Source organism: Lepisma saccharinum, chromosome 24 (assembly GCF_977018435.1).
Source record: "Lepisma saccharinum chromosome 24, izLepSacc3.1, whole genome shotgun sequence".
In the NCBI taxonomy this organism is placed as follows: Eukaryota; Metazoa; Arthropoda; class Insecta; order Zygentoma; family Lepismatidae; genus Lepisma; species Lepisma saccharinum.
The window spans coordinates 16,350,243-16,422,331 of record NC_139252.1 but is presented as its reverse complement, the minus strand read 5'-3'; the positions used below and the strand labels follow the sequence as shown (position 1 = coordinate 16,422,331).

The window sequence follows — 72,089 nt, the reverse complement described above, 5'->3', positions numbered from 1 at the left end:
AATCATATCTGGTTGCTCTGTAGAGAAAATGAGTTTTAAGCGAGTACTTGAATTTAACGGGAATTTCTCCAAAAATCGAGTTATTATCCTGAAGTCGAAATGTAATAATAAAAACGCTTCTCAAGCTCGGAAAAACATAATAATTCATCATTTAAAGAAAATCATCTCTGGCTTGCTCTGTAGAGAAAATAAGTTTCAAGCGAGTATTAGCATTTAACGCGAATTTTTCAAAAATCAAGTTTTGAACCCATAGTCGAAATGTCAGAATTAAAACGTTTTTCAGGCTCTGAAAAGAATAATAAATCAACATTTTAATGAAAATCATTTCTGCCTTGCTCTGTAGAAAAAATGAGTTTCAAACGAGTATTAGCACTGAACGCGAATTTCTCGAAAAATCAAGTTATCATCGTGTAGTCAAAATGTAATAATTAGAACGCTTCTCAAGCTTTGAAAAGCATAATAATTCAACATTTTGATGAAAATCATCTCTGAGTTCTTAACCATTTCAGCAGTGATGTTATTAATCCCTGGGGCTTTGTTATTCTTTAGAGGCTTAATAACTGTTCTAACTTCTTCCAGTGTTGGAGATGTTCCGGTTTCGTCATCATGGTACTCCTCTTCATCATTCAATTCTAGATCTTGGAACCCATCTTCCACATTAACTAGCTGACTGAAGTATTCTGCCCATCTCTCTAAGATCTCATTTTCCCCGCCTATTAGGTTTCCTGCTTGGTCCTAACAGAAAGCTGTCTTCGCTTGGAAGCCTTTCCTTATATCCTTCACCCTCATATACATTTTCCTTACTTGCTGATTACTACTATATTCTTCAAGTTCCTCAATCCACTCTTTCTCAAAGCATCGTTTCTTTCTCCTGCACACACAGTCTGCTTCCTTTCTTTTAAGTCTACATTGTTCTGTGTTATATCTGGTTTTCCTATTAAGCATTCTCTTTCCAGCCTCATTTCTTTCATTTATTGCTGCTTTACATTCCTCATCAAGCCATTTACCTCTTTGGATCTTGGTCTTCTCTCCCAGCACTTCCTGTGCTGTTTCATGTAGGATCTCCTTTATTATTCTCCATTTTCCTTCAATTCCTTCGATTTCCCACCTTTGACTTCTTTCTTCAAGTTGGTTGAATACCATTAAACGGAATTGTTTGGCAATGGCTTCATCTCTTTTTAACTTCTCATCATCATACCTTGAGGTCACTTTCGCTCTTCTTCCATCCCTATATGTAGCTATTCTCTGTCTGTATTTAATGCGTACTAAATAATCACTGTCTGCTCCTCGACAGCTATCTGCTTGTAGTATATCAGAGGCATGTCTTCTGTCTATCAGCACATGGTTTATTTGGTTTTGTGTTACACCATCTGGTGAACACCATGTCATTTTCCTCACTTTCTTCCTTTGATGCCAGGTGCTTCCAATGGCCATTAAGTTACACATAGTCAGATCTATCAGTCTCAGACCATTATCATTTGAAATTTCATGCAAACTTTCCTTTCCTATAGAGTCTTGGAATGCTTCTTCACGTCCAACCTTGGCATTAAAGTCTCCCATTATTATCTTAATGTCATGTTTTGGTATACGATCGATTACCTGATCCAGCTGCTGGTAGAATCCATCCTTTTCATCTTCTTCTGCCTCTTCCGTTTCGGCATATACACATACTAAGGTAATGTTGAAGAACTTGGCTTTCATTCTCAGCGTACATAAGCTCTCATTTATTGGTTTGAATTTCTTTACTACAGTTTTATATTTATTGTTTAGTAGGAATCCTGTGCCACCTCTTGTATTTTCACTGCTTCCACTATACATTAATGTGTAATCCCCAGTAGATAACATTCCATTTCCTTGCCACCTGATCTCCTGCAATGCCGCTACTATTATTCTGTATTTCTTCATTTCCTCCTTTAGGTTTTCCAATGCACCTGCTTTACTTAATGTTCTAACATTCCGTGGCCAGGTATATATCATTCTTCCGTTTACGTAGTCCTTTAGCATGCCTGTGTCTTTCCATAGAATACGTCCGGCTATCATTGTTTCTGAGTTCCGCAACAATGATTGTTTTATGGGATAGGGTCAACACCCAACCTGGAGGACCAAGGTTTGTATCAGGTTTGCTCCTTTATTTATTTATTTAAAGACATGACACTACAGACAAATGCCCATTTACAGTGTCTTGTATTATAACACTGTTTGGTACACAAAATATGCAATCAGAAGAATTCAAAAAGTACAATAATATGATAATATGTGTTACAGTAATATAAAAATTAATATAAGATTAGATATGAAAGAGAAGTATAAAGTATTAACCTGACAGTTTGGGTTAGAACTTACACATGATAACCAAGAAAATAACCAAGGAAAAACATATGTACTGTTGCCAACACTACGGCTGAGGAATCCGCTCCATCCCCCTCGTAACCCTGAGGACGGGACTTAGGGACTATAGTGTAAGTCACCAACCCTGAGACCTTCTGTAAACAAACGGTCTCACCGATTCGATGTATCACTCCGCGTCAGCTGATTCATGACCGAAATCATCTGCCGTTACACTCATAGTTCGCCGCACCTATTCATTTTATATAAGAGCCTCTGAATGTGAGAACCCGCTCTCAAAACATCAAACGAATATGCAGCCGCATACATTGTTACTCTCCCGGTCATTCTCTCTTTCATAACCCTTCAAACTGCAGACACTGACACACCACTGCACTGGGATACGAACTTAACCACTTCATTTACTGGTTTCTCAGAACGTTACATGAATCTGTTTCTCACCCCTTTTCAAAATCTGTCCTTGCTGGTGTTTTGAAAACAAGCTCGGAGAACACTGAGACTTTACCGCACGCATAGAACACGGCATGTTATTTTTCTAAGGATAAGTCAGGCAATATTACTAAGTTGCACTACTTTCTTGCTGTTCACATGATTATTTTTAGAAAATAACCAATGTTATAAAATATCATTATGTACACAAATCTCTAAGCTCATTGAAAGTTACAATGCATATTATTACAAAATGTTCACACTTATCTTGCCTTGCCATGTCACCAAGTTATTTTACGAAGTGCACTATATTTGGCGGAACAAAAATCGTCATTAGCATGCTTGTCAAAGTTTCCAACCGCAATAAATTTAAGAACTTTCTTTGTCTTGTTTTGATCATCATCAATATATTTATTGGACTTAGAGCAATGCATATGGCTGTTTATGCCTATTATATATTTTATTTACATAAGATACAATTTACATAAAATCTACAAACAAATTTCAAATACACTCCTATCTATATCATCCTTAGAAATATACATTACCATGTTATATCATTTTGTCTAAAAAAATGCAAGTAAAATATATTCAATTCACATGCAAGAAAGAAGCCAAATTTATGGGAAATGATTACTGGTGCAAAGAGTTAACCATAAAGGTGAATCAATAAGTAAAAAAAGAAAGAGCATTGGGTTTAAAGTGAGACGTCATTTGCGGCAGCGTATCCCATACTACAAATTGGCCATTGTTTTACCTTATGTAATGAATCCTGTAACAACGCTGGATTTTCGTGTGGATTATTTTACTTCTATGAGTTTGCAATGCTTTCTGTATGCACGTGGTTTTGTTTACAGAAGGTCTCAGGGTTTGTGATTTGAACTTTAGGTAGGAATATTGGGATAGGATACAATAGGTAATATGGGACGTTCCAGAACGCCTTAGTCGGGCTACTCTTCTGAGACCTGTCCAGCATGGGTGACCTTGCTGGTAGAAAATCTACCGCTGGTATAGCTCTCAGCCTCAACAAAGCACGCAAACCCCTCCGCCCGCACGGTCAGTGCTACTATAAGGCGGCGTTCCCTGGAGGGGTTTTCAGGCTCTGATAAATATAATAATTCAACATTTTAATGAAAATGATCTCTGGCTTCAACTGTAGCGAAAATTAGTTTACAACGAATATTAGCATTTAACGCGAATTCCTCGAAAAATCAAGTTATAACACTATAGTCGAAATGTAATAATTAAAAAACCTTTTCAGGCTCTGATAAGTATAATAATTTAACATTTTAATGGAAATGATCACTGGCTTGCTTTGTAGAGAAAATGAGTTTCAAACGAATATTAGCATTGAACGCGAGTTTCTCGAGAATTCAAGTTTAGAACCTATTGTCAAAATGTCAGAATTAAAACGATTCTCAGACTCTTAAAAGTTTAATAATTCAACATTTTAAAAAGATTATCTATGGCTTGCTCTGTAAGGAATGAGTTTCAAGCGAGTATTATCATTGAACGCGAATTACACGATAAATCAAGTTTTCATCCTATAGTCGAAATGTAATAATTAAAACGTTTCTCAAGCTCTGAAAAACATAATAATTCAACATTTAATGAAAATCATTTCTGGCGTGCTCTGTAGAGAAAAAGGGTTTCAAGCGAGTATTAGCATTTTTCGTAGAATCAAGTTTTCAACCTATTTTTCGAAATGTCGGAATTAAAACGTTTCCCCGGCTCTGAGAATCATAATAATGCAACATTTTAATGAAAATAAACTCTGGCTTGCTCCGTAGGGAAAATGGGTTTTAAGCGAGTACTTGAATTTAACGCGAATTTCTCCAAAAATCGAGTTATTATTATGAAGTCGAAATGTAATAATAAAAACGCTTCTCAAGCTCTGAAAAACATAATAATTCATCATTTAAAGAAAATCATCTCTGGCTTGCTCTGTAGAGAAAATAAGTTTCAAGCGAGTATTAGCATTTAACGCGAATTTTTAAAAAAATCAAGTTTTGAACCCATAGTCGAAATGTCAGAATTAAAACGTTTTTCAGGCTCTGAAAAGAATAATTAATCAACATTTTAATGAAAATCATTTCTGCCTTGCTCTGTAGAAAAAATGAGTTTCAAACGAGTATTAGCATTGAACGCGAATTTCTCGAAAAATCAAGTTATCATCGTGTAGTCAAAATGTGATAATTAGAACGCTTCTCAAGCTTTGAAAAGCATAATAATTCAACATTATGATGAAAATCATCTCTGGCTTGCTCTGTAGAGAAATTGGGTTTCAAGTGAGTATTGCATTTAACACGAATTTTTCGAAAGATCAAGTTTTGAACCTATAGTCGAAATGTCAAAATTAAAACGTTTCTCAGGCTCTGAAAAACATAATAATTCAACATTCTAGTAAAAATCAGCTCTGGCTTGCTCTGTAGAGAAAATGAGTTTCATACGAGTATTAGCATTGAACGCGAATTTCTCGAAAAATTAAGTTTTGATCTTGCAGTAGAAATGTCAGAATTAAGACGCTTTTCAGGCTCTTCTTGGCTGCTACAGCCCCTAAAGGGCCTTCGCCTCTCTTACAATGATAGCACATTCTCTTCTGTCTTCTGCTCGACGTCTCCACCGTCTTACTCCAATCCTCCTAAGGTCTTCCTCAACAACCTCCAACCATCTTTTCCTTGGCCTTCCTCTTAATCTTCACCCTCCTGGTGTCCCTTTGTTGACCTTTTTAACAGCTCTGTTTTCTGGTATTCTTTCCACATGTCCTAGCCACCTGAGTCTCATGCTTCTTATATCGGAAACTATATCTGTTTTTTTTTGTAGTAGAGTGTTCTAATTTCATCGTTTCTCCTTATTCGCCATTGACCATTCTCATTTACTGTCCCGTATATTTTCCTCAGTATCCTTCTTTCCCATCTTGGCAAAAGTTCTTCATCTGCTTGCACCAAAGTCTATGTCTCTGCTCCATATGTCACCACTGACATTACGACTAGCTGATATACTTTGATTTTCAAATTTCTACTCAGGCTGCGAGATTTGAAAACTCTTAACAATGAGAAATAGCTTCGATTACCAGCTGCAATTCTTGCTTTTCTTTCCTCCTTAATATTGTTATACATGGTAACTTATGTTCCAAGATATTGAAAACTTTTGAATTTTTCATACGTGCCTCCATCAACTTGTATATATTGGCCTTCCGTGAATTCCAGGCGTCATTCTGGTTAATCTTATTAGCTTGTTTAGGATCCCTAGCTCCTTCATTGCCTCATACAATTTTCCTCGTATGATACTGTCATATGCCTGCTTAAAGTCTATAAATAACTGATGAATATTCATAACATTTCTCCATTATCTGCCTGACTATAGAGATTTGATCCGTAGTGGATCTGTTTGGTCTAAAACCACACTGATAATCCCCTATTATTCCCTCAGTCAGTGGTGACAATCTTCCTGCTAGGATTTTTGCAAGCACTTTGTATATTACGCTCACTAGGGCTATAGTTCATGTTCCCATATATCAGATAACAATTTGTGTATATACTTAATTAGTTGATTTCCCTGAGTTCTTAACCATTTCAGCAGTGATGTTATTAATCCCTGGGGCTTTGTTATTCTTTAGAGGCTTAATAACTGTTCTAATTTCTTCCAGTGTTGGAGATGTTCCGGTTTCGTCATCATGGTACTCCTCTTCATCATTCAATTCTAGATCTTGGAACCCATCTTCCACATTAAGTAGCTGACTGGAGTATTCTGCCCATCTCTCTAAGATCTCATTTTCCCCGCCTATTAGGTTTCCTGCTTGGTCCTTACAGAAAGCTGTCTTCGGTTGGAAGCCTTTCCTTATATCCTTCACCCTCATATACATTTTCCTTACTTGCTGATTACTACTATATTCTTCAAGTTCCTCAATCCACTCTTTCCCAAAGCATCGTTTCTTTCTCCTGCACACACAGTCTGCTTCCTTTCTTTTAAGTCTACATTGTTCTGTGTTATATCTGGTTTTCCTATTAAGCATTCTCTTTCCAGCCTCATTTCTTTCATTTATTGCTGCTTTACATTCCTCATCAAACCATTTAGATCTTTGGATCTTCGTCTTCTCTCCCAGCACTTCCTGTGCTGTTTCATGTAGGATCTCCTTTATTATACTCCATTTCCCTTCAATACCTTCGATTTCCCACCTTTGACTTCTTTGTTCAAGTTGGTTGAATACCATTAAACGGAATTGTTTGGCAATGGCTTCATCTCTTTTTAACTTCTCATCATCATACCTTGAGGTCACTTTCGCTCTTCTTCCATCCCTATATGTAGCTATTCTCTGTCTGTATTTAATGCGTACTAAAAAATCACTGTCTGCTCCTCGACAGCTATCTGCTTGTAGTATATCAGAGGCATGTCCTCTGTCTATCAGCACATGGCCAATTTGGTTTTGTGTTACATCATCTGGTGAACACCATGTCATTTTCCTCACCTTCTTCCTTTGATGCCAGGTGCTTCCAATGGCCATTAAGTTACACATAGTCAGATCTATCAGTCTCAGACCATTATCATTTGAAATTTCATGCAAACTTTCCTTTCCTATAGAGTCTTGGAATGCTTCTTCACGTCCAACCTTGGCATTAAAGTCTCCCATTATTATCTTAATGTCATGTTTTGGTATACGATCGATTACCTGATCCAGCTGCTGGTAGAATCCATCCTTTTCATCTTCTTCTGCCTCTTCCGTTTCGGCATATACACATACTAAGGTAATGTTGAAGAACTTGGCTTTCATTCTCAGCGTACATAAGCTCTCATTTATTGGTTTGAATTTCTTTACTACAGTTTTATATTTATTGTTTAGTAGGAATCCTGTGCCACCTCTTGTATTTTCACTGCTTCCACTATACATTAATGTGTAATCCCCAGTAGATAACATTCCATTTCCTTGCCACCTGATCTCCTGCAATGCCGCTACTATTATTCTGTATTTCTTCATTTCCTCCTTTAGGTTTTCCAATGCACCTGCTTTACTTAATGTTCTAACATTCCATGTGGCCAGGTATGTAGTCCTTTAGCATGCCTGTGTCTTTCCATAGAATACGTCCGGTTATCATTGTTTCTGAGTTCCGCAACAATGATTGTTTTATGGGATAGGGTCGTTAGTCCCATGCTCAACACCCAACCTGGAGGACCAAGGTTTGTATCAGGTTTGCTCCTTTATTTATTTATTTAAATACATGACACTACAGGCAAATGCCCATTTACAGTGTCTTGTATTATAACACTGTTTGGTACACAAAATATGCAATCAGAAGAATTCAAAAAGTACAATAATATGATAATATGTGTTACAGTAATATAAAAATTAATATAAGATTAGATATGAAAGAGAAGTATAAAGTATTAACCTGACAGTTTGGGTTAGAACTTACACATGATAACCAAGAAAATAACCAAGGAAAAACATATGTACTGTTGCCAACACTACGGCTGAGGAATCCGCTCCATCCCCCTCGTAACCCTGAGGACGGGACTTAGGGACTATAGTGTAAGTCACCAACCCTGAGACCATCTGTAAACAAACGGTCTCGCCGATTCGATGTATCACTCCGCGTCAGCTGATTCATGACCGAAATCATCTGCCGTTACACTCATAGTTCGCCGCACCTATTCATTTTATATAAGAGCCTCTGAATGTGAGAACCCGCTCTCAAAACATCAAACGAATATGCAGCCGTATACATTGTTACTCTCCCGGTCATTCTCTCTTTCATAACCCTTAAAACTGCAGACACTGACACACCACTGCACTGGGATACGAACTTAACCACTTCATTTACTGGTTTCTCAGAACGTTACATGAATCTGTTTCTCACCCCTTTTCAAAGGCTGTCCTTGCTGGTGTTTTGAAAACAAGCTCGGAGAACACTGAGACTTTCCCGCACGCATAGAACACGTCATGTTATTTTTCTAAGGATAAGTCAGGCAATATTACTAAGTTGCACTACTTTCTTGCTGTTCACATGATTATTTTTAGAAAATAACCAATGTTATAAAATATCATTATGTACACAAATCTCTAAGCTCATTGAAAGTTACAATGCATATTACTACAAAATGTTCACACTTATCTTGCCTTGCCATGTCACCAAGTTATTTTACGAAGTGCACTATATTTGGCGGAACAAAAATCGTCATTAGCATGCTTGTCAAAGTTTCCAACCGCAATAAATTTAAGAACTTTCTTTGTCTTGTTTTGATCATCATCAATATATTTACTGGACTTAGAGCAATGCATATGGCTGTTTATGCCCATTATATATTTTATTTACATAAGATACAATTTACATAAAATTTACAAAAAAATTTCAAATACTCTCTCTTCTATATCACCCTTAGAAATATACATTACCATGTTATATCATTTTGTCTAAAAAAATGCAAGTAAAATATATTCAATTCACATGCAAGAAAGAAGCCAAATTTATGGGAAATGATTACTGGTGCAAAGAGTTAACCATAAAGGTGAAGCAATAAGTAAAAAAAGAAAGAGCATTGGGTTTAAAGTGAGACGTCATTTGCGGCATCGTATCCCATACCACAAATTGGCCATTGTTTTACCTTATGTAATGAATCCTGTAACAACGCTGGATTTTCGTGTGGATTATTTTACTTCTATGAGATTGCAATGCTTTCTGTATGCGCGTGGTTTTGTTCACAGAAGGTCTCAGGGTTTGTGATTTGAACTTTAGGTAGGAATATTGGGATAGGATACAATAGGTAAAATTGGACGTTGCAGAACGCCTTAGTCTGGCTTCTTTTCTGAGACCTGTCCAGCATGGGTGACCTTGCTGGCAGAAAATCTACCGCTGGCATAGCTCTCAGCCTCAACAAAGCACGCAAACCCCTCCGCCCGCACGGTCAGTGCTACTATAAGGCGCCGTTCCCTGGAGGGGTTTTCAGGCTCTGAAAAATATAATGATTCAACATTTTAATGAAAATCATATCTGGCTTGGTCAGTAGGGAAAATCAGTTTGAAGCGAGTGTTATGATTGAACGCGAATTTCTCGAATAATCAAGTTTTGATCCTACATTCGAAGTGTGATAATTAAAATGCTTTTAAGCTCTGAACTGCATAATAATATAACATTTTTATGAAAATCATCTCTGGCTTGATCTGTAGCGAAAATTAGATTACAACGAATATTCGCATTTAACGCGAATATCTCGAAAATTCAAGTTCTAATCCTATGTAGAAATGTCAGAATTAAAACGATGTTCAGGCTATGAAAAGCATAATAATATAACATTTTAATGAAAATCATATCTGGTTGCTCTGTAGAGAAAATGAGTTTTAAGCGAGTACTTGAATTTAACGGGAATTTCTCCAAAAATCGAGTTATTATCCTGAAGTCGAAATGTAATAATTAAAACGCTTCTCAAGCTCGGAAAAACATAATAATTCATCATTTAAAGAAAATCATCTCTGGCTTGCTCTGTAGAGAAATAGGGTTTCAAGTGAGTATTTGCATTTAACACGAATTTTTCGAAAGATCAAGTTTTGAACCTATAGTCGAAATGTCAAAATTAAAACGTTTCTCAGGCTCCGAAAAACATAATAATTCAACATTCTAGTAAAAATCAGCTCTGGCTTGCTCTGTAGCGAAAATTAGATTACAACGAATATTCGCATTTAACGCGAATATCTCAAAAATTCAAGTTCTAATCCTATGTAGAAATGTCAGAATTAAAACGATGTTCAGGCTATGAAAAGCACAATAATATAACATTTTAATGAAAATCATATCTGGTTGCTCTGTAGAGAAAATGAGTTTCAAAAGAGTATTATCATTGAACGCGAATTTTTCGAAAAGAAAACTTATCACCCTATAGCCAAATTGTAAAAATTAAAAAGCTTTTCAGGCTCTGAAAAGCATAATAGTTTACCATTTTAATATAAATGATCTCTGGCTTGCTCTGTAGAGAAAATGAGTTTCAAACGAATATTAGCATTGAACGCGAGTTTCTCGAGATATCAACTATAGAACCTATTGTCGAAATGTCAGAATTAAAACGATTCTCAGGTTCTGAAAAGAATAATAAATCAATATTTTAATGTAAATCATTTCTGCCTTGCTCTGTAGAAAAAATGAGTTTCAAACGAGTATTTGTTACGTTTAGGCCGTTCGCCGGCTTAAACTGCTTGGCTGCAAGAGGATGTGTGTATGAAGAATGGAATAAATTACACTCATTGCTCCTTACCAATATTTAATAGAATCGCACAAGTGGGGGGAGATCACGCACGAGCCAGCAAGATATCTAAACACTGACAATGATAAAACCCAAAGTGTCACCACTGTACCTGATTTCCTTCGAGGTTCCTCGGCTGAGTCACGACGTGGCGCTCCATCGGTCCATCGAAGGTGTCCTCAGTGGGTTCGCCCAAACCTTTTAAAATGAACCGACTTAACACTGTCACTCGCAACACACTTCGCGCTTCGCTCCCTCGATCAAGACTCCTCCGGCGACCTCTCGTCACCCGGGGACTGTTGGCGTTTTTGATTACACAGCATTTTATTTCCGGCTCGTGACATGCCACCTCCCCCTGAAAAGAAATGGGGTTGGCCAGGGGACAAGCCCATTTCTTTATTTACAAAATAATATTAAGATATGATTAAATATGTACAACGACCAGTCCCTGAATAAATGATCGCACCCCGTATATAACATAATTCGTCGTAGGGCAGTAGGCAAGTATGTAATGCACTGTAGAACGTGACAAATAATAATACACTAATTGAAGTGTAACACTTTTCTGTCATGTATTCCGAAGCGGATTGAACCAAAATTTGCAATTATGGTAGTCTCAGCGGCATCTCATCGCACGACGTACATGTACGTGACACTGTGAAAACACTTGAATAAATATATCACTGGTAACGCTAATCCGAAGATAAGTTAGTAGGTCTCTAATGTTGAAAAGAATACACAATTAAGTCGATTGGAGACAACATATGTTCGCAAGAAAAGTTCAGGAACAATATTAATTCGATGCGAAATCTGCTTGCCACTTATGGATGTCTTCTGGATGTACTCTGGAGAAATGACTTCATCTTATATCTATGGCAAGGTACATTAGTGATGACACAGCAAATGATGATCACTATCAGTGTTTAGTATGTTATGAAATAAAATTTTGAGCGTGAACAGGAGCAATTGGTAAATTTAATCAGGGTGTAAAGAATAAGATTAGATACACAGTACGCATTCGATTATGGCAAAACACAATGAAAAGTCTTCAGAATATGTAATAACAGTTAATGTAAATATGTGTCATAAAAATGGCAGATGTAACAAGAAGAGGTAGGGACTTGATTTGGTATTTCTGTCCAAATCGTGTGAGTTATGTGTCGTATCAGTAAAATAAATGTGTTTCTGTGTGAGAGTTTGGTCGGTTTTTAACGATGCAGCGCTCTCAGTTCGCTTCATCGATAGCTGGGACACATCTGCATGATAAAAATTTAGAAGTTAGAATGCTGTCATACATTAATTAGATTGGTAATATTGCCGTTTATATGTAAGAATTTATATCAATTGATGAAATATGAATAGAAAAAGTGGATAAGACATTTTGGCGTGTTGAAGGTAATTATGAATTATTGAAAAGTCACAGAATGAGAATTTTACAGCGAATGGTGCATAGTGTATTGTCTCCGCCAACAGTGAGAACACGTGAGCTCTCTTCCCATATGCAGTAGCTATATTCATCGCGTTCGTGCTTTTTGTTTACGTACACAAAATGCTAGCGAAGCAGAAGGTCGTGTTGCTACGGTATCGTCTTCAGAATTCCATCCTACTCTGTGTGAAATCACATCATAAAGTGACGTCACGGTGACAAAGGGTCGGCACAATCTTGTATGAGAAAGAAAAAAAATGTTGCGGCGAATGCTGTCGCGTGTACGAGATATATTTAATTTTCTTCTTTTTCTGCGAGTTATTGGTGCAGAAAAATAATAGCAGAATTTATAAGAAGAAGCATAGTTTATACGCGTTATTCAGCGTGGTAAAATATATAGTTGAGAAGTTGTTACTATTTCTGTTCGAATTTTCATCGCGGCGAGGAACTATGAAGGATGATGATGATCGTCTTCGTTAGGAAGTAGCTGTTTTATACTGCCAGTGTTTCAATGTTTCTTGCAGTGTTGTCAACTTCTGATATATAAAGTTCACTAGTTGTGAATTCTTCCAGATAAAGTCCCTCTAGAGTACGAGGAATATCCACTCCTGAACGTAACTTTAAGGCATTCACATTATCTTCCTCTGTAAATGGTCGATCGAAAGTTACCGTGTGTGGTGTGTAAAGTTTCATCCTGACCGATGCTGCCTTTTGTTCAAACCGTTTTCCTTGCTTGATCCCTTCAATTCTGTAATGGTTTTTGTCAAGTCGCTCGATTACTGTGAAGGGGCCTTCGTACTTGCCTGAAAACGCTTTGGACGTCTTTGATAAGCGTCGATCGTTCCACAAAAGTATTTGATCGCCAGATTTAAACGCTGCTTGAGAATAGTGAGGATCAAGCCGTGCCTTGTCCGTTCTGTGGCGTTTGAGGAGATTATCTTGTGCAAATCGACGCGAAAGCTTCATATGTTCCAGCCGTTCATAATTGCTCACATGCTGCGGCGGGGTTTGAAAAATCGCATCCGGTAAGGTGCAGGGATGATAACCCATCAGTAAATAGGTAGGTGAGTACCGTGCAGATGAATGCGGCGTGTTGTTGATAGCTGAGACCGCTGTTGGTAAGAAATTGGACCAATTATTGTGTTTGGCATTGACATAAAATTTGATCATTCCTTCCAGCGTTTGTTGCGTTTTTTCAACTAAGCCAAGGCTCTGATGAAATCCTGGGCTGACAAAGCTTAGTTCAATTTGGAATTTGTTGGCCAATTCTTTGAATAAATCTGAAGTTTGACCTGGAAGTTGGTCCACAATGATTTTTTCTGGAAAGCCAAATGGTAATATGATTTTCGTGTACAAAAAATCCGCCAGAACTTCAGCAGTGAGAGAATGTGTCGGTGCAGCTACTACGTAACGCGTGGCTGCGTCAGTGCACGTGATCACGTAGCGATGTCCCTCTGGTCCTGATGTGACATATGGACCACATTGATCCAAGGCGATAATTTGGAAAGGTGTCAGAGAAGTCCTTGTTTGTAGTTCGAAGTGCTTCGGTTGGCGGGACTGCTTAAGTCGTGCACACTGTTCACATTCTTTGCATTTCTTGTAGATGAAGGATTTCTGAGAAGGAAAATAATAACGGTCCTTCGCATAGGCATATGTTTTATAGTATCCAAAATGGTTGAGAGCGTGTGGAGAAGAGTGCACTTGTTCGAACCATATATCTTGTAATGCATGTGGGATGCAAGTGAGTAGCCTTTCCTGTTTGTCTGAACTTCTGGTCCTTCTGTAAATAATATCATCTAGGAGGCGGAATTGCTGGCTGGTTCTGTCATATTTAGGGTCGGCTTCTTTACTTCCAATTAAATGTAGGTAAATATTTTTGAGAAAAGGGTCTGCTTGTTGTTCTTTGGCAAGGTCAAATTCACGTGTTCTCAAAACAGATACAATTTCATCTTCCAGGAGAGGAGAAAAAGCTTCATCTTGGATCCTCGTGTTACGGCTAATGGCGTCCGAGGCACTGTTGTCTGTTCCCTTTAGATGTTGAATGACGAAATCGTAGTCGGCCAGAAATTGTGAAAAACGCCAAAGGCGGCCTTTCAGGGTAGTTGATTGTCGTAAATTTTGAATACATTTGGAATCGGTGTGTAATATAAATCTTTTGAAAAGGATGTAGTGTCGGAATGCTTTTAAAGCAAAGATTATGCCAGAGAGTTCTAACATGTTTATGTCTTGTTCTCTTTCCTTATCATTTAGTATCCTGCTTGCATATGCAATCGGCTTAACATTTCCTTGGGAGTCTTCGTGAGCAATGATAGCCCCTAGAGCTATTTTGCTACTGTCCGTGTATATGTGAATAGGAAGAGAGGGATCGTATCTGGCTAATACTGGGCTCGTGATTAGTGAATGCTTTAAAGCATTGAATGCCTCGTTTTGTGCTTCTGTCCATCGAAATTTTCTCTCCTTCTTCAGCAGTTGTGTAAGAACTGATGCGTGTTTGGAAAAATGTGGAGAGTAGCGACGGGAAAAATTTGCCAGGCCCAAAAATTGGCGTAAAGTCTTCTTGCTTGTTGGTGTCGGATACGACTTAACAGTTTCTAGCATCTTAGGTGAAATAGCGCATCCCTTTTCGGATAAATGGTGTCCAAGATAGACAATACCATTGTACAGGAATTTAGCCTTTTTAGGAGCCAATTTTAATCCAGCGAGCCTAAGTCTTTCAAAAGTGTGACGCAATATCTTCAAGGAAGTAGGTACGTCGTCAGAGACTGCCAGGAGATCATCTGCATAGAAGAACAAATGGCGGTTGTCAACGACGTTGAGGGCTAAATTCAGCGCTATCGCTAACGCTGTTCCCGACGTGACAAATCCTTGTGGGGCATAATTAAATGCATAAGTCCCCATCTGCGGCACTTGAAAACTCACTTTTTCACGGCTACTTGGTGTGAGGCGTATCTGAAAATAAGCCGAGAGGATGTCCATAGATGAATAATATTTGAAACCTGCCGCCCTCTCTACGATGTCTATGAGATGAGGTGCCGGAAAACTTATCTTCTTGGCGACGGCGTTGATTCGACGAGCGTCGAAGCAGACGCGGTACGTGTTATTTGGTTTCTTCACAAGCAAAATAGGAGAATTCCAGCGTGGCGCTAAAATAGGAGAAACGACACCCTGTTGTAGCAGTTTCTTGATTTCTTGTTGCATGATTGGAAGTGTATGGGGTGGTATCCTGTGGGGTCGAGTGTACACTGGAGGCGAATCTCCTGTATCGATATCCAGTTCATACAGGGTGCAACTTCCTATATCGTCCTCTTTCCAACTAAAGACATCAGCGAACTCGTGTGTCAGTTCTAGTAGTTTATCTCGGTCTTCTTCACAGACGTTGGGGTTGATGTCGATCTTCGTTTTGTCGAAGTTGTTCCGAGATTCAGAAATGCGCTTTTGGAGTTCTTCAGAATTTTCCTTCAAAAAATGTCGATGTGGCTTCCTATTGTCGCTGTTATTTTCCTTTAGTGGGTTCCAGATAGGTTCCGTCCTTGCCTCGGCAGGACCGTTTGTGTCTCCCGTTTCCTGCTGGCCAATTATTTCCAAGACAGCATCAGCTTTTCCTATCGTCGTGAATGTCGGAATTGTAACTGGATCATTGGAAAAATTTGTCATGAGGACGTGTGGTTGGTGTTCATGCATGAGGGAGGTAGGGATGCAAGTTCCTTTAGGGGATGAAAATCTGGGAATGGGGTTTAATATATGGCTACTGTCGCTGGTTGTGCAATTTAGAAGCTGTACTTTTACCACAGCTTGTTCTCTAGGGTTTAGTTTTACTTCCTCCTGTGTTGTGTAGGTGGGTTGGATACACTGTTCTAAATGTTCCGTGGCGATTTTGGATAACTTGTGTACTTGTTCCTGAGCATTCTTTTCTCTTTGTAATTTCCAGGAGCCAAAACGAGTAATTTGCAAGGTTCGTCTACTTATGTCTATGACGGCTCTATGTGCTGTTAGAAAATCATTTCCCAAAATGTTGAGTTTTCCTGACCCTTCATACAGAAGTGCCGTGTGCAGAAAAGGTTGATCGGCCAATTTGAAGTGTAAGTCGGTTTCGTTTGTTATTGAAAATTTGGAATTGTTAAAAGCACTTAAGACATGAAATTTCTGTTTTACCTTGATATTTCGAGGTAAGTCTTGCCTGTTCATGACAGTTGTGGTACTACCTGAATCTAAAAGCATTGGTATTTGCTTGTTTCCTACAGTTATGTCAACGAAGAAAAGGTTGTTGATTTTTGTTAGAGGAAGTGTGATTTTCTGAAATTTTTCTGAAATTCCAGCGTTACCTTCCTGTGCACTGGTAAGTGAAGTAAAAAGATTACGATTTTGCTTCTGTTTAGGTTTCTTCTTTCTCGCGTGTCGTCCTTTCATTTCATCTGTACATTCGGGAAACGAGAACAGCTGTTTGAATTCGCCTTCAAATATCTCTTTGTCAGAATTTGCATGAGTGCAAAACGTAATACAGTCTATTTCATCAGGATGTTCTTCTAAAAATTGCTTCGCACATGAAAGGGCAATTTTGGCTGCGGCTGCTGAGTCGAACCCGAAAGCGCCTGTGGCTAGGTGTGGAAAAGCAATGGATCTTTGTCCTAAAGCTAAGAGTAAATTTAGGCAATTAACATAGCATTTTCGCAAAATTTCAGGGTCCTTGTTGTTTGGAGTGACGGAATGAAAAATATAATTAGCAGATAGATTGTACGCTGGGGTAACTCTGACGTCGCTAGGCTTTGTTTTGTTGAAGATTTGAAGTTCATCGTCCAGTTGCTGTCCGCATGCTCTAGAAAAAGCTAAAGCTACTCCGCCGATAGGTACAAAATCAGGGTTGCAAGCTGAAACCAAAACATTTGCATCTGCTTTTGTGATATCAGCTGTTATGATGTTAATCTTGCTCGTGTGCGACGACAACCTGTGTTGTACTTTGCTCTCGGTTTCAGCGGGAGCCGTATCGCTCGAACTCTGTTCGGTCGTCTGCGAGCACTGAGCTTCGTGCTGACGAGAGAAAAATTTCTCGACTTCTTTAAGTAATTGAGAGCGCTGAGCGGCACATCCGATGAATTTAACGCCCTTTGCTTGCGAGCTGGAATGTGCTGACTGCCGCCTAGAGTTCAATTCCGAACGTACCTGATTTCTAAGATCGTCGTGATCTTTACGGAGGGCAAGAGTCATGGAGACTAAATTTTGTAAGACAAATACGTTACCCTGTAATGCATCATAAATGCCTTGTTGATTTTTAGAGAGCTGGTTGTGAACAATTTGTGACTCTGATATATGTGACGTCAAAGCAGGGTCTCTTAGCACTGTGTTAGGCATAGCTCTAACTTGCAAGAACGGATTGTTTGCACTAAATGTATCGAGGGCGGTGAAATTGTTTCTCGCATGCGAATCCCTGAGAACTTCTTCCGCGGCTTTAATGAGCTCCTCGTTGGGAAATTTTGTACATTCAGAAAACATAGTGATTGTTTCAATTGACGTGATTATTTTAATTTACTTATTGAAGGGGGGACCGGTAGCTATTTTGCCTATACTACGACAAAACCGGCGCACTAACCACCATGTTACGTTTAGGCCGCTCGCCGGCTTAAACTGCTTGGCTGCAAGAGGATGTGTGTATGAAGAATGGAATAAATTACACTCATTGCTCCTTACCAATATTTAATAGAATCGCACAAGTGGGGGGGGGGGACATCACGCACGAGCCAGCAAGATATCTAAACACTGACAATGATAAAACCCAAAGTGTCACCACTGTACCTGATTTCCTTCGAGGTTCCTCGGCTGAGTCACGACGTGGCGCTCCATCGGTCCATCGAAGGTGTCCTCAGTGGGTTCGCCCAAACCTTTTAAAATGGACCGACTTAACACTGTCACTCGCAACACACTTCGCGCTTCGCTCCCTCGATCAAGACTCCTCCGGCGACCTCTCGTCACCCGGGGACTGTTGGCGTTTTTGATTACACAGCATTTTATTTCCGGCTCGTGACATATTAGCATTGAACGCGAATTTCTCGAAAAATCAAGTTATCATCGTGTAGTCAAAATGCAATAATTAGAACGCTTCTCAAGCTTTGAAAAGCATAATAATTCAACATTTTAATGAAAATCATCTCTGGCTTGCACTATAGAGAAATAGGGTTTCAAGTGAGTATTTGCATTTAACACGAATTTTTTGAAAGATCAAGTTTTGAACCTATAGTCGAAATGTCAAAATTAAAACGTTTCTCAGGCTCTGAAAAACATAATAATTCAACATTCTAATGAAAATCAGCTTTGGCTTGCTCTGTAGAGAAAATGAGTTTCATACGAGTATTAGCATTGAACGCTAATTTCTCGAAAAATTAAGTTTTGATATTGCAGTAGAAAGACGCTTCTCAGGCTCTTCTTGGCTGCTACAGCCCCTAAAGGGCCTTCGCCTCTCTTACAATGATAGCACATTCTCTTCTGTCTTCTGCTCGACGTCTCCACCGTCTTACTCCCATCCTCCTAAGGTCTTCCTCAACAACCTCCAACCATCTTTTCCTTGGCCTTCCTCTTAATCTTCACCCTCCTGGTGTCCCTTTATTCACCTTTTTAACAGCTCTGTTTTCAGGTATTCTTTCCACATGTCCTAGCCACCTGAGTCTCATGCTTCTTATATCGGAAACTATATCTGTTTTTTTGTAGTAGAATGTTCTAATTTCATCGTTTCTCCTTATTCGCCATTGACAATTCTCATTTACTGGCCCGTATATTTTCCTCAGTATCCTTCTTTCCCATCTTCGCAAAAGTTCTTCATCTGCTTGCACCAAAGTCTATGTCTCTGCTCCATATGTCACCACTGACATTAAGACTAGCTGATATACTTTGATTTTCAAATTTCTACTCAGGCTGCGAGATTTGAAAACTCTTAACAATGAGAAATAGCTTCGATTACCAGCTGCAATTCTTGCTTTTCTTTCCTCCTTAATATTATTATACATGGTAACTTATGTTCCAAGATATTGAAAATTTTGAATTTTTCATACGTGCCTCCATCAACTTGTATATATTGGCCTTCCGTGAATTCCATATTTCGCGCTGAGAACATGTATTTAGTCTTGGGTTTTTTTATTTGGAGTCCCATCTCACTGGCTGTGTTCTCCAATCTTTCCAGTCCTTCCTTCACTTCTTGCAATCTTCGTGCCATCATATCAATGTCATCAGCATATGCTAGATTTTGGTTCACTGTGTTGAAGAGAGTTCCTACTGGGTTACACTCATGATCTTTTCTAAAACTATATTGAATAATATCGTAGATAGCACATCTCCTTGTCTCAAACCTTGGTTTACTGCAAATTCCCTTGTGAGCTCTGCTTCAATCTTCACCTTGCATTTAGTACCCCTAGGCGTCATTCTGGTTAATCTTATTAGTTTGTTTAGGATCCCTAGCTCCTTCATTGCCTCATACAATTTTCCTCGTATGATACTGTCATATGCCTGCTTAAAGTCTAAAAATAACTGATGAATATTCATAACATTTCTCCATTATCTGCCTGACTTTAAATATTTGATCCGTAGTGGATCTGTTTGGTCTAAAACCACACTGATAATCCCCTATTATTCCCTCAGTCAGTGGTGACAATCTTCCTGCTAGGATTTTTGCAAGCACTTTGTATATTACGCTCACTAGGGCTATAGTTCATGTTCCCATATATCAGATAACAATTTGTGTATATACTTAATTGGTTGATTTCCCTGAGTTCTTAACCATTTCAGCAGTGATGTTATTAATCCCTGGGGCTTTGTTATTCTTTAGAGGCTTAATAACTGTTCTAACTTCTTCCAGTGTTGGAGATGTTCCGGTTTCGTCATCATGGTACTCCTCTTCATCATTCAATTCTAGATCTTGGAACCCATCTTCCACATTAAGTAGCTGACTGAAGTATTCTGCCCATCTCTCTAAGATCTCATTTTCCCCGCCTATTAGGTTTCCTGCTTGGTCCTTACAGAAAGCTGTCTTCGGTTGGAAGCCTTTCCTTATATCCTTCACCCTCATATACATTTTCCTTACTTGCTGATTACTACTATATTTTTAAAGTTCCTCAATCCACTCTTTCTCAAAGCATCGTTTCTTTCTCCTGCACACACAGTCTGCTTCCTTTCTTTTAAGTCTACATTATTCTGTGTTATATCTGGTTTTCCTATTAAGCATTCTCTTTCCAGCCTCATTTCTTTCATTTATTGCTGCTTTACATTCCTCATCAAACCATTTACCTCTTTGGATCTTCGTCTTCTCTCCCAGCACTTCCTGTGCTGTTTCATGTAGGATCTCCTTTATTATACTCCATTTCCCTTCAATACCTTCGATTTCCCACCTTTGACTTCTTTGTTCAAGTTGGTTGCCTATCATTAAACGGAATTGTTTGGCAATGGCTTCATCTCTTTTTAACTTCTCATCACCATACCTTGAGGTCACTTTCGCTCTTCTTCCATCCTTATATGTAGCTATTCTCTGTCTGTATTTAATGCGTACTAAATAATCACTGTCTGCTCCTCGACAGCTATCTTCTTGTAGTATATCAGAGGCATGTCTTCTGTCTATCAGCACATGGTCAATTTGGTTTTGTGTTACACCATCTGGTGAACACCATGTCATTTTCCTCACCTTCTTCCTTTGATGCCAGGTGCTTCCAATGACCATAAAGTTACACATAGTCAGATCTATCAGTCTCAGACCATTATCATTTGAAATTTCATGCAAACTTTCCTTTCCTATAGAGTCTTGGAATGCTTCCTCACGTTCAACCTTGGCATTAGAGTCTCCCATTATTATCTTAATGTCATGTTTTGATATACGATCGATTACCTGATCCAGCTGCTGGTAGAATCCATCCTTTTCATCTTCTTCTGCCTCTTCCGTTTCGGCATATACACATACTAAGGTAATGTTGAAGAACTTGGCTTTCATTCTCAGCGTACATAAGCTCTCATTTATTGGTTTGAATTTCTTTACTACAGTTTTATATTTATTGTTTAGTAGGAATCCTGTGCCACCTCTTGTATTTTCACTGCTTCCACTATACATAAATGTGTAATCCCCAGTAGATAACATTCCATTTCCTTGCCACCTGATCTCCTGCAATGCCGCTACTATTATTCTGTATTTCTTCATTTCCTCCTTTAGGTTTTCCAATGCACCTGGTTTACTTAATGTTCTAACATTCCATGTGGCCAGGTATATATCATTCTTCCGTTTACGTAGCCCTTTAGCATGCCTGTGTCTTTCCATAGAATACGTCCGGCTATCATTGTTTCTGAGTTCCGCAACAAAGATTGTTTTATGGGATAGGGTCGTTAGTCCCATGCTCAACACCCAACCTGGAGGACCAAGGTTTGTATCAGGTTTGCTCCTTTATTTATTTATTTAAAGACATGACACTACAGGCAAATGCCCATTTACAGTGTCTTGTATTATAACACTGTTTGGTACACAAAATATGCAATCAGAAGAATTCAAAAAGTACAATAATATGATAATATGTGTTACAGTAATATAAAAATTAATATAAGATTAGATATGAAAGAGAAGTATAAAGTATTAAATTGACTGTTTGGGTTAGAACTTACACATGATAACCAAGAAAATAACCAAGGAAAAACATATGTACTGTTGCCAACACTACGGCTGAGGAATCCGCTCCATCCCCCTCGTAACCCTGAGGACGGGACTTAGGGACTATAGTGTAAGTCACCAACCCTGAGACCTTCTGTAAACAAACGGTCTCACCGAATCGATGTATCACTCCGCGTCAGCTGATTCATCACCGAAATCATCTGCCGTTACACTCATAGTTCGCCGCACCTATTCATTTTATATAAGAGCCTCTGAATGTGAGAACCGCTCTCAAAACATCAAACGAATATGCAGCCGCATACATTGATACTCACCCGGTCATTCTCTCTTTCATAACCCTTAAAACTGCAGACACTGACACACCACTGCACTGGGATACGAACTTAACCACTTCATTTACTGGTTTCTCAGAACGTTACATGAATCTGTTTCTCACCCCTTTTCAAAGGCTGTCCTTGCTGGTGTTTTGAAAACAAGCTCGGAGAACACTGAGACTCTCCCGCACGCATACAACATGGCATGTTATTTTTCTAAGGATAAGTTAGGCAATATTACTAAGTTGCACTACTTTCTTGCTGTTCACATGATTATTTTTAGAAAATTACCAATGTTATAAAATATCATTATGTACACAAATCTCTAATCTCATTGAAACTTACAATGCTTATTACTACAAAATGTACACACTTATTTTGCCTTGCCATGTCACCAAGTTATTTTACGTATTGCACTATATTTGGCGGAACAAAAATCATCATTAGGATGCTTGTCAAAGTTTCCAACCGCAATAAATTTAAGAACTTTCTTTGTCTTGTTTTGATCATCATCAATATATTTATTGGACTTAGAGCAATGCATATGGCTGTTTATGTCCATTATATATTTTATTTACATAAGATACAATTTACATAAAATTTAGAAAAAAATTTCAAATACTCTCCTATTTATATCATCCTTAGAAATATACATTACCATGTTATATATAAAGGTGAAGCAATAAGTAAAAAAAAAAAGAGCATTGGGTTAACAACGCTGGATTTTCGTGTGGATTGTTTTACTTCTATGAGTTTGCAATGCTTTCTGTATGCACGTGGTTTTGTTCACAGAAGGTCTCAGGGTTTGTGATTTGAACTTTAGGTAGTAATATTAGGATAGGATACAATAGGTAAAATTGGACGTTGCAGAACGCCTTAGTCTGGCTTCTTTTCTGAGACCTGTCCAGCATGGGTGACCTTGCTGGTAGAAAATCTACCGCTGGCATAGCTCTCAGCCTCAACATAGCACGCAAACCCCTCCGCCCGCACGGCCAGTGCTACTATAAGGCGGCGTTCCCTGGAGGAGTTTTCAGGCTCTGAAAAATATAATGATTCAACATTTTAATGAAAATCATCTCTGGCTTGGTCAGTATTGAATTGAATACATTTTACTTGCATTTTTTTAGACAAAATGATATAACATGGTAATGTATATTTCTAAGGATGATATAGATAGGAGAGTATTTGAAATTTTTTTGTAAATTTTATGTAAATTGTATCTTATGTAAATAAAATATATAATGGGCATAAACAGCCACATGCATTGCTCTAAGTCCAATAAATATATTGATGATGATCAAAACAAGACAAAGAAAGTTCTTAAATTTATTGCGGTTGGAAACTTTGACAAGCATGCTAATGACGATTTTTGTTCCGCCAAATATAGTGCACTACGTAAAATAACTTGGTGACATGGCAAGGCAAGATAAGTGTAAACATATTGTAGTAATATGCATTGTAACTTTCAAAGAGGTTAGAGATTTGTGTACATAATGATATTTTATAACATTGGTTATTTTCTAAAAATAATCATGTGAACAGCAAGAACGTAGTGCAACTTAGTAATATTGCCTGACTTATCCTTAGAAAAATAACATGCCGTGTTCTATGCGTGCGGGAGAGTCTCAGTGTTCTCCGAGCTTGTTTTCAAAACACCAGCAAGGACAGCCTTTGAAAAGGGGTGAGAAACAGATTCATGTAACGTTCTGAGAAACCAGTAAATGAAGTGGTTAAGTTCGTATCCCAGTGCAGTGGTGTGTCAGTGTATGCAGTTTGAAGGGTTATGAAAGAGAGAATGACCGGGAGAGTAACAATGTATGCGGCTGCATATTCGTTTGATGTTTTGAGAACGGGTTCTCACATTCAGAGGCTCTTATATAAAATGAATAAGTGCGGCGAACTATGAGTGTAACGGCAGATGATTTCGGTGATGAATCAGCTGACGCGGAGTGATACATCGAATCGGTGAGACCGTTTGTTTACAGAAGGTCTCAGGGTTGGTGACTTACACTATAGTCCCTAAGTCCCGTCCTCAGGGTTACCAGGGGGATGGAGCGGATTCCTCAGCCGTAGTGTTGGCAACAGTACATATGTTTTTCCTTGGTTATTTTCTTGGTTATCATGTGTAAGTTCTAACCCAAACTGTCAGGTTAATACTTTATACTTCTCTTTCATATAATTTTTATATTACTGTAACACATAATATCATATTATTGTACTTTTTGAATTCTTCTGATTGCATATTTTGTGTACCAAACAGTGTTATAATACAAGACACTGTAAATGGGCATTTGCCTGTAGTGTCATGTCTTTAAATAAATAAATAAAGGAGCAAACCTGATACAAACCTTGGTCCTCCAGGTTGGGTGTTGAGCATGGGACTAACGACCCTATCCCATAAAACAATCATTGTTGCGGAACTCAGAAACAATGATAGCCGGACGTATTCTATGGAAAGACACAGGCATGCTAAAGGACTACGTACCTGGCCACATGGAATGTTAGAACATTAAGTAAACCAGGTGCATTGGAAAACCTAAAGGAGGAAATGAAGAAATACAGAATAATAGTAGCGGCATTGCAGGAGATCAGGTGGCAAGGAAATGGAATGTTATCTACTGGGGATTACACATTAATGTATAGTGGAAGCAGTGAAAATACAAGAGGTGGCACAGGATTCCTACTAAACAATAAATATAAAACTGTAGTAAAGAAATTCAAACCAATAAATGAGAGCTTATGTACGCTGAGAATGAAAGCCAAGTTCTTCAACATTACCTTAGTATGTAAAAAGGTAAAAAAAAAAAAAAGGTAAAGTGTTCCCCTGTGCATAGCACCACGCCATGAAGGCGTATAGGGTGTGTGGGAGTAACGCCCCACACTTTCTTATTCCGTTCGTGAGTGGGGGTGATGTGATCAGCATCACGCCCCTGACCGCCTTTACCCCCCAGGGTTTCCCCCAGGTACCCATGTTATTCGACGCTGGGTAGGCGCCGGGGCCGCTTCCACCGTTAGAAAAGTTCCCGGATTTGAACCGGCCGGGGATCGAACCCGGGACCTTGAGCATGGTAGTCAGACGCGTTACCGACTGAGCCACCGCGGCCACACCTTAGTATGTGTATATGCCGAAACGGAAGAGGCAGAAGAAGATGAAAAGGATGGATTCTACCAGCAGCTGGATCAGGTAATCGATCGTATACCAAAACATGACATTAAGTTAATAATGGGAGACTTTAATGCCAAGGTTGGACGTGAAGAAGCATTCCAAGACTCTATAGGAAAGGAAAGTTTGCATGAAATTTCAAATGATAATGGTCTGAGACTGATAGATCTGACTATGTGTAACTTAATGGTCATTTTAAGCACCTGGCATCAAAGGAAGAAGGTGAGGAAAATGACATGGTGTTCACGAGATGGTGTAACACAAAACCAAATTGATCATGTGCTGATAGACAGAAGACATGCCTCTGATATACTACAAGCAGATAGCTGTCGAGGAGCAGACAGTGATTATTTAGTACGCATTAAATACAGACAGAGAATAGATATATAGGGATGGAAGAAGAGCGAAAGTGACCTCAAGGTATGATGATGAGAAGTTATAAAGAGATGAAGCCATTGCCAAACAATTCCGTTTAATGGTATTCAACCAACTTGAACAAAGAAGTCAAAGGTGGGAAATCGAAGGTATTGAAGGGCAATGGAGTATAATAAAGGAGATCCTACATGAAACAGCACAGGAAGTGCTGGGAGAGAAGACGAAGATCCAAAGAGGTAAATGGTTTGATGAGGAATGTAAAGCAGCAATAAATGAAAGAAATGAGGTACGAAAGAGAATGCTTAATAGGAAAACCAGATATAACACAGAACAATGTAGACTTAAAAGAAAGGAAGCAGACTGTGTGTGCAGGAGAAAGAAACGATGCTTTGAGAAAGAGTGGATTGAGGAACTTGAAAAATATGGTAGTAATCAGCAAGTGAGGAAAATGTATATGAGGGTGAAGGATATAAGGAAAGGCTTCCAACCGAAGACAGCTTTCTGTAAGGACCAAGCAGGAAACCTAATAGGCGGGGAAAATGAGATCTTAGAGAGATGGGCAGAATACTTCAGTCAGCTAGTTAATGTGGAAGATGGGTTCCAAGATCTAGAATTGAATGATGAAGAGGAGTACCATGATGACGAAACCGGAACATCTCCAACACTGGAAGAAGTTAGAACAGTTATTAAGCCTCTAAAGAATAACAAAGCCCCAGGGATTAATAACATCACTGCTGAAATGGTTAAGAACTCAGGGAAATCAACTAATTAAGTATATACACAAATTGTTATCTGATATATGGGAACATGAACTATAGCCCTAGTGAGCGTAATATACAAAGTGCTTGCAAAAATCCTAGCAGGAAGATTGTCACCACTGACTGAGGGAATAATAGGGGATTATCAGTGTGGTTTTAGACCAAACAGATCCACTACGGATCAAATATTTATAGTCAGGCAGATAATGGAGAAATGTTATGAATATTCATCAGTTATTTATAGACTTTAAGCAGGCATATGACAGTATCATACGAGGAAAATTGTATGAGGCAATGAAGAAGCTAGGGATCCTAAACAAGCTAATAAGATTAACCAGAATGACGCCTAGGGGTACTAAATGCAAGGTGAAGATTGAAGCAGAGCTCACAAGGGAATTTGCAGTAAACCAAGGTTTGAGACAAGGAGATGTGCTATCTACGATATTATTCAATATAGTTTTAGAAAAGATCATGAGTGTAACCCAGTAGGAACTCTCTTCAACACAGTGAACCAAAATCTAGCATATGCTGATGACATTGATATGATGGCACGAAGATTGCAAGAAGTGAAGGAAGGACTGGAAAGATTGGAGAACACAGCTAGTGAGATGGGACTCCAAATAAAAAAAACCAAGACTAAATACATGTTCTCAGCGCGAAATATGGAATTCACGGAAGGCCAATATATACAAGTTGATGGAGGCACGTATGAAAAATTCAAAATTTTCAATATCTTGGAACATAAGTTACCATGTATAATAATATTAAGGAGGAAAGAAAAGCAAGAATTGCAGCTGGTAATCGAAGCTATTTCTCATTGTTAAGAGTTTTCAAATCTCGCAGCCTGAGTAGAAATTTGAAAATCAAAGTATATCAGCTAGTCGTAATGTCAGTGGTGACATATGGAGCAGAGACATAGACTTTGGTGCAAGCAGATGAAGAACTTTTGCGAAGATGGGAAAGAAGGATACTGAGGAAAATATACGGGCCAGTAAATGAGAATGATCAATGGCGAATAAGGAGAAACGATGAAATTAGAACGCTCTACTACAAAAAAACAGATATAGTTTCCGATATAAGAAGCATGCGACTAGGACATGTGGAAAGAATACCTGAAGACAGAGCTGTTAAAAAGGTGAATAAAGGGACACCAGGAGGGTGAAGATTAAGAGGAAGGCCAAGGAAAAGATGGTTGGAGGTTGATGAGGAAGACCTTAGGAGGATGGGAGTAAGACTGTGGAGACGTCGAGCAGACGACAGAAGAGAATGTGCTATCATTGTAAGAGAGGCGAAGGCCCTTTAGGGGCTGTAGCAGCCAAGAAGAGCCTGAATAGCGTCTTAATTCTGACATTTCTACTGCAAGATCACAACTTAATTTTTCGAGAAATTCCCGTTCAATGCTAATACTCGTATGAAACTCATTTTCTCTACAGAGCAAGCCAGAGCTGATTTTCATTAGAATGTTGAATTATTATGCTTTTCAGAGCCTCAGAAACGTTTTAATTTTGACATTTCGACTATAGGTTCAAAACTTGATCTTTCGAAAAATTCGTGTTAAATGCAAATACTCACTTGAAACCCTATTTTTCTACAGAGCAAGCCAGAGATGATTTTCATTAAAATGTTGAATTATTATGCTTTTCAAAGCTTGAGAAGCGTTCTAATTATTGCATTTTGACTACACGATGATAACTTGATTTTTCGAGAAATTCGCGTTCAATGCTAATACTCGTTTGAAACTCATTTTTTCTACAGAGCAAGGCAGAAATGATTTTCATTAAAATGTTTTATTATTATGTAGTTCAGAGCTTAAAAGCATTTTAATTATCACATTTCGAATGTAGGATCAAAACTTGATTATTCGAGAAATTCGCATTCAATCATAACACTCGCTTCAAACCCATTTTCCCTACTGACCAAGCCAGAGATGATTTTCATTAAAATGTTGAATCATTATATTTTTCAGAGCCTGAAAACCCCTCCAGGGAACGCCGCCTTATAGTAGCACTGACCGTGCTGTCGGAGGGGTTTGCGTGCTTTGTTGAGGCCGAGAGCTATGCCAGCGGTAGATTTTCTACCAGCAAAGTTACCCATGCTGGACAGGTCTCAGAAAAGAAGCCAGACTAAGGCGTTCTGCAACGTTCAATTTTACCTATTGTATCCTATCCCAATATTACTACGTAAAGTTCAAATCACCAACACTGAGACCTTCTGTGAACAAAACCACGCTCATACAGAAAGCATTGCAAACTCATAGAAGTAAAATAATCCACACGAAAATCCAGCGTTGTTACAGGATTCATTACATAAGGTAAAACAATGGCCAATTTGTAGTATGGGATACGCTGCCGCAAATGACGTCTCACTTTAAACCCTATGCTCTTTCTTTTTTTACTTATTGCTTCACCTTTATGGTTAACTCTTTGCACCAGTAATCATTTCCCATAAATTTGGCTTCTTTCTTGCATGTGAATTGAATATATTTTACTTGCATTTTTTTAGACAAAATGATATAACATGGTAATGTATATTTCTAAGGATGATATAGAAGAGAGAGTATTTGAAATTTTTTTGTAAATTTTATGTAAATTGTATCTTACGTAAATAAAATTAATAATGGGCATAAACAGCCATATGCATTGCTCTAAGTCCAATAAATATATTGATGATGATCAAAACAAGACAAAGAAAGTTCTTAAATTTATTGCGGTTGGAAACTTTGACAAGCATGCTAATGACGATTTTTGTTCCGCCAAATATAGTGCACTACGTAAAATAACTTGGTGACATGGCAAGGCAAGATAAGTGTGAACATTTTGTAGTAATATGCATTGTAACTTTCAATGAGCTTAGAGATTTGTGTACATAATGATATTTTATAACATTGGTTATTTTCTAAAAATAATCATGTGAACAGCAAGAAAGTAGTGCAACTTAGTAATATAGCCTGACTTATCCTTAGAAAAATAACATGCCGTGTTCTATGCGTGCGGGAAAGTCTCAGTGTTCTCCGAGCTTGTTTTCAAAACACCAGCAAGGACAGCCTTTGAAAAGGGGTGAGAAACAGATTCATGTAACGTTCTGAGAAACCAGTAAATGAAGTGGTTAAGTTCGTATCCCAGTGCAGTGGTGTGTCAGTGTCTGCAGTTTTAAGGGTTATGAAAGAGAGAATGACCGGGAGAGTAACAATGTATGCGGCTGCATATTCGTTTGATGTTTTGAGAGCGGGTTCTCACATTCAGAGGCTCTTATATAAAATGAATAGGTGCGGCGAACTATGAGTGTAACGGCAGATGATTTCGGTCATGAATCAGCTGACGCGGAGTGATACATCGAATCGGTGAGACCGTTTGTTTACAGAAGGTCTCAGGGTTGGTGACTTACACTATAGTCCCTAAGTCCCGTCCTCAGGGTTACGAGGGGGATGGAGCGGATTCCTCAGCCGTAGTGTTGGCAACAGTACATATGTTTTTCCTTGGTTATTTTCTTGGTTATCATGTGTAAGTTCTAACCCAAACTGTCAGGTTAATACTTTATACTTCTCTTTCATATAATTTTTATATTACTGTAACACATATTATCATATTATTGTACTTTTTGAATTCTTCTGATTGCATATTTTGTGTACCAAACAGTGTTTTAATACAAGACACTGTAAATGGGCATTTGCCTGTTTTGTCATGTCTTTAAATAAATAAATAAAGGAGCAAACCTGATACAAACCTTGGTCCTCCAGGTTGGGGGTTGAGCATGGGACTAACGACCCTATCCCATAAAACAATCATTGTTGCGGAACTCAGAAACAATGATAGCCGGACGTATTCTATGGAAAGACACAGGCATGCTAAAGGACTACGTAAACGGAAGAATGATATATACCTGGCCACATGGAATGTTAGAACATTAAGTAAACCAGGTGCATTGGAAAACCTAAAGGAGGAAATGAAGAAATACAGAATAATAGTATCGGCATTGCAGGAGATCAGGTGGCAAGGAAATGGAATGTTATCTACTGGGGATTACACATTAATGTATAGTGGAAGCAGTGAAAATACAAGAGGTGGCACAGGATTCCTACTAAACAATAAATATAAAACTGTAGTAAAGAAATTCAAACCAATAAATGAGAGCTTATGTACGCTGAGAATGAAAGCCAAGTTCTTCAACATTACCTTAGTATGTGTATATGCCGAAACGGAAGAGGCAGAAGAAGATGAAAAGGATGGATTCTACCAGCAGCTGGATCAGGTAATCGATCGTATACCAAAACATGACATTAAGATAATAATGGGAGACTTTAATGCCAAGGTTGGACGTGAAGAAGCATTCCAAGACTCTATAGGAAAGGAAAGTTTGCATGAAATTTCAAATGATAATGGTCTGAGACTGATAGATCTGACTATGTGTAACTTAATGGTCATTGGAAGCACCTGGCATCAAAGGAAGAAGGTTGAGGAAAATGACATGGTGTTCACCAGATGGTGTAACACAAAACCAAATTGACCATGTGCTGATAGACAGAAGACATGCCTCTGATATACTACAAGCAGATAGCTGTCGAGGAGCAGACAGTGATTATTTAGTACGCATTAAATACAGACAGAGAATAGCTACATATAGGGATGGAAGAAGAGCGAAAGTGACCTCAAGGTATGATGATGAGAAGTTAAAAAGAGATGAAGCCATTGCCAAACAATTCCGTTTAATGGTAGGCAACCAACTTGAACAAAGAAGTCAAAGATGGGAAATCGAAGGTATTAAAGGGAAATGGAGTATAATAAAGGAGATCCTACATGAAACAGCACAGGAAGTGCTGGGAGAGAAGACGAAGATCCAAAGAGGTAAATGGTTTGATGAGGAATGTAAAGCAGCAATAAATGAAAGAAATGAGGCTGGAAAGAGAATGCTTAATAGGAAAACCAGATATAACACAGAACAATGTAGACTTAAAAGAGAGGAAGCAGACTGTGTGTGCAGGAGAAAGAAACGATGCTTTGAGAAAGAGTGGATTGAGGAACTTGAAGAATATAGTAGTAATCAGCAAGTAAGGAAAATGTATATGAGGGTGAAGGATATAAGGAAAGGCTTCCAACCGAAGACAGCTTTCTGTAAGGACCAAGCAGGAAACCTAATAGGCGGGGAAAATGAGATCTTAGAGAGATGGGCAGAATACTTCAGTCAGCTACTTAATGTGGAAGATGGGTTCCAAGATCTAGAATTGAATGATGAAGAGGAGTACCATGATGACGAAACCGGAACATCTCCAACACTGGAAGACGTTAGAACAGTTATTAAGCCTCTAAAGAATAACAAAGCCCCAGGGATTAATAACATCACTGCTGAAATGGTTAAGAACTCAGGGAAATCAACTAATTAAGTATATACACAAATTGTTATCTGATATATGGGAACATGAACTATAGCCCTAGTGAGCGTAATATACAAAGTGCTTGCAAAAATCCTAGCAGGAAGATTGTCACCACTGACTGAGGGAACAATAGGGGATTATCAGTGTGGTTTTAGACCAAACAGATCCATTACGGATCAAATCTTTATAGTCAGGCAGATAATGGAGAAATGTTATGAATATTCATCAGTTATTTATAGACTTTAAGCAGGCATATGACAGTATCATACGAGGAAAATTGTATGAGGCAATGAAGGAGCTAGGGATCCTAAACAAGCTAATAAGATTAACCAGAATGACGCCTAGGGGTACTAAATGCAAGGTGAAGATTGAAGCAGAGCTCACAAGGGAATTTGCAGTAAACCAAGGTTTGAGACAAGGAGATGTGCAATCTACGATATTATTCAATATAGTTTTAGAAAAGATCATGAGTGTAACCCAGTAGGAACTCTCTTCAACACAGTGAACCAAAATCTAGCATATGCTGATGACATTGATATGATGGCACGAAGATTGCAAGAAGTGAAGGAAGGACTGGAAAGATTGGAGAACACAGCTAGTGAGACGGGACTCCAAATAAAAAAACCCAAGTCTAAATACATGTTCTCAGCGCGAAATATGGAATTCACGGAAGGCCAATATATACAAGTTGATGGAGGCACGTATGAAAAATTCAAAATTTTCAATATCTTGGAACATAAGTTACCATGTATAATAATATTAAGGAGGAAAGAAAAGCAAGAATTGCAGCTGGTAATCGAAGCTATTTCTCACTGTTAAGAGTTTTCAAATCTCGCAGCCTGAGTAGAAATTTGAAAATCAAAGTATATCAGCTAGTCGTAATGTCAGTGGTGACATATGGAACAGAGACATAGACTTTGGTGCAAGCAGATGAAGAACTTTTGCGAAGATGGGAAAGAAGGATACTGAGGAAAATATACTGGCCAGTAAATGCGAATGGTCAATGGCGAATAAGGAGAAACGATGAAATTAGAACACTCTACTACTTAAAAACAGATATAGTTTCGGAAATAAGAAGCATGAGACTAGGACATGTGGAAAGAATACCTGAAGACAGAGCTGTTAAAAAGGTCAATAAAGGGACACCAGGAGGGTGAAAATTAAGAGGAAGGCCAAGGAAAAGATGGTTGGAGGTTGTTGAGGAAGACCTTAGGAGGATGGGAGTAAGACTGTGGAGAAGTCGAGCAGAAGACAGAAGAGAATGTGCTATCATTGTAAGAGAGGCGAAGGCCCTTTAGGGGCTGTAGCATTCAAGAAGAGCCTGAAATACGTCTTAATTCTGACATTTCTACTACAAGATCAAAACTTAATTTTTCGAGAAATTCGGGTTCAATGCTAATACTCGTATGAAACTAATTTTCTCTACAGAGAAAGCCAGAGCTGATTTTCATTAAAATGTTGAATTATTATGCTTTTCAGAGCTTTAGAAGCGTTTTAATTATTACATTTCGACTACAGGATGATAACTCGATTTTTGGAGAAATTCGCGATAAATGCAAATACTCGCTTGAAACGCATTTTCTCTACAGAGCAAGCCAGAGATGATAATCATTAAAATGATAAATTATTATGCTTTTCAGAGCCTGAGAAACGTTTTAATTTTGACATTTCGACTATAGGTTCAAAACTTGATCTTTCCAAAAATTCGTATTAAATGCAAATACTCACTTGAAACCCTATTTCTCTACAGAGCAAGCCAGAGCTGATTTTCATTAGAATGTTGAATTATTATGCTTTTCAGAGCCTGAGAAACGTTTTAATTCTGACATTTCGACTATAGGTTCAAAACTTGAATTTTTGAAAAATTCGTGTTAAATTCAAATACTCACTTGAAACCCATTTTCTCTACAGAGCATGCCAGAAATGACTTTCATTAAAATGTTGATTTATTATGCTTTTCAGAGCTTGAGAAGCGTCTTAGTTTTTACGTTTCAACTACATGATGATAATTTGATTTTTCTAGAAATTCGCGTTCAATGCTAATACTCACTTGAAATTCATTTTCTCTACAAAACCAAGCCATAGATGATTTTTAATAAGATATTGAATTATTATGCTTTTCAGAGCTTGAGAAGTTTTAATTATTACATTTCGACTACAGGATGATAACTTTATTTTTCGAGAAATTCGCGTTTAATGCTAATACTCGTTAGAAATTCATTTTCTCTACAGAGCAAGCCAGAGATGATTTTCATTAAAATGTTGATTTAATATGTTTTTCAGAGCATGAGAAACGTTTTAATTCTGACATTTCGGCTATGGGTTCAAAACTTGATTTTTCGAAAAATTCGCGTTAAATGCTAATACTCGCTGGATACTTATTTTCTCTACAGAGCAAGCCAGAGATGATTTTCTTTAAATTGTTGAATTATTATGTTTTTCAGAGCTTGAGAAGCGTTTTAAATATTACATTTCGACTAAAGGATGATAACTTGATTTTTCGAGAAATTCGAGTTCAATGATAATACTCGCTTGAAACTCATTCCTTACAGAGCAAGCCATAGATAATCTTTTTAAAATGTTGAATTATTAAACTTTTAAGAGTCTGAGAATCGTTTTAATTCTGACATTTTGACAATAGGTTCTAAACTTGATATCTCGAGAAACTCGCGTTCAATGCTAATATTCGTTTGAAACTCATTTTCTCTACAGAGCAAGCCAGTGATCATTTCCATTAAAGTGTTAAATTATTATGCTTATCAGAGCCTGAAAAGCTTTTTAATATTTACATTTCGACTATAGTGTTATAACTTGATTTTTCGAGAAATTCGCGTTCAATGGTTATATTCGTTTGAAACTAATTTTCTCTACAGAACAAGCCAAAGATGATTTTCATTAAAATGGTAAACTATTATTTTTTTCAGAGCCTGAAAAGCTTTTTAATTTTTACATTTCGACTATAGGGTGATAAGTTGTATTTTTGAGAAATTCGCGTTCAATGATAATACTCTTTTGAAACTCATTTTCTCTACAGAGCAACCAGATATGATTTTCATTAAAATGTTATATTATTGTGCTTTTCATAGCCTGAACATCGTTTTAATTCTGACATTTCCACATAGGATAAGTACTTGAATTTTCGAGATATTCGTGTTAAATGCTAATATTCGTTGTAAACTAATTTTCGCTACAGTTGAAGCAAGAGATGATTTTCATTAAAATGTTGAATTATTATATTTTTGAGAGCCTGAAAACCCCTCCAGGGAACGGCGCCTTTTAGTAGCACTGACCGTGCGGGCGGAGGGGTTTGCGTGCTTTGTTGAGGCTGATAGCTATGCCAGCGGTAGATTTTCTACGAGCAAGGTCACCCATGCTGGACAGGTCTCAGAAGAGTAGCCCGACTAAGGCGTTCTGCAACGTCCCATATTACCTATTGTATCCTATCCCAATATTCCTACCTAAAGTTCAAATCACAAACCCTGAGACCCTCTGTAAACAAAACCACGTGCATACAGAAAACATTGCAAACTCATAGAAGTAAAATAATCCACACGAAAATCCAGCGTTGTTACAGGATTCATTACATAAGGTAAAACAATGGCCAATTTGTAGTATGGGATACGCTGCCGCAAATGACGTCTCACTTTAAACCCAATGCTCTTTCTTTTTTTACTTATTGCTTCACCTTTATGGTTAACTCTTCGCACCAGTAATCATTACCCATAAATTTGGCTTCTTTCTTGCATGTGAATTGAATATATTTTACTTGCATTTTTTTAGACAAAATGATATAACATGGTAATGTATATTTCTAAGGATGATATAGATAGGAGTGTATTTGAAATTTGTTTGTAGATTTTATGTAAATTGTATCTTATGTAAATAAAATATATAATAGGCATAAGCAGCCATATATAATGCTCTAAGTCCAATAAATATATTGATGATGATCAAAACATGACAAAGAAAGTTCTTAAATTTATTGCGGTTGGAAACTTTGACAAGCATCCTAATGACGATTTTTGTTCCGCCAAATATATAGTGCACTTCGTAAAATAACTTGGTGACATGGCAAGGCAAGGTAAGTGTGAACATTTTGTAGTAACATGCATTGTAACTTTCAATGAGCTTAGAGATTTGTGTACATAATGATATTTTATAACATTGGTTATTTTCTAAAAATAATCATGTGAACAGCAAGAAAGTAGTGCACCTTAGTAATATTGCCTGACTTATCCTTAGAAAAATAGCATGCCGTGTTCTATGCGTGCGGGAAAGTCTCAGTGTTCTCCGAGCTTGTTTTCAAAACACCAGCAAGGACAGCCTTTGAAAAGGGGTGAGAAACAGATTCATGTAACGTTCTGAGAAACCAGTAAATGAAGTGGTTAAGTTCGTATCCCAGTGCAGTGGTGTGTCAGTGTCTGCAGTTTGAAGGGTTATGAAAGAGAGAATGACCGGGAGAGTAACAATGTATGCGGCTGCATATTCGTTTGATGTTTTGAGAGCGGGTTCTCACATTCAGAGGCTCTTATATACAATGAATAGGTGCGGCGAACTATGAGTGTAACGGCAGATGATTTCGGTGATGAATCAGCTGACGCGGAGTGATACATCGAATCGGTGAGACCGTTTGTTTACAGAAGGTCTCAGGGTTGGTGACTTACACTATAGTCCCTAAGTCCCGTCCTCAGGGTTACCAGAGGGATGGAGCGGATTCCTCAGCCGTAGTGTTGGCAACAGTACATATGTTTTTCCTTGGTTATTTTCTTGGTTATCATGTGTAAGTTCTAACCCAAACTGTCAGGTTAATACTTTATACTTCTCTTTCATATCTAATCTTATATTAATTTTTATATTACTGTAACACATATTATCATATTATTGTACTTTTTGAATTCTTCTGATTGCATATTTTGTGTACCAAACAGTGTTATAATACAAGACACTGTAAATGGGCATTTGCGTGTAGTGTCATGTCTTTTAATAAATAAATAAAGGAGCAAACCTGATACAAACCTTGGTCCTCCAGGTTGGGGGTTGAGCATGGGACTAACGACCCTATCCCATAAAACAATCATTGTTGCGGAACTCAGAAACAATGATAGCCGGACGTATTCTATGGAAAGACACAGGCATGCTAAAGGACTACGTAAACGGAAGAATGATATATACCTGGCCACATGGAATGTTAGAACATTAAGTAAACCAGGTGCATTGGATAATCTAAAGGAGGAAATGAAGAAAAACAGAATAATAGTAGCGGCATTGCAGGAGATCAGGTGGCAAGGAAATGGAATGTTATCTACTGGGGATTACACATTAATGTATAGTGGAAGCAGTGAAAATACAAGAGGTGGCACAGGATTCCTACTAAACAATAAATATAAAACTGTAGTAAAGAAATTCAAACCAATAAATAAGAGCTTATGTACGCTGAGAATGAAAGCCAAGTTCTTCAACATTACCTTAGTATGTGTATATGCCGAAACGGAAGAGGCAGAAGAAGATGAATAGGATGGATTCTACCAGCAGCTGGATCAGGTAATCGATCATATACCAAAACATGACATTAAGATAATAATGGGAAACTTTAATGCCAAGGTTGGACGTGAGGAAGCATTCCAAGACTCTATAGGAAAGGAAAGTTTGCATGAAATTTCAAATGATAATGGTCTGAGACTGATAGATCTGACTGTGTGTAACTTAATGGCCATTGGAAGCACCTGGCATCAAAGGAAGAAGGTGAGGAAAATGACATGGTGTTCACCAGATGGTGTAACACAAAACCAAATTGACCATGTGCTGATAGACAGAAGACATGCCTCTGATATACTACAAGCAGATAGCTGTCGAGGAGCAGACAGTGATTATTTAGTACGCATTAAATACAGACAGAGAATAGCTACATATAGGGATGGAAGAAGAGCGAAAGTGACCTCAAGGTATGATGATGAGAAGTTAAAAAGAGATGAAGCCATTGCCAAACAATTCCGTTTAATGGTAGGCAACCAACTTGAACAAAGAAGTCAAAGGTGGGAAATCGAAGGTATTGAAGGGAAATGGAGTATAATAAAGGAGATCCTACATGAAACAGCACAGGAAGTGCTGGGAGAGAAGACGAAGATCTAAAGAGGTAAATGGTTTGATGAGGAATGTAAAGCAGCATTAAATGAAAGAAATGAGGCACGAAAGAGAAAACCAGATTTAACACAGAACAATGTAGACTTAAAAGAAAGGAAGCAGACTGTGTGTGCAGGAGAAAGAAACGATGCTTTGAGAAAGAGTGGATTGAGGAACTTGAAGAATATAGTAGTAATCAGCAAGTAAGGAAAATGTATATGAGGGTGAAGGATATAAGGAAAGGCTTCCAACCGAAGACAGCTTTCTGTAAGGACCAAGCAGGAAACCTAATAGGCGGGGAAAATGAGATCTTAGAGAGATGGGCAGAATACTTCAGTCAGCTACTTAATGTGGAAGATGGGTTCCAAGATCTAGAATTGAATGATGAAGAGGAGTACCATGATGACGAAACCGGAACATCTCCAACACTGGAAGAAGTTAGAACAGTTATTAAGCCTCTAAAGAATAACAAAGCCCCAGGGATTAATAACATCACTGCTGAAATGGTTAAGAACTCAGGGAAATCAACTAATTAAGTATATACACAAATTGTTATCTGATATATGGGAGCATGAACTATAGCCCTAGTGAGCGTAATATACAAAGTGCTTGCAAAAATCCTAGCAGGTAAATTGTCACCACTGACTGAGGGAATAATAGGGGATTATCAGTGTGGTTTTAGACCAAACAGATCCACTACGTATCAAATCTTTATAGTCAGGCAGATAATGGAGAAATGTTATGAATATTCATCATAAGGAGCTAGGGATCCTAAACAAGCTAATAAGATTAACCAGAATGACGCCTAGGGGTACTAAATGCAAGGTGAAGATTGAAGCATAGCTCACTAGGGAATTTGCAGTAAACCAAGGTTTGAGACAAGGAGATGTGCTATGTACGATATTATTCAGTATAGTTTTAGAAAAGATCATGAGTGTAACCCAGTAGGAACTCTCTTCAACACAGTGAACCAAAATCTAGCATATGCTGATGACATTGATATGACGGCACGAAGATTGCAAGAAGTGAAGGAAGGACTGGAAAGATTGAAGAACACAGCTACTGAGATGGGACTCCAAATAAAAAAACCCAAGACTAAATACATGTTCGCAGCTCGAAATATGGAATTCACGGAAGGCCAATATATACAAGTTGATGGAGGCACGTATGAAAAATTCAAAATTGTCAATATCTTGGAACATAAGTTACCATGTATAATAATATTAAGGAGGAAAGAAAAGCAAGAATTGCAGCTGGTAATCGAAGGTATTTCTCATTGTTAAGAGTTTTCAAATCTCGCAGCCTGAGTAGAAATTTGAAAATGAAAGTATATCAGCTAGTCGTAATGTCAGTGGTGACATATGGAGCAGAGACATAGACTTTGGTGCAAGCAGATGAAGAACTTTTGCGAAGATGGGAAAGAAGGATACTGAGGAAAATATACGGGCCAGTAAATGAGAATGGTCAATGGCGAATAAGGAGAAACGATGAAATTAGAACACTCTACTACAAAAAAAACAGATATAGTTTCCGAAATAAGAAGCATGAGACTAGGACATGTGGAAAGAATACCTGAAGACAGAGCTGTTAAAAAGGTCAATAAAGGGACACCAGGAGGGTGAAGATTAAGAGGAAGGCCAAGGAAAAGATGGTTGGAGGTTGTTGAGGAAGACCTTAGGAGGATGGGAGTAAGAATGTGGAGACGTCGAGCAGAAGACAGAAGAGAATGTGCTATCATTGTAAGAGAGGCGAAGGCCCTTTAGGGGCTGTAGCAGCCAAGAAGAGCCTGAAAAGCGTCTTAATTCGGACATTTCTACTACAAGATCAAAACTTAATTTTTCGAGAATTTCTTATGAGGTTAGATTAGTATTAATTTTATTATCTTTTATTTTTTTAATTGGTGGTTATAATTTACTTTTATTTAATGTTTTTCAGGATTATTTATGATTTATTTTTATTGCTATACCGTTGGCGTTAGCCTGATTGAGTTTTGCTTAGCTGAGACTAACCGAACTCCTGTTGATTTTGCTGATGGTGAGTCTGAACTTGTTTCTGGATTTAATGTTGAGTATATTGCTGGGGGGTTTGCTTTAATTTTTATATCTGAATATGCTAGTATTTTATTTATAAGTGTATTATTTAGAATTTTATTGTTGGGGGGATACCACTTTTCTTTTTTTTTTACTTAAGGGTTATTTTTTTAGGATTTATTTATATTTGAGTTCGAGGTACACTACCACGATTTCGTTATGATAAACTTATATATTTAGCTTGGAGGAGTTTTCTTCCGGTTTCTTTAAATTATTTTTTTTTTTGGTTGGTTTTAGGGGATTGATTGTATCAATTTATATTTAGTTGCATAACAATTAGAATGTGAAGACTTCTAGAATATTTATATTCTATTTTATGTTTTCAAGACATACACTTAAAGTTTCAGTCAAGAAGTCATTTTTTTAAAATTTTATCTCATAATAGTAGGGTTGCCGGGGATATAATGAAATATATAAAATATATAATTGTTAATACTTGCCCAGTAGTAATGTATGGAGTTTCTACGGGTCGGGCTCCAATTCAAGTTAATAAAATAAAGGTTGCAAATATTAATCAAAATAATACTTGATTTAAAGGGTAAAATTGTAGTCCACGAAAATTTCTTTTATGATGTATTGGTATAATAAATAAAATTATAATAGATAATACTAGTGCTACTACCCCCCCAAGCTTATTTGGAATTGATCGTAGAATGGCATATGCAAATAGAAAGTATCATTCTGGTTGAATGTGTACAGGGGTTACTAGTGGATTTGCAGGGGTAAAGTTTTCAGGATCTCCTAGGGTTGTTGGAAATATTAATGAGAGTTGTATTAATCTTAAAATTATAAGTATAAACCCTAATGTGTCTTTTATGGAGAAGTATGGGTGGAATGGAATTTTATCCATGTTACTATTAATAGATAGTGGATTGTTAGATCCGGTTTGATGCAAAAAAAGTAGATGAACTATGGATATTGCTATTAAAATAAATGGTAATAAAAAATGGAAGGCGAAGAATCGAGTCAGTGTGGCACTATCTACTGCAAACCCACCCCAAATTCATTGAACTAGTATAGTTCCTAAATATGGAATTGCCGAGAGTAAGTTAGTAATTACTGTGGCACCTCAAAATGATATTTGACCCCATGGTATTACATATCCAACAAATCCTGTTGCTATTGTTGCTAATATGATTATGACCCCAATAGATCATGTGTGAAAGTATAAATAGGATCCATAATATATCCCTCGTCCAACATGTATATATATACAAATAAAGAATATGGAAGCTCCGTTAGCGTGAATAGTTCGTAGTATTCATCCATAGTTTACATCTCGGCAGATGTGTATTACTCTAGAAAAGGCTAAATCTGTTCTTGAGATATAATGTATTGCTAAAAAAAGACCTGTTAAGATTTGGATTGAGAGACACATTCCTATAAGTGAACCAAAGTTTCATCAGTAGGAAATATTTAGTGGGGCTGGTAAGTCCACTAATGCATTATTTGCTAGTTTAAGTAGGGGGTGATAAATCCGTGCTGGCTTTGTCATTTGTAATTATTTAATTATTTTTAGGGGCCCATGTGAAAGTCTAGTAATTTTTACAATTGCAATTAATGTAATAAATAAATATACTACTGTTATAGTAGTTATTATTATAATGGATTCATTATATAATTTTATTCCTGGTAGGGGGGGGTATACTTCTTCAGGTTGTATATGTATCTATATTTTGTAGTATTGAGGGGGTTAATAATGGATCTCTCATTATTAATATAAATAAACATAATAACATTAGGGTTACGCCCAAAACCATTATTTTTCTTCTTATTTTGAATATTTCATTTGGTGTAAGTCTTGTTGTGTAAATAAATAGAACTAGTATTCCTCCTAAAAATACTAGGAATAATACATAGGAAAGTCATGTGGATTTTAGGAATGTTGATATTGTTAGGCATGCAGTAACAGTTTGTATAATTAGTATAATCCCCATAGATAGTGGATGTTTTATATATAGTATTATTATTGCTAATAATAATATAATAGTAATTAATATTAATTGTATTTTAATATCAAGGAGTAGTTTAATAAAAATATTGGCTTTGGGAGCTAATGATGATATAATTATATCTTCCTTGATGTTTTTAGAATTATTAATTCATTTATGATTTACAAGACCATTGTTTTTATTAAACTATAAAAACTTATGTTAAGAGTATTATTTATATTAATTATTTTATTTATTAGATTTTTATGTTTTATTTCTCAACGTAGGCATTTATTAGTAACTCTATTAAGACTTGAATTTATTGTGTTATCCTTATATTTATATATAACTTATTATTTTATTAATAATCAGGAAGAAGCTTATTTTTGTTTATTATTTATTTCATTTTGTGTATGTGAGGGAGCTCTTGGTTTATCTGTTATAGTATCAGTTACACGTACTCATGGTAATGATTATTTTAATTCTTTTGTATTACTAAAAGGTTAAAATATATTTTTTATTTTATATTTTTAATCCTTTTGAGATTTAATAGTTCTTTATGAATATTGGTTCAAATTTCTATTGTTTTTGGTTGTTTTTTGTTTTTATTAATAGTGTGATTTGGTATCGGAGTATGGGGGGTTGGTTATTTTATTGGCTTAGATGTGATGTCTTACTCTTTAATTTTACTTAGTATTTGAATTATTTTTTTAATAATAGTGGCTAGAAATAGTATTATATCTATTTATTTTTATCCTTGTAGATTTATGTTTTTGTTAATTATTTTATTATTATTATTAATATTAACTTTTATAAGAATAAATTTTTTTTTATTTTATTTGTTTTTTGAGGGATCATTAGTACCCACTTTATTTTTAATTTTAGGGTGAGGATATCAACCAGAGCGAGTACAAGCGGGGGTATATTTACTTTTTTATACATTACTTGCTTCTTTACCTCTTTTGGTTGGTATTTTTATGTTAAATTATAAAGTGGGTGGTCTATATATATATATATTTAGATATATTAATATTGATATAAATTATTTTGTTTGATATATTAGAATGGTGTTTGCTTTTTTAGTAAAAATACCTATATTTTTGGTTCATTTGTGATTACCTAGGGCTCATGTTGAGGCACCAGTTAGTGGGTCTATAATTTTGGCCGGAATTTTATTAAAGCTTGGAGGATATGGGATTTTGCGAATTATTTCTTGTATTGAGAGATTAGCTATAAAATATAATATTTTTTGATTTGGTATTAGAGTTGTTGGAATTTGAATAATTAGTCTTGTTTGTATACGTCAAATTGATTTAAGGGCCTTGGTTGCATATTCATCTGTAGCACACATAGGTCTTGTTTTAATAGGGATTATAACTATAGGAGCATGAGGGATAAATGGTGGCCTTACTTTAATAGTAGCACATGGTCTTTGTTCTTCTGGGATATTTTGTCTAGTAAATATTACTTATGAACGATTAGGTAGTCGTAGTATATTAATTAATAGGGGAATAATTAATTATATTCCTAGATTATCTTTATGATGATTTATATTAAGAATTACTAATATGGCTGCCCCTCCATCTATTAACCTGTTGGGTGAAATTAGTTTATTAAATAGAATTATTGGGTGATCCTACTTTAGTTTTGTAGGTGTTGCATTACTTTCTTTTTTAAGTGCTGGTTATACTTTATATTTATATTCTTATACTCAGCATGGAATATATTATTCTGGTGTATTTTCTTGCTGAAGAAGTAATATTCGTGAATATTTATTATTATTTTGTCATTCATTTCCATTAAATTTTTTAATTATTTTTTGTTCTCCAATATTTCATTGAATTTAAAATATTTAAGTAGTTTAAGTAGAATAGTAAGTTGTGGACTTAGTGGTAACTAAAAGTTCTTAAATCAATGGTTTTTAATTTTTTTATTACAAGTATAATATCAATTATTTTATTGATTAGTAGAATAATTTTATTATTATTAGGGATAATATTTTTAATTAAGGATGTTACAATTTTTATTGAGTGAAATATTGTTAATTTGAATAGTTCTAGTATTATTATAACAATATTATTTGATTGAATATCTTTAATTTTTATAGGCTTAGTTATATATATTTCTTCTATGGTTATTAATTATAGAGGTTCTTATATAGAGGGGGACTATAATATAAATCGATTTATTATTTTAGTTTTATTATTTGTTGGATCTATAATGTTTTTAATTATTTCTCCTAATATTATTAGAATTATTTTAGGATGGGATGGCCTAGGATTAGTTTCTTACTGTCTAGTAATTTATTATCAGAATGTTCGTTCCTATTCTGCTGGAATACTAACTGCTCTGTCCAATCGAATTGGTGATGTATTTATTTTATTATCTATTGCTTGAATATTAAACTATGGTAGATGAAATTATATTTATTATTTATGATTAATTTCTGATTTTGATATAATATTAATTACTAGATTTATTATTATTGCTGGAATAACAAGGAGTGCACAAATTCCGTTTTCTGCATGGTTGCCGGCAGCTATAGCTGCACCAACCCCAGTTTCTGCATTAGTTCATTCTTCTACTTTGGTTACTGCTGGGGTTTATTTATTAATTCGTTTTGGAGATATATTGATATATACTGTTCTTGGTAGGGTACTTTTATTATTATCGGGGCTAACTATATTTATAGCTGGGGTTGGTGCTAATTTTGAATATGATTTAAGGAAAATTATTGCTTTATCTACATTAAGACAACTTGGGTTAATAATATTAACATTATCTATGGGATTAAAGGAGTTATCATTTTTTCACTTGTTGACGCACGCTATATTTAAGTCTTTATTGTTTTTATGTGCTGGTGTAGTAATTCATGTTATAGGTGATGTTCAGGATATTCGTTGTATGGGGGGTTTAATTAATAAAATGCCAATAACTATTTCTTGTATAATAATTTCTAGTCTTGCCCTATGTGGAATACCATTTTTGGCTGGATTTTATTCTAAGGATTTAATTTTGGAAATATTAAGTATATCTTCTTTTAATTTAGTAATATTTGTTTTATTATGAATTTCTACGGGTATAACCATAGCTTATAGTTTTCGATTAAATTATTATTTAGTTGGTAAATCTTATAGAGGTACATCATTTCAATTCTTTTCTGATGATGGGGGGTGAGGTATATTTAAAGGTATTATTATTATTATTATTATTATCTGTTGTTGGTGGTTCTGGATTAATATGATTAATTTTTCCTTCTGTTTTTGTTATTATTATTCCTTTTAAGTTGAAGATAGGGGCAGTTATTTGTATTTTATTGGGAGGGTGAATTGGATATAATATTACATCTTTCTTGTTCGAAGTTTATCCATTTTTTAATAATAAAATAGTATACTATTTATTAGGAGGAATATGATTTTTACCTTATTTATCCTCTGGTGGATTAATTGGTAGTTCATTTATTACTGGAGGTATATATATTAAGGCTATTGATTATGGATGAAGTGAACTTATGGAGGGGCAGGGAGTATATAAATATATAAGGAGTGGTTCTTTAAATATCCAACTAATACATTCTAACTATTTTAATATTTATTTTATATTTTCATTTTTAATAGTAATTTTATTAATAATTTATGTGTGTTTATATAGCTTATTAAAGCATAATATTGAAGTTATTAGGAAGAATAAAATAATTCTGTAAACACTTCTTGAACTTATTTAAAGTCCAGCTTTATCATGAAAAGATAATGTAATTTTATACTAAAGAAATATTGTGAAGAGTATTAATGGAATTTCACCACTAAAGATGGAAGTTAGCAGCCCCCACTTAATAAGATACCCCTTAACTGAGGAAATAATCCTAATTTTATTATTAACATTAATATGCCGCCTTTCTTTGGCTTCAGTCAAGTAAGCAAGGGTAATATATACCAATTTATTCAGGTCGAAGCTGATTGCTTTTGCTTCTTGCTTAATAAAGTAAATTGAATTATTCAATACCTTTTGAATGCAACTCAAATGTTATTATTAACTATTACTCCAGCATGCTCATTCTAGTGATCCTTGGGTTCATTCATGATATAAACCTAAAAGTAAAATTAATAGGAATAGGAGTCTAACACATAGTCAATATATTAATTTTGAATTAGTAATAATAACTGTTATTGGTAATAGTAATACGATTTCTACATCAAAAATTAGAAAAATTACTGCAATTAGAAAAAAATTTATAGAGAATGGAATTCGTGCTGAGGATTTTGGGTCAAATCCACATTCAAACGGTGATCTTTTTTCTCGGTCTGTAATTATTTTTTTTTATAGTAATGTGGATAATATTATTACAATTGATGTGATTATTATAATTAATAATGAGGTACTTACGATTACATTAATTATTTACTTTATTTTATTATAATCTTTTTAATTGGAAGTTAAGTGTACTTTAAATATACTAAGTAAATTATCTACCTCATCAATAAATTGAAATATAAAGGAATAATCATACTACATCTACGAAATGTCAATATCATGCTGCTGCTTCAAACCCGAAGTGATGTGTTGGTGAAAAATGACATAAGATGTGTCGAGCTAAGCATACCCCTAGGAAGGTTGATCCAATAATAACATGTAGTCCGTGAAATCCTGTTGCTATAAAGAATGTGGATCCATATACTGCATCAGCAATAGTAAATGGGGATTCATAATATTCATATGCTTGAAAAATAGTAAAATATACTTCTAATATTAATGTTAATATAAGTGCTTGCATTGTATGTGAATGGTTTTTTTCTAATAGTCCATGGTGTGCTCATGTTACTGTTACTCCTGAGGCTAGCAGAATTGCTGTATTTAATAAAGGTACTTGTATTGGATTAAATGGAGTAATCCCCCTTGGTGGTCATAATATTCCTAGTTCAATTGTCGGGGATAAGCTTCTATGGAAAAATGCTCAAAAGAATGATACAAAAAATAGTACTTCTGAAATAATAAATAAAATTATACCTCATCGTAGTCCTATTATAACTTGATTTGTATGTAATCCTTGATATGTTCCTTCTCGTGAAATATCTCGCCATCATTGAATTATTGTAAGGAGTATAGTTGTTATCCCTATTATTAATAGTACTATATTTTGTTGGTGAAATCATCTAATTATCCCTGTTGTTAATATTATTGCTCTAATGGCTCCTGTTGCTGGTCATGGGCTTTGATCTGCTAAGTGATATGGGTGATTTTGATTTGTTGACATTAGTTATTTTGATTCTCTAGAATAAATAGCAATTAATAAGGCAAATACATAAGACTGAATAAATGCTACGGCTGTTTCTATAATAATTAATATAATTTGTGCTAAAATTAGTATTGAAAGCCCAATAATTTCTAATATTGTTCCTGTATTTCCAATTATTGATATTATTAAGTGTCCAACTATTATGTTGGCTACTAATCGTACTGATAGAGTTATTGGACGAATTAGATTTCTAATGATTTCAATACCTACTATAATTGGTATTAATAGTGTTGGCACACCTTCCGGTACTAGGTGTGCTAATATATATTTTGTATTATTAATTCACCCGAATAGTATAAATGATAATCATATTGGTAGGGCTAGGGTTAGAGTAAAAACTAAGTGACTTGATCTAGTAACTACATAGGGTAATAATCCTATTGAATTATTAAATAAGATTATTGAAAATATACTAATAAATATTAGAGTTCTTCCTTGGTGACTAATTATTCCTAAAAATGTTTTAAACTCTTCATGTAATTTTACTATTATTATATTAAATAACATAGAGGTTCGTGACTGTATTAATCAAAATGGGGCTGGAATTATTAATAATCCCAAGAATGTTCTTATTCAATGTAGTGATATATTTATAATTGATGATGTTGGGTCGAATGATGAGAATAATCTTGTTATCATTTTCAGTATTTAATTTTTGGTTTATTTTCTATTTTAAAATTGTTATTATTTAATAATTTATTATAATTATAATAGTTGACAATTGAAAATAAAAAATAAATTAATATAAATATTGTGAATAAAATAATTCAGTTTAATGAATATATTTGTGGAATAAAAAAGTATCTACAAGGATAATTTAGGTTTGACATTCCTATGTTATATATTAACTAACTCTTTTCATTAGAAGTAGTTGTTATATTACCATTTTGTGGTTTAAGAGACCATTACTTACTTTTCAGTCATCTAATGATTCTTGTATAATTTTTATTAATCAATTAATAAAAGATTTGTGAGTTGTAGTTTCAACAATAATTGGTATAAATCTATGATTAGATCCACAAATTTCTGAACATTGTCCAAAAAATTGACCAATTCGACTAATATTTACCCCTGCCTGATTAAGTCGTCCTGGAGTGGCATCTTTCTTAATTCCTATGGATGGCATGGCTCATGAATGTAATACATCTGCAGATGTAGTTAGTACTCGAATATCTATATTAATTGGTAATACTGTTCGATTATCTACATCTAATAATCGAAACGAGTCTAAAGATATTTCATTTGTTGGGGCTATATATGAATCAAATTCTGCTTTTATAAAATCGGAGTATTCATAACTTCAGTATCATTGATGCCCAATAGTTTTAAGAGTTAATGAAGGTTGATTAATTTCATCTAACAAGTATAATAAACGTAGAGAGGGTAGGGCAATAAAAACTAGGGTAATTGCTGGTATAATTGTTCATATTGTTTCTAATGTTTGTCCTTCTAAAAGTATTCGATTTGTTAATTTGTTATTAAATAATGATGCTATTAAATATCCTACTAATACTGTAATTATAATTAAAATTAATATTGTGTGGTCATGGAAAAATATTATTTGTTCTATTAATGGGGAGGATCTATCTTGTAATCCTATTTGATTTCAGGTTGCCACTTTTAAGTAAGAGACACCCCTTATATTTGAAGCTTAAATTCAATGCACTTCTCTGCCACCTTAAAAATTAGTTGTTAGTAAGTAGTATTGGAAGTTCTGAATACGTATGTTCAGAAGGAGGTGATATTTGATATCATTCAATTGATGATGTTTGTTGTAGATTAAATAATGTTGGTCGGGCGCTTGTCATACCTTCTCAGGTAATAAAAATTATAATGATTACTGCTGTAAATGATAAGATTGATCCTAATCTTGAAACAATATTTCATATTGTATATGCATCTGGATAATCCGAATATCGTCGTGGTATTCCTCTTAATCCTAGAAAATGTTGTGGAAAGAATGTTAAGTTGACTCCAATAAATATTGAGATGAATTGAATTTTTAATCAATCTGGATTTATTATTACTCCTGTAAATAGTGGAAATCAATGTACTAGTCCTGCTATAATAGCAAATACTGCTCCTATAGACAGTACATAGTGAAAATGTGCTACAACATAGTATGTGTCATGTAGTACAATATCTAGTGATGAATTTGCTAATACTACTCCTGTTAATCCCCCTATTGTAAATAAGAAAATAAATCCTAATGCTCATAATATTGATGGGGAGTAATTAATTTGTGTTCCATGTAGTGTTGCAATTCATCTAAATACCTTAATTCCTGTTGGTACAGCAATAATTATTGTAGCTGCAGTAAAATATGCTCGTGTATCAACATCTATTCCTACAGTAAATATATGATGTGCCCATACAATAAATCCTAGGAATCCAATTGCTATTATTGCATAAATTATTCCAAGAACTCCAAATGTTTCTTTTTTACCTCTTTCTTGAGTTACAATATGTGAAATTATTCCAAATCCTGGTAGAATTAGGATATATACTTCTGGGTGTCCAAAGAATCAGAATAGGTGTTGATATAAGATTGGGTCTCCACCACCGGAGGGATCAAAAAATGAGGTATTTAAATTTCGATCTGTTAATAATATAGTAATTGCTCCTGCTAGAACTGGTAGTGATAATAATAGTAGAACTGCAGTAATTACTACTGACCATACAAATAATGGTACTCGTTCTATAGATATTCCTATAGTTCGTATATTAATTACTGTTGTAATAAAATTTACTGCCCCTAGAATAGAGGATACTCCTGCTAAATGTAATGAAAAAATCGATAAATCAACAGAGGCTCCAGCATGTGCAATTCCTGCAGATAGGGGAGGATACACTGTTCAACCAGTTTTTGCACCACTTTCTACAATTCTTCCTGATAATAGTAGAGTTAATGACGGGGGTAGTAGTCAAAATCTTATATTATTTAATCGTGGGAAGGCTATGTCCGGGGCTCCAATTATTAAAGGCACTAATCAGTTTCCAAATCCCCCAATTATAATGGGTATTACTATGAAAAAAATTATAATAAATGCGTGTGCAGTTACAATTACATTGTAGATTTGATCATCTCCAATTAAACTTCCTGGCTGGCCTAATTCTATACGGATTAAGATACTTAATGATGTTCCAACTATTCCTGATCATACTCCGAAAATTAAATATATTGTACCAATATCTTTATGGTTAGTAGAAAATAATCATCGTTGCAAGAATGAGATGACTGAAGTTATATAGGTGATAAACTGTAAATTTATTTATGAGTTTTAAACTCTCTCATTAAATTTTGGCTTTATAGTTAAGAATAATAATTTTGAACTGCAATTTCAGGGTGATACGTTGTATGTATTAAGGCCTAAAAGAATCCCCTTTATTTATGACTTTGAAGGTCATTAGTTTAAAATTAACTTAAGACCTTATAAAGATATATAAATTGGTTGAATTATAGGTAGTCCACACACTGAGAGAAAAATTGTAACTACCGATAATACTTGTTCTTTTAAATTTAATGGTTTGTTATTAATAATATTTCATATATTAGTTTTATAATTTATTAAAATTGATGTAAGTGAGGTTCGTAAGTAATAGTATAGGGTTAATAGTGATATACTAATTAGGATTATAATTATAACTAATTGCTTAAGGTTGGTTGTTTGGATAATAACTATTCATTTTGGTAAAAATCCTAGTAGGGGTGGTAGCCCACCAAGAGATAGTATTGATATGAATAAGGACATTTTTTTGATGGGGGAAATTTTAATATAAACACTTGATGGACGTAGTATGTTTTGTTTATTGAAAATAAAATAATGGTAGAGGTGGTTATAAGGACGTATAGTAGTAAATATATTAACCAGGTGTTATCTTCTGATGTTATTCTTAGGATAATTCATGATATGCGGTTAATTGATGAAAAGGCTATAATTTTTCGTAACGAGGTTTGATTTAATCCTCCAATTGCTCCAATAATTGCTGATGTTCTAATTGTTAAAATTAGAATTATGCTTAAATTGTCAATTACATAACTAAGTAATGTTGATGGAGCAATTTTTTGAATAGTTGTTATTACTAGACAGTTAATTCATGTTATTCCTTCTATAACTTCTGGTATTCAAATGTGAAATGGAGCTGCTCCTATTTTTATTAATAAAGCTATAGTCAGAAGTTGGGTTTGTATATTGGAATTTGCAGCATTAATTATAATTAATGCTGCGGCCAAAATTATTGATGAAGCTAATGCTTGAATTAGGAAGTATTTAAGTGATGCTTCTGTATTTCGTTGATTATTTGGTGTAGAAATTAATGGAATAAAAGATATTAAATTAATTTCTAAGCCTATTCAGGCTCCATATCATGAGGTGGAAGAAATAGAAAGGAGGGTTCCTATTGTGAGGGTCAATAGGAATATTATTTTCTTGGGGGTTGTGAGTATTAAAAAGGGAAGGATTAATTATAGACCTTCATATGTGGGGTATGAGCCCTCTAGCTTAATTAGCTTACCTTTTTACTATATTTTGGTGTATGATGCATTATGGGGTTTGATACCATTGGAGAAAGTTTAATTCTTTCAGTTATAAGAATTCATTTTTTATTGAAAATAAATTAATAAGAACATGTTAAATTTCATGTATACTTTACCCTATCATGGTAATCCTTTTTCAGACATCTTATTTATAAAAAAATTATAATAGTGGGCTAATAATATTATTTATTAGACTTTTATTCTTATGATTAATAAGTAGAACCTATTTATTAAATAATATAAAATACTTCAGAATTGCTTTTAATTTTATCCAATTTTTTTTAAGTTTTTGTAGTCTAACTTAAAGTAATTGACTTAATTAACATGTCATTTTAATACTTATTGAGTCTAGAGAAAAAAGAAGTTAATATATCTATATAGAACACAATTTTGAATGGAAAAAAAATTGTGTTCTATATAGTATGGGAAAGTGAGTAAAAATAAAAAGGGAGGAAATTTTCGTGAGATAATTTCTAATTATAATTTAATTTAATATAATACATATTATGTAATAGTAAGGAACCTCTCTTTATATTTTAAAACTAAAGTTTTATTCTAGCTTAAATCTCCCTAGTTAAATTTTACATATGTATTTATTAAAGAGAGGTAAAACTTCCGCCAATTTTTTATGGGTTGAGACGGTATATTTGGATTTAGTTCGCAGTGTGTGGGTTTGTTTAATTTTAATGTAAATTAGATTACAGGATTTTAAATTTTAATATTTATTTTGTCCGGCTAAATTCGTGCCAGCTGCCGCGGTTAGACGTGGGGACATAAGTGGAGAGTTGTTGGCTTAATTGTAGTAATAATTGATTTTTGGTTGTTTATATTTTATTTATTAGGTGAAATTTTTAATATAATTTGTTCTTTATTTTTATTAATTCTATAAAGGTGATATATTAAACTAGGATTAGATACTCTATTATTATCATTGTGAATTTGGTTTGAGTAGTATTAGTTATGATCTTGAAACTCAAAGAATTTGGCGGTGCTTTATTCTATTTAGAGGAACCTGTCCCGTAATCGATATTCCGCGTTTTATTTGGCCTATTATTGTAAAATATCAGTTTGTATACCGCCGTAATTTGAATATTTAAATATATATATATTCTTTTTTTCTATTGGAATATATTTCAGGTCAAGGTGCAGCTTATTAGTGGGTGGGGATGGGTTACATTATGTTGATTTGGATAATATATTGGAATTATATTTGAAATTGGATTTAATTGTAATAGTAGGTGGAATGGGCGATTCTGGAAGGGTCCTTTGACCTACTTTTTATTTTACGACGTTTTACGCACTAAACTAACCTACAATGAGAGAAAAATGGACAGAAAAAGCTCTGGCATCACTTTTTAAGCTATTTTTTATCCCATTTCAAAATGTTGCTCTTATGCTACCTCGTCCTTTGACCTACTTTTGAAATGACTTACGATATTTTCCTATAAGGAGGCTGTTTCTTCTTACTGTAAGCTCGCTCAGTGTAATCTACTACGACCTGCTAATAGGCTTCTGCTCTCAGCGTAATCCGTTTTACGCACTAAACTAACCTACAATGAGAGAAAAAATGAACAGAAAAAGCTCTGGCATTATTTTTTAAGCTATTCTTTATCCTATTTCAAATGTTGCTCTTATGCTAACTCATTCTTTGACCTACTTTTTATTTTACGACGTTTTACGCACTAAACTAACCTACAATGAGAGAAAAATGAACAGAAAAAGCTCTGGCATTATTTTTAAAGCTATTTTTTATCCTATTTCAAATGTTGCTCTTATGCTAACTCATTTTTTGATCTATTTTTTATTTTACGATGTTTTATGCACTAAACTAACCTACAATGAGAGAAAAATGAACAGAAAAAGCTCTGGCATCACTTTTTAAGCTATTTTTTACCTCCTGCAAATCTTGCTCTTATGCTAACTCGTCCTTTGACCTACTTTTGAAATGACTTATGACATTTTCCTATAAGGCTGCCTCTTCTTACTGTAAGGTCCCCCTCAGTGTAATCTACTACAACCTGCTAATAGGCTTCTGGTCTCAGCGTAATCTGTTTTTTATGCACTAAACTAACCTACAATGAGAGAAAAATGGAGAGAAGAAGCTCTAGTATTATTTTTTAAGCTATTTTTTTACTTCTTGCTCTTATGCTAACATCGCCTTGTGACCTATTTTTGAAATGACTTACGACATTTTCCTATAAGGCTGCTGTCTCCTCTTATCAGCGTAATCTACCACGACCTTGCTCTCAGCGTAATCTGCCACGATGTTTTGTTTTTTAAAACTCATGTGTGATCTTCTACAATGTGTGTGTGTGTGTGATAATCAAAATTATTTTTGTTAAGGAAATCCCTGGCCCCCCAAAAAAGAAAATATCCCGCCAGGGGTGCGTGGTGCCCAACACAGTTCTAATGGCCACGGCTATCAAAGCCATGCCTCTGTAGAGTTTCATGTGTTTTTTTTTCTCAAAAATCCTATGGGACACCTCTGTTTATCAAAAATTCGAGATATTTGCAATTTAACGCAGGACTTGGAAAATTTTCGATTGATGAAAAAAATTGGTTCCATGACGACCTATGTTTATTTTGGTATGGGAGGACAGAGAACACCTAGACGATGCTAACGCAAGAAATCCCAGCTCTCTATGATCATCCTTTTGAAAGTTACGAGCGATGAAAAAAATATTTTGGCAATTGGCCCACCCTTGACCCAGGACCTCTAAAAAAATTTTGTACATGTACTCTGCATCACCAATATCGACAAAAGGGTCAATGGGGAGGATTTTTGCACTATCTCTCTCTCTCACTGTTTTTTTTTCCCAGGTATTTGAAATTTAACGCAGGACTTGGAAAATTTTTCGACAGATGGGGGTCAAATTTGGTTCCATGACAACCTATGTTTATTTTGTTAGAAGATCAAAAAAGACACCGAGACTCGACCAACGCACTAAACCCGACCTTTCTATGACTATTTGTTCAAAAGTTACGAGTGATCAAAATTTTGGAGGGTGGGCTAACTTCTTACCCCTTGACCCCAGGACCACCAAAACTTGGTACACGTATTCTATACCTCCAAAATCGACAGGGGGGAGTAGCTTCGCTACCGGGATGGGGGTGTTTTTCGATATATTTTTTCGATAACTCTTACTATTTTCGAGATATTTGCAATTTAAAATATTTTTAACGCTGTGGACTTAGAAAATTTTCGATTGATGAAAAAAAAAATGGTTCCATGACGACCTATGTTTATTTTGGTATGGGAGGACAGAGGACACCGAGACCCGACCGACACACTAAACCCGACCTCTCTATGCGTACTCTACGTTACCAAAAAAAAAAATCTCCCCTTGTCGATAAGTCGTCATGTTGTAATCAAAGGGTCCTGGTTCGATACCTACTGGATTCCGATTCTACTTTAAACTGTACGCCCAGTCCCCTGATTAACCTATCTGTGCATAGAGTAAACTTAAAAAGTCGGTCAATTATATTGTCGCGATTAAGGATTAAAAAAAAGAGGGGTGGGTGAAGTCAGATTCAAAGAGAATGCCATGTGATCATTTTGATTCAATAGCTCCGTCTAGTTTGCTGCACTTTTTGACTGCACTCATGCGTCTAGTTGGTTACACGGTGCAACCTACCTTGTTGATTTTGGGTGTCATGTAGTGTATTTGGTGTCTGCACCACGTCCTGGAGAGGTGTAATATGTAGTGTGGTGTATGACCACGTGGTGAGTAGTGGTTAACTAATCAAATGAATGTTTAAAGCAGCAGACAGGTATTTGTTGAATCTTCTGAACTTGAACACCGCTATTCGTCTACTTGGTTGAATGTTATTTCCTTTCACCAGCCTGACACCGGGATATACCTGCACTGCATGTAGTGTCAAAGAAGTGCAGCGTACTAGACGAGGATATTAAATTGCTCTGTTGTAAATGAGATGCATGATGTTCTCTCGTAAGTTGTTAATATGAATTGATGTTACTGTGAAGAAACTGAAGGCAGAATAACGCCAACGCTATCTGGACTTGTTTAGTTAATTCAAGATAGTCGCGACAAACGTAAACGGGCTGTGCAGGACTTGGAATTTTTTTTTCGTTTGATGAAAATTTTGGTTCTATGATGACCTATACTAAATTTTTGGTATGGGAGGACAGAGGATACCGAGACTCGACCAATACACTAAACCCCAGACCTCTCTACGGCTACATGTTCGGAAGTTACGAGTGATTAAAAGTTTCGGGAGGGTGTGTGCAAACATCCCTTACCCTTGAACTCAGGACCACCAAACTTTGGCGTACATACGCTACATCCCCAAAATCGACAAGGGGTGGTGTTTGGGGAGATTTTTCGATTTATTTTCGCGCAATCTCTCACCGTTTTCGAGTTATTTGCAATTTTTAATGCTGGACTTGGAAAATTTTCGACAGAGGGGTGGGGGGGGGGGTTCAACCATGATAACTTATGTTTATTTTGTTAGGAGCCAATGCTAACGCATGTCTCTACGATGATCCTATCGAAAAAAAAATTGACAATTGGCCCACCCTTGACCTCCAAATTTCGTACATGTACTCTACATCACCAAAATCGACAAGGGGGTCGACCCTATCTTCTGCACAACTCTGACGTGTACGTCCTGTTTCGCGAAGAGTCGACAACCTTCCACAGCTGTTTGTATTATATTACATCAGATATTATATTGCATGAGTGAGTTGGCTGTGTGTATAAAGACTAGTTTCAGACATGGACGCGAATATAATGCTATGATAATTAGCTGCTGTCCAAAGTTATTGCATAACTTAAAATATTTATATATAAAAAAAGGATATTTATTGCACTGTGCTTTCTAGCGAAGGTATTATTGTAAACGATATTGTTTGTAAATGTGGAAAGTTAGAAGCTCAGTCCCCGGCCTATCAATGATAAAAAATTTCATCACGGACAGCAACCAAAAAGGGCGTGCATGTCACAAAAGCATTGTCATATGGACTGACGATTATTATTTAAAAAAAAAAAAAAAAAAAAAAAAAAACAGACCTAGTTATGATGGGTTATAACCTGTACTGTCTTGCAATTGTTTTTGCTTATTTCAATGTCAGCGAGCGTGATATGAAACATGCATGCGAAGAAGGGAGGGAGACCATAACAAAATAATTCACACTTGGATTTCAATATTTTCGCTAGTCACGTTTCACCTCCTATCTAGAAGGATACTGGACGCTATTTTTTTTGAAGATGGCTAAAAGCGAGGGAAGGAGAGAAATGTTATTTTTTATCTTTTTGCCTGTGTGTGACGAAAATAGTTTTACATGCATACGGCTGTATCGTGATCTGCTTGAATCATCATCACGTCTGTGAGTTTTCAGTATTGCTGAATATATTTACATATCAACCAACGGTTATGAATTGCGTAGAAATTGGCTTTGTTAACGGTCCAGTGGCGAAGTTGGAAACAGAGAGCGCTCACATCAGACAGGTGCTCCTGGTATCTAAAGAAATGTCCCCTCTTACAGAAAAAAAAATGGAGTGTTAGAAAGGAAAGATGTTATACCCGAATGAACGGGGAGTCTCGAGCATCTTCCAATCCTCATCTTCGCGTTCAGCTAACGAGGAAAAAAAGAAACTTTACATATGGGGGACGCAACAGCTGCTGTACGGTATTGTCCATGGATGTTAAAACTTTTGTTTTTTTCTGAATAGACGGACATATCAGTGTTGCAATCTCCAAATGAGACCGGAGCTTATTATTATTATTATTATTTTTGGACAAGGGGATCAGATCAATGCATGGACTAAAACTTTTCTTCACATCAAAATAAAACAGAGGATTTTTTACTCCACTGCTTATTTATTATTGTAAAGAATGGGGTGCCGTGTCTTATTGTATAGTCTTCCAACAGCACACCTCGGGGCGTAAATTTCTGCTTCTTCATGTATGCAAAATGCACTTAACTTCTGTTGTGAAGCGAATGGAGAGTTTGTTTTGCTGCTGTGATTAAATACTAAACCAAAATCTTATTACATAACTTTGAAGTATATTTGTTAATACGATCTATATTATATCATCGCTATAGGTGGTCCATATTATGCGCAGGAGAATTTTTAAAAAAATGTCTTGTTTCTCGAACCTGTGATCTGTAGATTTGCTTTTGCTGGCAACAGAAACAGAAAATGGCACCATGTTATTCTATACTGATACAGGTGTACTGTAATCATAACAATTTTCTAGTAACAAAACAACATCTATGTCGGAAAGAAATGGTGGGGGACTTGTCTGTGTGGGGTCTTATTAACTACTTCACATCTGTACCCGCACAACTCATCGACTACAAGGCAACAATGTTAGGAAGTGTGTGCATGGTCCCAAAAATACAAATTTAAAATCACTAATGAGACATGAACTCCCTTCACTGGTGTGTATTTGAATATGCGAAAATGAGGTATTTTGAATAACCACAAAAAAGCTTGCAACGGTATAGAGAAGGGTCACAACTTCAAACTTTAGACGATTTTTGTTAATCTGCAAAGGCCCAGGGCGTACGGTAAATTGATTTTATTGAAAAGTATGCAGAAGCAGTGTTGGAAGCAGTTTGAAGACTGAAACGGCTATGGAAGGACACTTATTATAATGTTAATATTTCAGTATAATGTTTTCAGAATTGCTTTTCGATAATGTTCGGTACTTAATTTAATCAATTGTTAGACAAAACACACATTCGAATTCAAGGACGGAAAATATGAACAGCGAATGAATGCTTTAGAGTAGATGTGATATTTAAAGGAGGTGATATTTTTTTTTTTACTTTCTCAATTCAAACAAAAATTTATGAATATTATTATTATTGAATGGTTGGTTAGGTGCTCGGTTTACCTTGTCCCTCCGAACGAAAGATGGAATGTATACAAGCCTGTGCCTTCTAAGTTTATCGCGGCTATGAGGATGAATCGCGAAATGAAACGAACTGGAAACTTTCAATATATATATTTTTTATAACATGTTTCACTAAGGAGGTCAAATGACAAGTTGGATTGCTTTCTTTTTTATAACTTGTTAATTTTATTACGAACGAAGACAGAATGCATGGCACTTAATGCTGTAATGTTATTGATTAGATCATCGTTTATTTTGTCCGCATCGATTAATCTCCTTATGTTCTTCTTCTTCGTCTTCTCGTCGCGTCCATCTCTCCTGTTACCACAATCGAGACTTCTAGATTATCATTTCTCCTCCCTGCAATTTTAGAAATGTAATTTTTCATGATCATCCAGCGAACGCCGGAGACATTTCAGCAAAATGTCGATTATTCAATGGATGTTGTAAGGTTCCATGTTTGTTTGTTTTTTTCACTATCTCTTGTTTGGTCGATTTTGAATTTGGGAGTTATTTTTTTTTATTTTGCCTTTCGCGACATGTTCGACTATTCGTGACAATACGTTTCAACCTTTCTGTATAAACGTTGAAACGTTTCCTGCAAATCTTGCTCTTATGCTAACTCGTCCTTTGACCTACTTTTGAAATGACTTATGACATTTTCCTATAAGGCTGCCTCTTCTTACTGTAAGGTCCCCCTCAGTGTAATCTACTACAACCTTCTAATAGGCTTCTGGTCTCAGCGTAATCTGTTTTTTATGCACTAAACTAACCTACAATGAGAGAAAAATGGAGAGAAGAAGCTCTAGTATTATTTTTTAAGCTATTTTTTTACTTCTTGCTCTTATGCTAACATCGCCTTTTGACCTATTTTTGAAATGACTTACGACATTTTCCTATAAGGCTGCTGTCTCCTCTTATCAGCGTAATCTACCACGACCTTGCTCTCAGCGTAATCTGCCACGATGTTTTGTTTTTTAAAACTCATGTGTGATCTTCTACAATGTGTGTGTGTGTGTGATAATCAAAATTATTTTTGTTAAGGAAATCCCTGGCCCCAAAAAAAGAAAATATCCCGCCAGGGGTGCGTGGTGCCCAACACAGTTCTAATGGCCACGGCTATCAAAGCCATGCCTCTGTAGAGTTTCATGTGTTTTTTTTTCTCAAAAATCCTATGGGACACCTCTGTTTATAAAAAATTCGAGATATTTGCAATTTAACGCAGGACTTGGAAAATTTTCGATTGATGAAAAAAATTGGTTCCATGACGACCTATGTTTATTTTGGTATGGGAGGACAGAAAACACCTAGACGATGCTAACGCAAGAAATCCCAGCTCTCTATGATCATCCTTTCGAAAGTTACGAGCGATGAAAAAAATATTTTGGCAATTGGCCCACCCTTGACCCAGGACCTCTAAAAAAATTTTGTACATGTACTCTGCATCACCAATATCGACAAAAGGGTCAATGGGGAGGATTTTTGCACTATCTCTCACTCTCACTGTTTTTTTTTCCAGATATTTGAAATTTAACGCAGGACTTGGAAAATTTTTCGACAAATTTGGTTCCATGACAACCTATGTTTATTTTGTTAAAAGAGTATTAGCATTGAACGCGAATTTCTCGAAAAATCAAGTTATCATCGTGAAGTCAAAATGCAATAATTAGAACGCTTCTCAAGCTTTGAAAAGCATAATAATTCAACATTTTAATGAAAATCATCTCTGGCTTGCTTTGTAGAGAAATTGGGTTTCAAGTGAGTATTTGCATTTAACACGAATTTTTCGAAAGATCAAGTTTTAACCTATAGTCGAAATGTCAAAATTAAAACGTTTCTCAGGCTCTGAAAAACATAATGATTCAACATTCTAATGAAAATCAGCTCTGGCTTGCTCTGTAGAGAAAATTAGTTTCATACGAGTATTAGCATTGATCGCGAATTTCTCGAAAAATTAAGTTATCATCCTGTAGTCGAAATGTAATAATTAAAACGCTTCTCAAGCTCTGAAAAGCATAATAATTCAATATCTTAATAAAAATCATCTTGGCTTGGTTTGTAGAGAAAATGAGTTTACAACGAGTATTGGCATTGAACGCGAATTTCTCGAAAAATCAAGTTATCATCATGTAGTCGAAATGTAATATTTAAAACGCTTCTCAAGCTCTGAAAAACATAATAATTCAACAATTTAAAGAAAATCATCTCTGGCTTGCTCTGTAGAGAAAACAAGTATCAAGCGAGTATTAGCATTTAACGCGAATTTTTCGAAAAATCAAGTTTTGAACCTATAGTCGAAATGTCAGAATTAAAACGTTTCTCAGGCTCTGAAAAGCATAGTAATACAACATTCTAATGAAAATCAGCTCTGGGTTGCTCTGTAGAGAAAATGAGTTTATGTAGCTATTCTCTGTCTGTATTTAATTGGTACTAAATAATCACTGTCTGCTCCTCGACAGCTATCTGCTTGTAGTATATCAGAGGCATGTCTTCTGTCTATCAGCACATGGTCAATTTGGTTTTGTGTTACACCATCTGGTGAACACCATGTCATTTTCCTCACCTTCTTCCTTTGATGGCAGGTGCTTCCAATGACCATTAAGTAACACATAGTCAGATCTATCAGTCTCAGACCATTATCATTTGAAATTTCATGCAAACTTTCCTTTCCTATAGAGTCTTGGAATGCTTCTTCACGTCCAACCTTGGCATTAAAGTCACCCATTATTATCTTAATGTCATGTTTTGGTATACGATCGATTACCTGATCCAGCTGCTGGTAGAATCCATCCTTTTCATCTTCTTCTGCCTCTTCCGTTTCGGCATATACACATACTAAGGTAATGTTGAAGAACTTGGCTTTCATTCTCAGCGTACATAAGCTCTCATTTATTGGTTTGAATTTCTTTACTACAGTTTTATATTTATTGTTTAGTAGGAATCCTGTGCCACCTCTTGTATTTTCACTGCTTCCACTATACATTAATGTGTAATGCCCAGTAGATAACATTCCATTTCCTTGCCACCTGATCTCCTGCAATGCCGCTACTATTATTCTGTATTTCTTCATTTCCTCCTTTAGGTTTTCCAATGCACCTGGTTTACTTAATGTTCTAACATTCCGTGGCCAGGTATATATCATTCTTCCGTTTACGTAGTCCTTTAGCATGCCTGTGTCTTTCCATAGAATACGTCCGGCTATCATTGTTTCTGAGTTCCGCAACAATGATTGTTTTATGGGATAGGGTCGTTAGTTCCATGCTCAACCCCCAACCTGGAGGACCAAGGTTTGTATCAGGTTTGCTCCTTTATTTATTTATTTAAAGACATGACACTACACGCAAATGCCCATTTACAGTGACTTGTATTATAACACTGTTTGGTACACAAAATATGCAATCAGAATTTTTCAAAAAGTACAATAATATGATAATATGTGTTACAGTAATATAAAAATTATATGAAAGAGAAGTATAAAGTATTAACCTGACAGTTTGGGTTAGAACTTACACATGATAACCAAGAAAATAACCAAGGAAAAACATATGTACTGTTGCCAACACTACGGCTGAGGAATCCGCTCCATCCCCCTGGTAACCCTGAGGACGGGACTTAGGGACTATAGTGTAAGTCACCAACCCTGAGACCTTCTGTAAACAAACGGTCTCACCGATTCGATGTATCACTCCGCGTCAGCTGATTCATGACCGAAATCATCTGCCGTTACACTCATAGTTCGCCGCACCTATTCATTTTATATAAGAGCCTCTGAATGTGAGAACCCGCTCTCAAAACATCAAACGAATATGCAGCCGCATACATTGTTACTCTCCCGGTCATTCTCTCTTTCATAACCCTTAAAACTGCAGACACTGACACACTACTGCACTGGGATACGAACTTAACCACTTCATTTACTGGTTTCTCAGAACGTTACATGAATCTGTTTCTCACCCCTTTTCAAAGGCTGTCCTTGCTGGTGTTTTGAAAACAAGCACGGAGAACACTGAGACTTTCCCGCACGCATAGAACACTGCATGTTATTTTTCTAAGGATAAGTCAGGCAATATTACTAAGTTGCACTACTTTCTTGCTGTTCACATGATTATTTTTAGAAAATAACCAATGTTATAAAATATCATTATGTACACAAATCTCTAAGCTCATTGAAAGTTACAATGCATATTACTACAAAATGTTCACACTTATCTTGACTTGCCATGTCACCAAGTTATTTTACGAAGTGCACTATATTTGGCGGAACAAAAATCGTCATTAGGATGCTTGTCAAAGTTTCCAACCGCAATAAATTTAAGAACTTTCTTTGTCTTGTTTTGATCATCATCAATATATTTATTGGACTTAGAGCAATGCATATGGCTGTTTATGCCCATTATATATTTTATTTACATAAGATACAATTTACATAAAATTTACAAAAAAATTTCAAATACTCTCCTATCTATATCATCCTTAGAAATATACATTACCGTGTTATATCATTTTGTCTAAAAAAATGCAAGTAAAATATATTCAATTCACATGCAAGAAAGAAGCCAAATTTATGGGAAATGATTACTGGTGCAAAGAGTTAACCATAAAGGTGAATCAATAAGTAAAAAAAGAAAGAGCATTGGGTTTAAAGTGAGACGTCATTTGCGGCAGCGTATCCCATACTACAAATTGGCCATTGTTTTACCTTATGTAATGAATCCTGTAACAACGCTGGATTTTCGTGTGGATTATTTTACTTCTATGAGTTTGCAATGCTTTCTGTATGCACGTGGTTTTGTTTACAGAAGGTCTCAGGGTTTGTGATTTGAACTTTAGGTAGGAATATTGGGATAGGATACAATAGGTAATATGGGACGTTGCAGAACGCCTTAGTCTGGCTTCTCTTATGAGACCTGTCCAGCATGGGTGACTTTGCTGGTAGAAAATCTACCGCTGGCATAGCTAAAAGCCTCAACAAAGCAAGCAAACCCCTCCGCCCGCACGGTCAGTGCTACTATAAGGCGCCGTTCCCTGGAGGGGTTTTCAGGCTCTCAAAAATATAATAATTCAACATTTTAATGAATATCATCTCTGGCTTCAACTGCAGCGAAAATTAGTTTACAACGAATATTAGCATTTAACGCGAATATCTCGAAAATTCAAGTTCTTATCCTATGTAGAAATGTCAGAATTAAAACGATGTTCAGGCTATGAAAAGCACAATAAATAACATTTTAATGAAAATCATATCTGGTTGCTCTGTAGAGAAAATGAGTTTCAAATGAGTATTATTATTGAACGCGAATTTCTCGAAAAGACAACTTATCACCCTATAGTCGAAATGTAAAAATTAAAATGCCTTTCAGGCTCTGAAAAAAATAATAGTTTACCATTTTATTGAAAATCATCTTTGGCTTGTTCTGTAGAGAAAATTAGTTTCAAACGAATATAACCATTGAACGCGAATTTCTCGAAAAATCAAGTTATAACACTATAGTCGAAATGTAATAATTAAAAAGCTTTTCAGGCACTGATAAGCATAATAATTACATTTTAATGGAAATGATCACTGTCTTGCTCTGTAGAGAAAATCAGTTTCAAACGAATATTAGCATTGAACGCGAGTTTTTCGAGAATTCATGTTTAGAACCTATTGTCAAAATGTCAGAATTAATGCGATTCTCAGGCTCTTAAAAGTTTAATAATTCAACATTTTATAAAGATTATGTATGGCTTGCTCTGTAAGGAATGAGTTTCAAGCGAGTATTATCATTGAACGCGAATTTCTCGAAAAATCAAGTTATCATCCTGTAGTCGAAATGTAATATTTAAAACGCTTCTTAAGCTCTGAAAAGCATACTAATTCAATATCTTAATAAAAATCATCCATGGCTTGGTTTGTAGAGAAAATGAGTTTCAAACGAGTATTAGCATTGAACGAAAATTTCAGGAAAATAAAGTTATCATCCTGTAGTCGAAATGTAATAATTAAAACGCTTCTCAAGCTCTGAAAAGCATAATAATTCAATATCTTAATAAAAATCATCTCTGGCTTGGTTTGTAGAGAAAATGAGTTTCAAACGAGAATTAGCATTGAACGAAAATTTCTCGAAAAATAAAGTTATCATCCTGTAGTCGAAATGTAATAATTAAAACGATTCTCAAGCTTTGAAAAACATAATAATTCAACAATTTAAAGAAAATCATCTCTGGCTTGCTCTGTAGAGAAAATAAGTATCAAGCGAGTATTAGCATTTAACGCGAATTTTTCGAAAAATCAAGTATTGAACCCATAGCCGAAATGTCAGACAAAAACGTTTATCAGGCTCTGAAAAACATATTAAATCAACATTTTAAAGAAAGTCATCTCTGGCTTGCTCTGTAGAGAAAATGAATTTCTAACGAGTATTAGCATTAAACGCGAATTTCTCGAAAAATAAAGTTATCATCCTGTAGTCGAAATGTAATAATTAAAACGCTTCTCAAGCTCTGAAGAGCATAATAATTTAATATCTTAATAAAAATCATCTATGGCTTGGTTTGTAGAGAAAATGAGTTTCAAACGAGTATTAGCATTGAACGAAAATTTCTCGAAAAATCAAGTTATCATCATGTAGTTGAAACGTAATAATTAAAACGCTTCTCAAGCTCTGAAGAGCTTAATAAATCAACATTTTAATGAAAGTCATCTCTGGTATGCTTTGTATAGAAAATGGGTTTCAAGCGAGTATTTGCATTTAACAAGAATTTTTCAAAAAATCAAGTTTTGAAGCTAAAGTCGAAATGTCAAAATTAAAACGTTTCTCTGGCTCTGAAAAGCATAATAATTCAACATTCCAATGAAAATCAGCTCTGGCTTGCTCTGTAGAGAAAATGAGTTTCAAACGAGTATTAGCATTGAACGAAAATTTCTCGAAAAATCAAGTTATCATCATGTAGTTGAAACGTAATAATTAAAACGCTTCTCAAGCTCTGAAAAGCTTAATAAATCAACATTTTAATGAAAGTCATCTCTGGCATGCTCTGGAGAGAAAACGGGTTTCAAGTGAGAATTTGCATTTAACACGAATTTTTCAAAAAATCAAGTTTTGAATCTAAAGTCGAACTGTAAGAATTAAAACAATTCTCAGGCTCTTAAAAGTTTAATAATTCAACATTTTAAAAAGATTATGTATGGTTTGCTCTGTAAGGAATGATTTTCAAGCGAGTATTATTATTGAACGCGAATTACACGATAAATCAAGTTTTCATCCTATAGTTGAAATGTAAAAATTAAAACTCTGAAAAACATAATAATTCCACATTTAATGAAAATCATTTCTGGCGTGCTCTGTAGAGAAAATGGGTTTCAAACGAGTATTAGCATTTAACGCGAATTTTTCGTAGAATAAAGTTTTCAACCTATTTGTCGAAATGTCAGAATTAAAACGTTTCCCCGGCTCTGAGAAGCATAATAATTCAATATCTTAATAAAAATCATCTATGGCTTGGTTTCTAGAGAAAATGAGTTTCAAACGAGTATTAGCATTGAACGAGAATTTCTCGAAAAATCAATTTATCATCATGTAGTTGAACGTAATAATTAAAACGCTTCTCAAGCTCTGAAAAGCATAATAAATCAACATTTTAATGAAAGTCATCTCTGGCATGCTCTGTAGAGAAAATGGGTTTCAAGTGAGTATTTGCATTTAACACGAATTTTTCAAAAAATCAAGTTTTGAACCTATAGTCGAAATGTCAGAATTAAAACGTTTCTCAGGCTCTGAAAAGCATAATAATTCAACATTCTAATGAAAATCAGCTCTGGCTTGCTCTGTAGAGAAAATGAGTTTCATACGAGTATTAGCATTGATCGCGAATTTCTCGAAAAACTAAGTTTTGATCTTGCAGTAGAAATGTCAGAATTAAGTCGCTTTTCAGGCTCTTCTTGGCTGCTACAGCCCCTAAAGAGCCTTCGCCTCTCTTACAATGATAGCACATTCTCTTCTGTCTTCTGCTCGACGTCTCCACAGTCTTACTCCCATCCTCCTAAGGTCTTCTTCATGACCGAAATCATCTGCCGTTACACTCATAGTTCGCCGCACCTATTCATTGTATATAAGAGCCTCTGAATGTGAGAACCCGCTCTCAAAACATCAAACGAATATGCAGCCGCATACATTGTTACTCTCCCGGTCATTCTCTCTTTCATAACCCTTCAAACTGCAGACACTGACACACCACTGCACTGGGATACGAACTTAACCACTTCATTTACTGGTTTCTCAGAACGTTACATGAATCTGTTTCTCACCCCTTTTCAAAGGCTGTCCTTGCTGGTGTTTTGAAAACAAGCTCGGAGAACACTGAGACTTTCCCGCACGCATAGAACACGGCATGTTATTTTTCTAAGGATAAGTCAGGCAATATTACTAAGTTGCACTACTTTCTTGCTGTTCACATGATTATTTTTAGAAAATAACTAATGTTATAAAATATCATTATGTAAACAAATCTCTAAGCTCATTGAAAGTTACAATGCATATTACTACAAAATGTTCACACTTATCTTGCCTTGCCATGTCACCAAGTTATTTTACGAAGTGCACTATATTTGGCGGAACAAAAATCGTCATTAGGATGCTTGTCAAAGTTTCCAACCGCAATAAATTTAAGAACTTTCTTTGTCTTGTTTTGATCATCATCAATATATTTATTGGACTTAGAGCAATGCATATGGCTGTTTATGCCCATTATATATTTTGTTTACATAAGATACAATTTACATAAAATCTACAAACAAATTTCAAATACACTCCTATCTATATCATCCTTAGAAATATACATTAGCATGTTATATCATTTTGTCTAAAAAAATGTAAGTAAAATATATTCAATTCACATGCAAGAAAGAAGCCAAATTTATGGGAAATGATTACTGGTGCAAAGAGTTAACTTTAAAGTTGAAGCAATAAGTAAAAAAAGAAAGAGCATTGGGTTTAAAGTGAGACGTCATTTGCGGCAGCGTATCCCATATTACAAATTGGCCATTGTTTTACCTTATGTAATGAATCCTGTAACAACGCTGGATTTTCGTGTGGATTATTTTACTTCTATGAGTTTGCAATGCTTTCTGTATGCACGTGGTTTTGTTTACAGAAGGTCTCAGGGTTTGTGATTTGAACTTTAGGTAGGAATATTGGGATAGGATACAATAGGTAATATGGGAATTTCCAGAACGCCTTTGTCGGGTTACTCTTGTGAGACCTGTCCAGCATGGGTGACCTTGCTGGTAGAAAATCTTCCGCTGGCACAGCTCTCAGCCTCAACATAGAACGCAAACCCCTCCGCCCGCACGGTCAGTGCTACTATAAGGCGCCGTTTTCTGGAGGGGTTTTGAGGCTCTGATAAATATAATAATTCAACATTTTAATGAAAATCATCTCTGGCTTCAACTGTAGCGAAAATTAGTTTACAACGAATATTAGCATTTAACGCGAATATCTCGAAAATTCAAGTTCTTATCCAATGTAGAAATGTCAGAATTAAAACGATGTTCAGGCTATGAAAAGCACAATAATATAACAATTTAATGAAAATTATATCTGGTTGCTCTGTAGAGAAAATGAGTTTCAAAAGAGTATTATCATTGATCGCGAATTTCTCGAAAAGACAACTTATCACCCTATAGTAGAAATGTAAAAATTAGAAAGCTTTTCAGGCTCTGAAAAAAGTAATAGTTTACCATTTTAATGAAAATCATCTTTGGCTTGTTCTGTAGAGAAAATTAGTTTCAAACGAATATAACCATTGAACGCGAATTTCTCGAAAAATCAAGTTATAGCACTATAGTCGAATTGTAACAATTAAAAAGCTTTTCAGGTTCTGATAAGCATAATAATTTAACATTTTAATGGAAATGATCATTGGCTTGCTCTGTAGAGAAAATGAGTTTCAAACGAATATTAGCATTGAACGCGAGTTTCTCGAGAATTCAAGTTTAGAACCTATTGTCAAAATGTCAGAATTAAAACGATTCTCAGGCTTTTAAAAGTTTAATAATTCAACATTTTAAAAAGATTATCTATGGCTTGCTCTGTAAGGAATGAGTTTCAAGCGAGTATTATCATTCAACGCGAATTACACGATAAATCAGGTTTTCATCCTGTAGTCGAAATGTAACAATTAAAACGCTTCTCAAACTCTGAAAAGCATAATAATTCAATATCTTAATAAAAATCATCTATGGCTTGGTTTGTAGAGAAAATGAGTTTCAAACGAGTATTAGCATTGAACGAGAATTTCTCGAAAAATCAAGTTATCATCATGTAGTTGAAACGTAATAATTAAAACGTTTCTCAAGCTCTGAAAAGCATAATAAATCAACATTTTAATGAAAGTCATCTCTGGCATGCTCTGTAGAGAAAATGGGTTTCAAGTGAGTATTTGCATTTAACACGAATTTTTCAAAAAATCAAGTTTTGAACCTATAGTCGAAATGTCAGAATTAAAACGTTTCTCAGGCTCTGAAAAGCATAATAATTCAACATTCTAATGAAAATCAGCTCTGTCTTGTTCTGAAGAGAATATGGGTTTCATAAGTGTATTAGCATTGAACGCAAATTTCTCTAAAAATTAAGTTTTGATCTTGTAGTAGAAATGTCAGATTTAAGACGCTTCTCAAACTCTGAAAAGCATAATAATTTATCATTTTAATGATTATCATCTCTGGCTTGCTCTGTAGAGAAAATGGGTTTCAAGCGAGTATTTGCATTTATCGCGAATTTCTCCAAAAATCGAGTTATCATCCTGTAGTCGAAATGTAATAATTAAAACGCTTCTAATGCTCTGAAAAACATAAAAATTCAACATTTAAAGAAAATCATCTCTGACTTGCTCTGTAGAGAAAATAAGTTTCAAGCGAGTATTAGCATTTAACGCGAATTTTTCGAAAAATCTAGTTTTGAACCCATAGTTGAAATGTCAGATTTAAAACGTTTTTCAGGCTCTGAAAAGAATAATAAATCAACATTTTAATGAAATTCATTTCTGCCTTGCTCTGTAGATAAAATGAGTTTCAAACGAGTATTAGCATTGAACGCGAATTTCTATAAAAATCAAGTTATCATCGTGTAGTCAAAATGTAATAATTAGAACGGTTCTCAAGCTTTGAAAAGCATAATAAATCAACATTTTAATGAAAATCATCTCTGGCTTGCTCTGTAGAAAACTAGGGTTTCAAGTGAGTATTTGCATTTAACACGAATTTTTCGAAAGATCAAGTTTTGAAGCTATAGTCGAAATGTCAAAATTAAAACGTTTCTCAGGCTCTGAAAAACATATTAATTCAACATTCTAATGAAAATCATCTCTGGCTTGCTCTGTAGAGAAAATGAGTTTCATACGAGTATTAGCATTGAACGCGAATTTCTCGAAAAATTAAGTTTTGATCTTGCAGTAGAAATGTCAGAATTAAGACGCTTTTCAGGCTCTTCTTGGCTGCTACAGCCCCTAAAGGGCCTTCGCCTCTCTTACAATGATAGCACATTCTCTTCTGTCTTCTGCTCGACGTCTCCACAGTCTTACTCCCATCCTCCTAAGGTCTTCCTCAACAACCTCCAACTATCTTTTCCTTGGCCTTCCTCTTAATCTTCACCCTCTTGGTGTCCCTTTATTGACCTTTATAAAAGCTCTGTTTTCAGGTATTCTTTCCACATGTCCTAGCCACCTGAGTCTCATGCTTCTTATATCGGTAACTATATCTGTTTTTTTTATAGTAGAGTGTTCTAATTTCATCGTTTCTCCTTATTCGCCATTGACCATTCTCATTTACTGGCCCGTATATTTTCCTCAGTATCCTTCTTTCCCATCTTCGCAAAAGTTCTTCATCTGCTTGCACCAAAGTCTATGTCTCTGCTCCATATGTCACCACTGACATTACGACTAGCTGATATACTTTGATTTTCAAATTTCTACTCAGGCTGCGAGATTTGAAAACTCTTAACAATGAGAAATAGCTTCGATTACCAGCTGCAATTCTTGCTTTTCTTTCCTCCTTAATATTATTATACATGGTAACTTATGATCCAAGATATTGAAAATTTTGAATTTTTCATACGTGCCTCCATCAACTTGTATATATTGGCTTTCCGTGAATTCCATATTTCGCGCTGAGAACATGTATTTAGTCTTGGGTTTTCTTATTTGGAGTCCCATCTCACTAGCTGTGTTCTCCAATCTTTCCAGTCCTTCCTTCACTTCTTGCAATCTTCGTGCCATCATATCAATGTCATCAGCATATGCTAGATTTTGGTTCACTGTGTTACACTCATGATCTTTTCTAAAACTATATTGAATAATATCGTAGATAGCACATCTCTTTGTCTCAAACCTTGGTTTACTGCAAATTCCCTTGTGAGCTCTGCTTCAATCTTCACCTTGCATTTAGTAACCCTAGGCGTCATTCTGGTTAATCTTATTAGCTTGTTTAGGATCCCTAGCTCCTTCATTGCCTCATACAATTTTCCTCGTATGATACTGTCATATGCCTGCTTAAAGTCTATAAATAACTGATGAATATTCATAACATTTCTCCATTATCTGCCTGACTATAAATATTTGATCCGTAGTGGATCTGTTTGGTCTAAAACCACACTGATAATCCCCTATTATTCCCTCAGTCAGTGGTGACAATCTTCCTACTAGGATTTTTGCAAACACTTTGTATATTACGCTCACTAGGGCTATAGTTCATGTTCCCATATATCAGATAACAATTTGTGTATATACTTAATTAGTTGATTTCCCTGAGTTCTTAACCATTTCAGCAGTGATGTTATTAATCCCTGGGGCTTTGTTATTCTTTAGAGGCTTAATAACTGTTCTAACTTCTTCCAGTGTTGGAGATGTTCCGGTTTCGTCATCATGGTACTCCTCTTCATCATTCAATTCTAGATCTTGGAACCCATCTTCCACATTAAGTAGCTGACTGAAGTATTCTGCCCATCTCTCTAAGATCTCATTTTCCCCGCCTATTAGGTTTCCTGCTTGGTCCTTACAGAAAGCTGTCTTCGGTTGGAAGCCTTTCCTTATATCCTTCACCCTCATATACATTTTCCTTACTTGCTGATTACTACTATATTCTTCAAGTTCCTCAATCCACTCTTTCTCAAAGCATCGTTTCTTTCTCCTGCACACACAGTCTGCTTCCTTTCTTTTAAGTCTACATTGTTCTGTGTTATATCTGGT

At 35.6% G+C, this 72,089-nt stretch overlaps 2 pseudogenes; one reads left to right on the top strand and one right to left on the bottom strand.

Moving 5' to 3' along the window:
• Nucleotides 1–44,088: 44,088 nt before the first annotated feature.
• LOC145978116 (NADH-ubiquinone oxidoreductase chain 5 pseudogene) lies at nucleotides 44,089–45,502 on the top strand (annotated as a pseudogene).
• A 1,146-nt stretch (nucleotides 45,503–46,648) lies between these two features.
• Nucleotides 46,649–47,425, bottom strand: LOC145978254 (cytochrome c oxidase subunit 3 pseudogene; annotated as a pseudogene).
• Between the last annotated feature and the right edge of the window lie 24,664 nt (nucleotides 47,426–72,089).